This window comes from Cenococcum geophilum (genome assembly GCF_001692895.1).
Source record: "Cenococcum geophilum 1.58 unplaced genomic scaffold K441scaffold_78, whole genome shotgun sequence".
Taxonomy (NCBI): Eukaryota; Fungi; Ascomycota; class Dothideomycetes; order Gloniales; family Gloniaceae; genus Cenococcum; species Cenococcum geophilum.
In genome coordinates this window covers 44,630-113,919 of record NW_027137636.1, presented here as the reverse complement: position 1 = coordinate 113,919, position 69,290 = coordinate 44,630, and the positions used below count along the sequence as shown (strand labels likewise).

Genomic DNA, 69,290 nt, shown 5'->3' with positions numbered 1-69,290 from the left:
TTTAAGATTATATTATAGCTTCCTAGGCCTATAATAAGGAAGGGGATATTATACTGCCTTTATCCGTTAATATAGAGGTAAATCTATAAGATAGTTATAATAGGTAGCCCTACCTACCCATTATACCCATAAATAGGAATTAGTTTAGGCAGTTCTTTAATGGGTACATTTAAAAAGTTAGCCAGCTTTTACAGTATACTAGGTGTCTATTAAGGTAAAGGCATTTACTTTAGAGTTAGTTAAAGTAGAGGTTAAAACTTAATATCTATTATAAAATAAAGTATAAGGGATAGTATAGCTTCTTCTATTAATTAGCTAACCTAGATTAATATATAATATATTAATCCCTTTTAACCCTAGAGAGGAGTCTTCCTCTAAAGTTCCTCTTTTCCTAACTTTATACTATCCTCCTAAATTAATAGGGCCTTGTCCGCTTTTGTGTTTATTAGGTAATTTTTTATATAGTAGCCTTTTTAACCATAAGAGAAGTAAGCTTATTAATTACTGTTAGGAATAAAGGCAAATGGTCACTATATAAGGTATATTGCCGTCACGTATAGCAAGTTGCCATTACGTGCCGCCGCGGCACTAGTGTAGTGAGGAACCTTAAGTTCCTTACCCCTTTCTTTAAGAAGAAAAGAAGAATAATAATTATTATACTATCTACGAACCGTAGCTACGTAATATCCCCTTATGTAACCAACACTAATTAGTGGTTAACTTTACTATTATACTATAAAATAGCTAGATATTCCACTAAGAAGAGACGAGCCACTATACTAGTGCTACTCGTGCTAGAGGAAGCTGTCTTTTAAGGTTAGAACTGGTCCTAAACCTTAAATAGAACTCTTCCACAAATCTAAGGATTTAAAGGCCAGAACTGGTCCTAAGCCTTTTTAAGATTATAGATTCTTGCGTCTATTACGCAGAATAATACGCTTTATAAGTCTTTGCGATTTAAGGCTAGAACTAGTCCTAAGCCCTATAACCGTAAATATATGTTATAAACGCGTACTAAATAATAAACGCGTACTAAATGATAAATATATATTATAAACGCGTACTAAACAATAATCCCTACACTAATAACACTTCCCTCCCTTTAAAAACATAGCTACGCCTACCTTAAATAACTGGAAAGACTCCTTATTATTAAGGGTAGCTAAGCACGCGAAACTTATTAATAAAGATTAGGATAAATTCGCCTTTAATATAATAACTTATACCGTAAAATAAGTTAACGGCTTTCTCCTATACTATATTATATTCTACTAAAATAAATACTATGCCAACTTATAACTATAGGAGTATTTTAAAGAGGATTTTGTGGGATAGACTGCTAATACCTAAGTACTTAGCAACGTTAATATTGTTTAGAACTTTTAAGACTTCCTCTATAGGAATGGGGTATATATTATTAAGAACAGTAACCTAATTACTAGTAATATTTAGGCCGTTATTACTAGTATAAAAGAACTAATATAGACGGAAGCTAAGATTATATATTAACTATAGAAACCTAAAAACAACCTATATTCTTTAGAAGGCAACTTTAATTTATATTAAAACCCCTAGAACGCTAACCCCCTACCTAAAGCTACTCTCCTACCTAAAGGTGCTCTTTTACTTAAAGTTACTCTGCCTTTACCTTCTTTACTCTAGCTAACTAGTAAGCCTTTACTATAAGAAGTTATAAATTTAATAAAGGTATATTTAGACGAAGAGAAGAAGTTTAGAGGAGAACTATATAATATACTTAGAGCAAAACTATAGGTCTTTTATAACTGTTGCAATAAGGTTAGAATTTAACGCCACTAGTACTATTATACTTTCTCTATTATATTAAAGGGATAGGCGGTAATATTCTATTATAACTATATTACGGGTAAAAACTATAACTTTAATATAATACTTTAGCTTACTAGAGCCTACTTTAAGACTAATAAGAATTATTAACTTTATATATCTAAATGGCGGAAGACTATGTTTTAGAGAGTTATTACTTCTAACCTAATAAAGACTTATTTAGAGTGCCTTTAACTACTCTTTAATAAACTTTAGAAAATCTAATATAGCCTTATTAAAACTTACTAAAATAAGAACAGCCTAAGGGACTAGGTTATCTTAGCATGCCGTAGCATTTTTAAGTATAATTTAGCGCTATATAAACCTGTGGATACGTTTAAAGGAGTATATACTAAGCTATACTCCGCTGTAGGTACTATAATATAAATATAAGAATCTTAATAGTTCTATACCAAAAACCCTACCTAACTAAGTATTCCTAACTAATATAATTATAACTAGACTAATTAAATATATGGTGGCCGTGGTAGGGAATATAAAAGAGGGTATAATTAATGTCGACTATAAGGTAATTATAGAGGTCCTCGTAGAGGTTTATTTTAAAGTAATTGCTAAAAGAAGTGCTATATTTATAAGAAGCCAAATTACTAGTTAACTAGACACTCCTTTAATAAGCAAAAAGAGGTATATAATAAGTTCCGTTAGAGTATAAAAAACGTTAGAAATTATAAGGTCACTACGGCCTACTTTTAAAGCTTTCTGGTTTAATATAAAGGCATAAAAGATCTTAAGGGTAAGGTTAATAAGACTAAACAGCTCCTTATAAATATAGAAATTAAGGACTACTTACCTAACTAATACTTTACTAAGTATAATAAGGTAAATAGCATATAAACCGTCGCTGTCCTTAATAACTAATTTACGCTCCATTTTATTACAAAGTTAGATATTTTTAATGAGCTAAAGGAGAGCTCTGTATTTTCCTTTAATAATAAATACTTGGCGAACGTCTTCTATAGTATTATACCGGATACTAGAGCCGCAGGAGTATCTATAGTAGGAGAACCTTAAGTTTAAGCCCTTTAGTAGCTTAATAGCTTTATTTAGATTAACCATTTAACGGTAGGCTAGCATACGATTTATTTTAGCAAAGGTACTATAATCTCTCTCGGCATAATTAGGGTTTAAACCCCCTTAGGGTATATTAGTTTTTACGTTATTTCTATAAATACCCTATTTCTATTTTGCATTAGAGATATAGATAAATTAGGCGTTAAGCTTAATAACCTTAAGAATATACTTATCTAAGGAGATAATTGGGTACCTGTTGTGCGTAAGTAGGGTTACCCCTAGTTGCTCCTTTATTAACTAGAAAAGAGTGTTGCTTAAAGCTACTTAACTAAGTTAGAGTTACGCTAACTATACTATTATTTTGGCCACCTATCCGTTTATTAATTACTTAGGGTTCTTTAGTAAGTAGGCTATAAAGTTAAGGTTAAGGCAATTAAGCATCTTATAAAGTATTGCTATTACTACTAAATAAACTAGAAGTTCCCTAGCCGATTTAAGTTTACCCTTAAGGATAACTATAACTTTAACTTTTATATTGTTATTAACGTTATATATTTTAGCGGTAAGCCAGTGCTCTAAATTATTGACTTCTTAACCTCCTTCTAAGCCGCGCGTTTTTTAAAAGATATATCAGCCAGAAATATATAGGAGACCCTTTAATTATACTAGATTAATGTCTATTTAGGACCCCCTAATTAAATTATCTATAATATAGAAAAGAACTTCTTATTTATAGAGTTTTAATAATAGATAAAGGTAATGGCAATTAAGGTTAAGGAAGTCCCTGTTAAGGCATATAATAGTATTAGAAAAGTAGAACGATATTACGCGCTATTACGCCGCGTATATAAGATTATCTCTTTAAAACTAAAGGATATTAGCGAAGAACTTACCTTATAAATAGCTGTTAAAGCTATTAATAATTCCGCTAGCCTAGATAAACTTATATCTACGTTACTAGTCTTTAGCGCCTACCCTTAAATAACTAATAATTCTTTACTATTTCCCTCCGTTATATAACGAGCCGAGGCTATTTATAAGGCAATAAAGGAGGTACAACGTCTCTACGCTATATGTTAGGTTAACGACGTACTAGAAATAAGAAATGGCCTAAATACCTTAATTATGCTTAACCTGCTACTCCAGTTTAAGATACGCGTATAGCGTAAAAAGGGAGGATAGTTAGGCCTACACCAACTTATTATAATTAATGGTTAAACTTATACTATTTAGATGCCTTACAGACCTACTTAATTCCGTTTAACTGTTATTAAGCCTTACTATAAAGATAATAATTCCGAGCCTTTATAGGATGCCCTAAAAGATACCCTAGAAGAGAACTATAATTAATATACTCTAAAAGGCGACTATAATCCTAATATAATTATAGTAGATACGCTATAACTATAACGCGGTAGAGGTCGCCTAAAGGGATTATAAAATTGCTAATATCTTATTAATTTTAAAGAATAATTTGTTACCGCTATTAAGAATAGAGTTAAGTTATTAATAGCCTTTTTAACAGCTAAGGAGAAGGCTAACTTTAAACTCGTAAAATAGCTTTAAAAGGAAGGTCGTATTATAACTTTAGGAGCTCCTTTTTAAGTATCTAATAAGTAGAAGATTAATAGTTTTATTATAAGAGGAGTCTTTAAATTTAAGAAGTATAACCCTACTAAGTTTAATGGAGTTCGCATCTTTAAGTTAAGAATAGTTAATAAGATTAAGGGTAAAGCTACTAACGCCCTATTTAAGAAATTAAGGCTTGTTATCTAAGGTTATAATAATAATAGTAAGGAGGTAATTTTTATGTAATTTCCTATAATTTAACGAGCTAGTTAGCAAGTTATTATTACGCTAGCTTCCTCCTTAATAAAGAACGGAATAGTAGTTTATTTATAAGATATTACTTAAGCCTACACTTAATTAGAGACGCCCCTTTAGCGCTTAATACTGGCATACCTTCTAGAGTAAATTCGCTACTAGTATCCTAAAGATACAATTATAGTTGTGCTTAAGCCATTATATAGAATTACAGAGGTAAAAACTTACTAGTAGGCTATCTATAGCAAGCACTATAAAGAGAAGCTTTTAATAACTACTTCTATATTTAATCCCTGCTTCCTTATTATAACCACGGAAACCTTATTTAGAATTATTAGTATATAAACTAATAATATAATTATCTTAGGAGACGACCAATTCTTAGCTCTTAAAGAGGATAAGCTAGTAAAGGTAAATCTTATAGTAAAGCTAAAGGAAAAGCTTAACTTAATAATACTATTATTCTTTAATAGATGCATCCTTTCCCTAAATAAGGATTTCATTGCTTTGCGCTAGAAGGGTTAAGGCAAGAAGATTAATGTTATTAATATTAATTCTCTAAAGTAAGGATATGTGGAGCAACGTGCTTGCGGAGCTTATATTACTTTTATCTATTAACCCAAGGCTTTATTTAATCTCTCTGTTATAGCTTAACACCAGAAACTAACTAAGGATAATATTCTTGCCCTAAATAAGCGTTTTTTTTAGTAAATGAACTATTTTAATTGGGGATTACTTTATATACCTATTAATCTTCCTACCGCTAAGCTCTTTGTATTTATTAATAGATCGTTTATAAATAATAAAGATTTTAGCTCCTAGTTAAGATATAAGATTATTATTACAAATAAATTTACTAGAGAGAATGACTTTATAATCTATAGTAATCTTATTTATTAGAGCTTAACTAAGAGTAAGCGCGTTACTTAAAGTATTTTAGCGTTAGAGATATATGGAATAGTTAGCAGAGTTAATATAGCAATTGTAATTGGAACTACCCTAAAGACGATTATAGATTAACTTAAACTTCCCGTTATCCCTATAATCGTATATACTAACTTATATTCCCTTTATAAGTATTTAGTTAAGCTTAGTACTATAAAGGAGAAGCGCCTTATAATTAATATTATAGCACTTTAGTAATCCTATAAGCGTTAAAAACTCTTTAAGATTTAATAGATTAATGGCTAAGATAACCCAGTAGATATAATAATAAAGGCAAACCTAAATAAGGCACTAAAGACGTTTATTAATATAAATACTCTATATATACGAGTTAAAGGTTAGGTTAAAAGGGAGTCCCTAGAAATTTCTTAGTTATATAAGGTTTTAAGATATCTAGGAACTTTAACCGGCGGTTAAAGTTGTCTAATTGGTTAGATTCTGTAGACCCTAACTTAAACCAGCTAATTAGGATTTTCTATCCCCAAGATAGAAAATTGCTATTAGCTCGCTTACCGCTAGCGCCTTAGCGGCCCTACTAATAAAATACCTACCTATAACTTATAAGTAAGAAAGCACCATATACAAAGGGGCAAATTTTAGGATAGTAAGACTTATGTTATAATAGTAATAGTAAGTAAAAAGGATTAATTTTTTGTTCCGCTAGTTAAGCGGTATATATATATAGATAGCAACTATAAAAGAAGAGTTGCTAGTGTTAGGAATAAAGGCAAATAGTTACCATATAAGGTATATTGCCGTCACGTATAGCAAGTTGCCATCACGTGCCGCCGCGGCACTAGCGTGGTAAGAAACCTTAAGTTCCTCACCCCTTTCTTTAAGAAGAAAAGAATAATAATAATTATCATACTATCTACGAACCGTAGCTACGTGATATCCCCTTATATAACCAATAATTACTAAGGGCCTATATATAGGGGTTGCTATATATAGGGCGAGCATTCGCTAAACCTATAGCAGGACTAGCTGCATGGCTAGCTACTAAATTGGCGGCGGGTGGTATAGATAGTACTATAGGGGTTACCAATTATACTAGGGCATTACGGGCCGTTCTTATATTGCTTATAATCTAATTTAAAGGGTTTTTAGCTTTATACCATTTGGCGCATACCTTAATTTAGTAAAGGCCTTAATTAATAGCTAAGCACTAGTCTATAAGTTCCTTTAGCGTCTATATAGTAGTAAAAACTAATAATACGGCTTGCTATAGGTTTAGGGTAAGCTTATTAAATGGGTCTAGCATTAGATTTTTTTAGGAATTTAAGCCTAGCCGGATAAATATAGAAAGTAGGTCTAGAAGGCTAAGAAGGTCTTTGTTGTTTTTATATTTAGGCTTTTATAATCAAGTTAGGCGTTTTATACTTTAAAGGGGTCCTTATAAATAGAAGATAGGTAGATAATTATCTCTTTTTTAGAGAGGAAGGGATCTGCTAAGTCCTATACATATTATAAACGTAGGTACGTTTATACGTCCCTATTGGTACGGCTAAAGACATAGGCTATTTTAGCCTAAGTAGTAGGTAAATAGTCTGTATTAACTTCGAGCTTATTCTATAATTAAAGCTTCTAATTATTAAATATAGGGTTGATTCCATTTATAAGCAATAGGAGGTCCGCGACCTTTATAGACTATAATAATGCTAATACTATACGTTAGGCTAGGGTTTTAAGGACTATAGTAAGTCTTTAGGTGTCTAATAACTCTTTACTAAGTATAGGGGGTTCTCTAGCTTTAAGCAGCTCTTAAAGTCGTTTAATTTTGGTATTAGCTACTATAAGCTCTACTTAAGAGTTTAAGTTAGTTGCTGTTTTACTATTAGAGGTATTTAAGGGTCCTATAGCTGCTTTACTAGCCGCTGTGTTTCTTAATATGGTGGTATAGTTATTAGGGTAACTTCCGGTAGGATTTTATAGGGGTTTTAGTCTATACGTATTCTATAGGTCTTATTATTCTTTTCCGTTTTTTAAGTTCTAGTAATAGTCTTTAGGTCTATTTCTATGTTTTATTTTTATTTATAGTCCTATAGATATATTTAAGTTCCTTCTTAAGAAAAAGAGTAGATAAACTTTAGATAATATTAGTAACTTAGTTAATTAAGGCATAAGCATAATAAGAGGGACGCGCAAGCCTATATAATTGGTAGTCTATAAATAAGGATCTAAAGCTAGAGAAAGAAAAGGAGATAGAGGGTGGCGCTACTTAATGTTATATATAATCCTGTAGTTACATAACGGTAATTGTTTAAAACTATCTAAAACTGTCTGCGATTGTCTGCTATAATCCACTAATATTTACTAGTTTCTATCAGCGCCGTAATAGAGATCCCGTTACTATACACGCGTTTTAACGGCAAGAAGTAGGCGACATTAAGTAGTTATAGTAGGTGTAATAAATATAGGGGTATATAGAAAGTAATAATATTCTTCTCTTTATAAAGATTCTGGAATTAGATTAAGTAATAGCTTTTATACCTATTAATAATAAGGAGCCTATATACTCTAACCTAATAGCTACTTAAATACGTATTAAAGTAGTATAGCCAGTTAACTATAAGCTTATTATTAGTCTAGCTAGTAAAGCTAACTATAATAACCTACTTGCGAGGTAGATTGTTATACTAGGTTAAGGTAAGGACCTTATGTATAAAGATAAGAAAGGGTAAAATACGCCTCCCTGTTAACCTAACGCCTTATATTAGGGTAACCCACTCCTAATTACTAGGCTATATTTTCTTCTGTTTACTAGGTTTCTCTAAGCTTATAATAATAAGCTAAGGCGTAATTTTACCTATTATAAACCTAGACTTATTAAAATTATAGATGTCTTTATCTTAGATACTATTATAAGATAAGGATGTAGATAGGGAGTCTAATAATAGAACAATAGGTATATTGTATAGACAGAGACAAATCCTTAAGGGAAAAGGAGGAGTCTGTATGCGAGGTAGGAATGGTTTTCCCTAGGCATATGCAGCGCACGCGCCTTACGGGCGAGTTACCCCTAGGTTGCCCTAGGGTCGCCCGTACCTTACGGCTATATAATTATCTACTTAGGTTTTACCTAACAACTATACTTATTTTTAATTAATTAAATAAGTATAAACTAGGGGCTAATAACCGCTAGGTTCTTATAGGCGGCCCGCTGGTAATTATACGGGCGGGTCTATTTAGTTTTAAGCTTAGGTGTACGCTTAATAAAGCAGTTAACCTAGTTCTTGCTAACTAACTAACAGCCCCGCTCCTTTAGTAGTTTATTGGCTATATTTTATACGTTATTCTTTAAGGGCGGTACGCCGTATAGACTATTATTAAGTATACGCTGTATAACCGTCTGCTCTTCTAAGGGAGTTAGTCGTTTTAAGTTTAGGTCGCAGTTACGTTAAGAGCGTCGTCTAACGCGTTAGTGGGATAGTGTTAATTTAGGTACATTATAGACTACTACAGCGTATTTTTAGGTACTAATTTTAGATAAGCTTAAAGCAGTAATAGCAAGCTATAATAAGCCTTTAGTATATACAAATTGGGTGTTGCGTTGTGGAGGCATTACGTGTTGTTATTAAGGTGTCGTGTCGCCAGCATTCCGATTTCGCTCGGTGGTGAAACACGTTATAGTATATATTTATAAAGATATAATTACCTAAAGAATCTAATACATTAATAAAATATATAAATAACTCTTATAGCTAGAATGTAGCTCGTAGAAATATATGAAATTTGATTTTTAAAATATTTAGTTTATACTAAAACGAGGCCCATAAGCTCTCAGACGCTTCGCAGAAGATTTGCTGGTTTTTTTTTTGAAATCATACACCGTTTTAGCTGCCCTAAGGGCGCTATGCCGGGTCTTCTATTTTACAGAGGTAGATCCTAGGTAATCACCCGTCTCACCCATAGCAGTGATTCCGTAAGGCCCTCGTCCGCCTATCTACTACGTACTATAGGTGTACGGTACCTAGGAGAGAAGCAAACGCCTAAAATTGCTAAGTCTGAATTAAGAATCGAACGCCAGAGCAATACAATTATAAGGATATATATAAGTAGAGTAAGTTCCTATATAGAGAAGATAATCGAAATTAAATAATTAAAAAGTAGTAAGTATATAAATTACCTCCGTTCCGTACCGTATATTAAAGCCGGGCCTATTTTATAGGCCTAAAGTTCTTACTTTAATACTATCCGTCTTCCGCTAATATCGCGTATAACTACTAAGAGAGACTTAGTTAGTCACTTTAAGTCTATTCCTAGCCTCTAGAAACTGCCCTAGAAGGCCTATTTATACTATATATTATACTGCTTTCTTTACTAACCATACTAGGTTTAAGATTAATTTATAGCTCTAAGGTTAGCTATTATACGGCCAAATTGCTTTCCTTAGATCCTTAAAGTTAGGGCATTTAATTAAAACGTGTCGCCCTATTTATTCGTCCCCGCACATATACCTTAAGTTAGGCGCGCGTTTAATCCTATAAAGGTAGCTTTTAAGGGCTACCTTGCCTGTATAAATCTATATAAGGGTAGTAGAGAAAGCCTTTAGTAAACCCCCGTACACCCTTAGTCTCTATTTTAAGATCTTTAGTGCTAGTCTATATAATTCTCTCCCGGTCTCTCCTGTCTCCCACTTATTTACTTAGTGGTTTTATAACCTTACTTTAGTTATTCTCTTTACTGCGGATAATAGGCTTTAGAGTAACTAAAAGGTAGGAGCTTTTGGTCCTATACCTCCTTCTCTCTACCCTATTGCCATCTTCGCTAAAATATCCGCTTATTTATTCCCCTTAATATCCACATATAACGGGACCCAGTATATTACTACCCGTATGCTTAGTATCTGTACAGCTTATAGTCTCTTACGTACCCTATAGACCAGGTACTGGCCTAAGTAGTTCCGTAGTTTAGCTACTGCTTATATTACTGCTTAATTATCCATAAATATTATTAATCTTCTAATTATTAGCGAGTGCTTAAGTGCTAGGTCAAGAGCTAGCTATAGCCCTCTTAGCTCTCCCGCGTATACTATACTAACTTAGTTTATTCCTATATAGTTAGCTACTTTGGCTCCTAGTTTAGGGATATATACTAAAGCTCCTACCTCTCTATTAATTTTACTGCCGTCTATATATACCAGCACGTATCCTAGGTTATTCTTAGCTTCCTATATAATTTAGTTATATTTAAGCTTGCCTACTTCTATCCCTTTAGTAATATAGATCTTTAGTAGCTTAGTCTATAGGCAGATAATTTCTAAACGGATTACTTCTATAGGAGGTGTTTTTCCCTAAGGCGGAGTGCTACCGTGTGCTCTAATTTCTGGAGAGGGCTGTACTATTTAAACTTTAATAGGGCGGATCTCCGTAGTTATTAAATCTTGTAGTATAATGGCGATCCCTTAATTTAGTTTAGAGAGGACTTAACCGCCTAGTAGAGCGATATTTTAATTAGTAGGATATACATCTCTACTTCTAGTTCAGCCTTAGCGGTAGTTCTAAAAGCTCCTATTATAAGGCAAAGTGCTCTATATTAAATTCGTAATAGAACTTAGTAGATATTCTTTATTCTATCCATAAAACTACGCCCTTTATCTAGTATATACTAGTAGGAGGCTGCATAAAGTATACGTGGCATAACTATAGCTATATAGAGTTAGCGCATATATCCGGTTGTGATACCCTATATAGATCCTGCAATGCCTAAAAGGTATATAAGTTAGCTTATAGATCTTTCCGCCATATAGTCTAGGTGCGCTTTCCCTATTAGCTTATTGTTTAATATAACGCTAAGGTATCTAGCTTTTGTTATTAGTTATACTATTTAAGTTCTTCCGTCCTTTAGTATAAGCGCTAGCGGACGCTTATATTCTTCTTCTAAGGCCTTTTTCCTAGGCCGTACAAAGTAGATAAGTTTATACTTTTATAGTGTGAATACTGAGGCGTGTCTATATGCCTACTTTTCTGCTCTCTTATATAGCATTAATAGCGTCTTTATTATCTCTTCCGTGTTTCTCCCGTTTACCATTATACTTATATTATTAATGTACCCTATAACTAAGCCATGCCTTAGTCCGTCTTCGTCTATAGCGATATTTAAAAAATCGGCGTTATAGAAAAGGTACAATATTAGCAATATTAGTAAGCCTTAGGGAATTTCTATTAGTATAAGGAATCTTTCTAATGTTCCTTTTAGTAGTTTAATGCATATAGACCTTCCTATAAGGAAGCTTTAGATCTATTTAACCATTAGTATAGGGATTCTTTATTTCCATAGGTAGTAAATAAGCCTTTGGTGTAATATGTTATTAAATGCTCCGCTTACATTAAGTATAAGTAGGCTTACTATATCCTTATCGCCTGTTTGCTATACAGCGTATATCTTCTCTAGAAGGAGATATATCGCGTATTATAACCTACTGCTACTCTTCCACCCATATAGGTGCGTGGTAGGAGGCTATAGGCATCTATTATAAAGAGCATCCATTTTACAAGCACTTTATCTATAACCTTGCCTACTATATTTAGTAAGGCTATTAGTCTATATATCTTGGGGTCCTTAAAGTCTCCTTTCTTTAGTTTTCTTAGTGCTATAGTAATTAATCTTCGAAAGTGTGTAGGGCAGTATCCTACTATAAGGCATTAGTTAAATAGTCGGGTTAGTAGTTCTTTTAGTTCCTATATAGCCTTATAAAGCACGCGGCTTAGGAGTTAGTCCTCCCCTAGTGCTTTATTAGGGCTAGTTATCTTAATAGCTTCCTCTACTTCTTATATTTTGATATCTAGGACCTATAAGGGGTTTAGATATTGGTAGTTATATATATCTTTTAGATCTGCAGGCGGTGGCGTTAAGAAAAAGGAGTCCCTAAGGGCTGCCGTCTTTTCTTCTACCGTACATTATAGAGTACCTACTACGTCTCTAATATCTAGCGTAAACGTAGTTCTTATAATGTTTTATTTTTAGGCCTAAGCGTATAAGGACCAGAGTCCTTTTATATCTTTAACCTCGCTTACTTTATTTCTATATTCTATTTTAGTTACTTTCCTAATAGCCTTATCCTTCTCTTACCTTGCTATTTGTAGTGTAATATAGTTTTTTTTAGTTAGGTATCTGTTAAACTGCCTATATATATATTGTTCCGCTTTAATAACTTATATATATTTATCCGTCTATCCTAGCTTAGATTATAGGCTAAGCTTAGCTACTAGTATAGAGAGTTCTATAGCTTTAGTAAGGGTATTTATAACTCTAATAATTATTGCGTTAATTTGGTTCTATAATAAAACTAAAGGCACTTTTAGGAGATCTCAGAGTACGTTATAGAAGATTTCTTTATTTATCTTCTTAAAGAGTTACCTAGTTAGCTCCTCTTCTTATTTAAACTAGTATTTAAATACTGTTTCTACCAGGAGGTAGTTAGAGCCTTTATTAAGCTCCTTATTAATTCCTATTTAGATTAAGTAGTCTACTATATCTAAGGTAATAAAGCTAAGGTTAATTATTAAGGGGTTAATGCCTGCTCCCTTAGCTAGTCTTATAATAAGCCCTAGCTTAAAGCCTAGTTTAAGCCCGTTATTTTCTGTTACTTTAATAAGGTATTCCGCCGCTGCCCTATAGTTATACCTAGCTTTAGGTCCTCCCTATTTAAGGTGGTAGAGATTAAAGTCTCCTATAACTACGGTGCTATAGTCTAGTCCGTTCGTTCTTCTTAAGGCGTTATTTAGCTTTAGGAGTATATAGCCTCTTAGGAGGCCGTCTAACCAATTATATGGTGGGAGGGGGTTTGGGTTATAGATGTTAAATACTATAATTATATGCTGTTATTCTTCCCCTTAGTTTATGATTAATACTGCTATAAGGTTGCCACCGTAATCTATAATACGGACGTATCTAATTAGAATGCTTCTATTAATAAAAAGATACACCTATATTCCCTAGTAAGGCGGGTAATATAGGTAGAACCTATTGCTAATTAGATTTGTAGTTATAGGGAAGTCCCTTTTCGGTCTCTTACTACGCTACACCTTCTAAATGGCAATTACGTTATACTATTAAGTCTGCTTATCTTATAGGAGCTCCTATATTCTTATATAGCTCTTTCCTATATTATATTATAGAACCTTAATAGTGCGGATATCTAGGTCCTCTATTATTATAAATAGCCAGATATATCTGTTTATGGTGGTATAGGTGCTTTCCCTAAACTCCATATAGAGTACTACGAGCTACTACTAAGGTTAGAGCCCTTATCTTTAATTTCCGCTTATTTGTCTATAACGATCTTAATTATCTCCCTTTCCTTCTCTTTCTCCTTTCTTAAGTTAGCTTTATTTCTACTCTTACTACGGCTTATTATAGCATTATCTTTTAGTTTATTCTTCCTGCTCTTTATACTAAATTTTGCTTTAGTAATATTACGGTTACTTCTTTTTATCTATATTAGTAATATATCCCGTTCTAGGTTATTATTGTCCATCTCTTTATCCTAGCTAGGTTTCCCGTTTAGGCTCTGTTAGCGACTTAGTCAATCGAGGCATGAGCACGGTATAAGGGACGTGCAAGCCTGTACAATTGGATTATCTATAAACGAGAATCTAAAGCTAAAGAAAGGAAAGGAGAAGAAGGGGAGCGCCGCTCGAAGCTATATACGATCTTCGCGTCACGTGACCGCAATATGCGGCAATCTGTGGCAACTTGCCGGTGCGTAGTTCTGCTAAGTTCTGCCAGTGCCGTAATATTACCCCCCCCTCTAAAAAAGCCTGCCCTTAGGCTTTGCCGCTAAAAGTCTTAGCAAGAGAATCTAACCAATTAGATAACTTCGACCGCTGGTTAAAGTTCTTAGATATCTCAACACCTTACATAACTAAGAAATTTCTGGGGCGTTTTTGTCCTTATGTTCTTCTGGTAGCTTATTGTCTTTATTATGCTAGCATTCTATTCACTTATCTAGGTACTTTAGCGGTTTGGGTTTGTTAGGGTAACGGCTATAGAACTTCTAAAGCTTATAGGGGCTACCTATAAAGTTCTATATAGGGTACTAAGTGGGGTCCGGGTTATATCCTTTCCAACTAATATAATACTTTAACGTTCCCTTTATAAGTTTATAGGCTAGTATTTCTTTAATTTCCTATTTATTATCGTCGTTAACTTAAATTAGTAGGGGAGGTTTATTCTTTTGTCCAGGTAGTAGGTTATTTATAGCTTTCTATAGCTTGTCCGGTAAGAAAATAGGGTGGACTTTAATTAAGTCTAGGAGCTTAACCTTATACAAGTTGCCTACTTTATTAAGAATCTTATACAGTCCTGCTATCTTATAGTCTAGCTTACGGCTAGGCCGTTCTATCTTCTAGTTCTTTATTATGACCCAGACTATATCGCCTACAGTAAAGTTAGGCTCGCGCCTATACTTATTTACCTACTATTCTATTAATTTTTGGGCCTTTTCTAGGTTCGTATGGGCTACTTTCTAGGCTTCTTCTAAGCGCTTAGTGTACTGCTAGGCTTCCTTATAAGATAGTTTTTTGCGTACGGTCTAGGGCTTTTCTGGTTTTTCCTAGTTAAAGCTTATACGGGGTAGGTAACCTATTTCTAGTTAAATAGGGGCAAATCCGGTAGAGTTGTAGGGTAGGGTTGCTTGGGCGTAGTCTATTAAGGGTAATAGTTTGGCCCAGTTATTCTGGAAGTAGTTAATAAAAGGCCGGAGTCTCTGGTCTAAGTATTAATTTATAATCTCTGTTTAACTATCTATCTGGGGGTAATATGCCGTAGAAAGCTTTAGCTTAATACCTAGGATCTAGGTAAACTTATTTTAAAAGGCTGATATAAACTGCGGCCTGTGGTTAGATATAATAGTATCTAGTAGTCCGTAAATTTAGTAGACGTAGTAGATATACAGTCGGGCTGCCTCTTTAGCATTAATATTTTTGTAACAGGGAATTAAAAACGGGCGCTTGCCGAAGCGGTTAACTAGGATTATAACTATATTATATTCGTTATGGTCTAGAGGTAGCTTATAAAAGTCTATAGAGATATATTACCAGGGGCGGTTGGGTATTAGGAGGGGTTTTAATAGTCCTAGGGTCTTATCTCGTGGAATTGTAGACCTACGGTAGTCGTTGCAGTTCTGTACATAGCGGTCGATATCTATAACCATTCTAGGCTAGTAGTAGCGGTCGCTAATAATCCTATAGGTCTTATTCTTTCTAGGGTAGGCCGTAGAGACCTAGGTATATACTTTAGTAATAAGCTAAGTCTATAAGTTCTGTTCCTTTACTACTACCAGCCGTTCCTAATGCTTAAGTAATCCATTTTTAAGGGACTATGGGCTGGTAATGTTCTTTGCCTTTTTACGGTACTCCTGTAGAGAAAAGGCCGTATAGTTTGTTTACAGCAATTCGTTAATTAAGTTAAGTCCTAAAGGGTTAATAGGATATATTTTAGCGCCTAAGGGGTCTATACTTAGTTCTGCCTATATCTAGGGGTTAAGGTGCTCTAGTTATAGTAGCGTCTAGGTCTGTAATAAGATCTTCGCAGCCGTATAGTTACCTAGGTTTTATTCGCGCCTAGTAAGAGTATCCGCACGGTTTATAGCGCCTGGTCTATATATAATTAAGAAGTTAAACTAAGATAGAATGTTTGTCTAGCGTGCCTGCCGGGCTATAAGGGCCTTAGTTATTATAAAGTATTTTAGGGCCTTATAATTTGACACTACTTTAATAGGTTTAGGGGTCCCCTCTAGCTGTGCACGCTAGTGCTAAAAGCTAGAAATAATAGCTAGCATTTCTTTATTATGGATATGGTAGTTTAGTTTAGCATCTATTATAGTCTTTAAATAGTATATAATAGGGTGCTATTCTCCGTCCGGTTGCTTCTGGGAAAAAACACTAGCTATTGCGCTATTTAAGGTATTAGTTTCTAGTATTAAGGGCCGTTCTGGGTTAAAGTAGGTAAGTAGGGGGGCCGACACTAGCCGTTTTTTAAGCTTATTAAAGGCCTATATATATATGGCGTTAAAGTAAAAGGGCTAGTCTTTCCTAGTAAGGTGGTTAAGAGGCCGGGCGATTCTGCTGTAGTTTTTAATAAAGTGTCGGTAGAAGTTACAGAAACCTAAAAATAATTGTACCCCCTTTACGGTCCAAGGGGGCGTCCACTAGTTAATTGCGATCGTTTTTTCTAGGTTGGCCTTAATTCCGTCTATGCTAATAATAAAACCTAGGTACTTTATATGCTTAACACTAAATTCTAACTTCTTAATATTGGCCTAGAGGCTAGCTTCGCGAAGCTATTATAGGACTTTATGGACGTGCTCCTTGTATTCTAGTTTATTCTCTAAATAGATTATAATATTATCTAGATAGGCCGTATAGAAGTTATTAAGGTAGTTAAAGAGTATATTGTTTATATACCGCTAGTACGTAGCTAGTCCATTAGTTAGTCTAAAAAGAAGTACCTTATATTTATACGTCCTGTAATAGGTCTAGAATATAGTAAGATTCTTAGACCTAAGGTCTATCCTAATTCGGTAAAAGGCCTAGCGGATATTAAGCTTTATAAAAACCTTAGCTCTACTTATTTGGGTAAGAGTTTTATTAAGTAAGGGCAGCAGGTAACGGTCCTTGCGGGTTATATTATTTAGCTTATAATAGTTAATATAGAAGCACAGTCCTCTATTTAGCTTTTTAACAAAGAGAATAGGTAAGTTAAAAGGGGCTTGGCTAGGCTTAATAAAGCCCTTATTTAGGTTATTAATAAGGTACTACTTTATAGCCTATAATTCGGCAATAGACTATAGGTAGAGAGGGCTAAAGCTAAGGGTGCTTCCCTTATCTTGCTTGATCTTAATCTTATAGTTATATGGTCAGTAGGGTAAAAGCATATTAGATACTGCCTTAGAGAATACGTCCTTGAATTTCCGGTGTTAATTAGGCAGTTTTTACTCTACTAGTTTTTTATCTATAAGCCCGCTTTTTTACCCACTAAGCTTACTTTTCTTTTCCTTAATTATTTGGTTAATTTTGTATAGGCTAGTTATAAAGGTAATGGTATTAGGCTAAACCAGGTTTTAGTAGAATCCTATAGCGCTAATGTAGCAGATATTAACTGGTAGGAGGTCCGTAGGTTTCTTTAGCATCTATTAGGCCGTGGTTTGCGGTATAGGGTTTATAGTCTTCCTTAGCTTACGTTCCATTTTCTATAAGTTATCCTTTCTATCTATTAGTTTAGTGTAGCGTCTAATATCCCTAGCTTTCCTTTATAGCTTTATAGGGTTCTCTATAGGGAACTTAGCTAGGTCACTACTGACTTCCTAGGTCTTTAGTGCGGGTGGTGTAATATAGGTAGTTTAGGGGTAGTGTAGTATATAGATCTATTACGGGTTAAGCTGTACGTCCTTTTTAAAGGCCTAGTCTCTGCGTATAGCATCGGCCTAGTAAATAGTATTAATCTAGGGCCGTATAAGGTTTTCTATTATAATGCTAATTTCTTTTATAAAGGAAGGGGTTAGGGGTAGAGTTTTAGGCTAAATAAGCCGTCTACTCTGTACTTTAAGCTATAAGCCTAAATAGGCTAGCTATTTTCTTCCTAAGATTATATCGTGGCTTCCTAAGTCCGTAATAAGAAAGGGGATATTATGCTACCTTCGTCCGTTAACGCGAAGGTAGATCCGCAAGATAGTTATAATAGGTGGCCCTATCCGTCCGTTATAACCACAAATAGGGATTAATTTAGGCAGTTCTTTAAGGGGTGCATTTAAAAAGTCAGCTAGTTTTGCAGCGCACTTTATATTAATTAAGGTAAAGGCATTTACTCCTAAGTTAGCTAAAGCAGAGGTTAAAACTTAATATCTATTACGAAATAAAGTATAAGGGATAATGTAGCTTCTTCCACTAACTAGCCGACCTAGATTGATATGTAATATATTAATCCCTTTTAACCCTAGAAAGGAGTCTTCCTTTAGGGTTTCTCTTTTTCCGGCTCTATACTATCCTCCTAAATTAATAAGACCTTATTTATTCTTATCTTTATTAGGCAGTTCCTTATAGGGTAGCCTATTTAACCGCACGAAAAGTAAGCTCCTTAATCGCTAAGGGCCTATATATAGGGGTTGCTGTATATAGGCTAGGTGTATACCGGGCCTATAATAGGGGTAGCTACGCGGTTAGCTGCCGGGTTAGCTATAGGAGTTGCTAATCGTGCTAGGGCACTACGGGCCGTACTTATAGTACTTGCGGCCTAGTTTGCAAGGTTTCTAGTTTTTAGCCAGTTGGCATATGCCTTAATTTAACGGAGGCCTTAGTTAATAGCTAAGCAATAGTCTATAAGTTCCTTTAACGTCTATGCCGTAGTATAAGCTAGTAATACGGCCCGCTATAGGTCTAGGGTAAGCTTATTAAAGAGGTCTAGCAGTAGGTCTTCCTAGGGAATCTAGGCCTATCCGGCTAGGTGTAAAAAGCGGGTTTAGAAGGCCGAAAAGGTCTCCGTTATTTTTATATTTAGGCTTTTATAGCTAAGGCAGGCGTTCTATACTTTAAAAGGGTCCTTATAAATAGAAGATAAGTATTTAATTATTTCTTCTTTAGAGATAAAGGGGTCTGCTAAGTCTTTAGTGTATTATAGGCGTAAATATATCTAGGTATCTCCGCCAGTACGGCCGAAGATATAAGCTATTCTAGCTTAGGCGTTAGGGAAGTGGTCTATATTAACTTTAAGCTTATCCCGTAATTGGAGCTTCTAATTATTAAATATAGGGTCGGTTCCGTCTATAAGTAGTAGGGGGTCCGCGACCTTTACTAACCGCTTTAGTACTATATAGGCCTTAGTAGATCTACTAAGGCGCTAGGATAGGGCCTAAAGGACTATAGTAAGTCTTTGGTTATCTAATAATAACTCATTATTAGATATAGGGGTATCTCTAACTTTAAGCAGCTCTCGCAATTATTTAATTTTGGCATTAGCAGCCGTAAGCTCCGCCTAAGGGGTTAAAACGTTAATTGTTTCTTTGTCTAAAGTATTTAAGGGTCCTACAGCTGCTTTACCTATAGCTGTAGTTCGTGGCATAGTGGTAGGGGTGTTAGATAATTCTAGGTAATTTCTTTAGGGGTTCTAGTCTGTGCGTATCTTATAGGTCCTTTCCTTAGGGTTCTATTTTTTTCTTTTAGGTCCTGTCCTTGTGGTCCTAGTAATATCCTTAGGGTCCTATTCTATGTTCTTGTAGATATATTTAAGTTCCTTCTTAGGAAGAAAGAGTAGAGTGAGCTTTAGATAATGTTAGCGACTTAGTTAATTAAGGCATGAGCACGGTATAAGGGACGTGCAAGCCTATATAATTGGATTATCTATAAACGAGAATCTAAAGCTAANGAAAGGAAAGGAGAAGAAGGGGAGCGCCGCTCAAAGCTATATACGATCTTCGCGTCACGTGACCGCAATATGCGGCAATCTGTGGCAACTTGCCGGTGCGTAGTTCTGCCAAGTTCTGCCAGTGCCGTAACAGGCTCCCTATTAGGCTTTATACGGCCCTTCTTTTATTACTTCTATCCGTTATTTCCGTTCCTATCCCGTCTATTTCATTCATAGTATTTACTATACTTTTAGTTATCTGTAGTAATAGGGGTAGAAAGCTCTATTAGCTTAAACTTTAACTCCCTATCTTTAATAGCCCTAGTAATATATATACTGGGTTCTTAAGCTAGTATAGGTTTATACAGAGTCTAGCTTTCACTTCCTCTATATATACTATCTCCTTCCTATAGATAGAGCAGGCTAGCAACTAGGCGGTATACTTGCCTTAGTAGAGATAGCACCTAGCCTATTCGGCCTTGCAGCCTTTTATATTATAATCTTAAGTAGCGCATTATCCGCATATCTCTATTTCGCGATATTAGGTTCCTATATATCCGTATTAATAGCATTTAAAACATCGCCTTACCTAGTAGGCACAATTGTATTTTTAAGTTCTCTTATAGGTGCTGTCCTAGCAGAGGACCTCTATATAAATTGCGGCGTTTACGCCTAGTACGGTCTTAAATTCTAGCACTAGAAATACGTCTCTCTATTTCTCCTTTAGAGGCTTTAACCACCTCTACTTAATAATCCTATAGTTACCAAATACCTTATAGTTCTCTAGCTTAAACTTTCTAATTACAGCCTCCTTATCTATATTAATAACGGACCGTATTAGTACGTTATATGCTACTACTCTGTATATAGGTTTCATTACTTAAGAGCTCCTTCCCAGTATCTTTTCCTACTTATCTCTGTATCTATATAGGTCGTCTGCCTATACTAGCGTCTTAGCAAATATAAGAACGTCTCTGGATCTAAAGATCTTTAATATAGTAATCCATGCCTTATTTACCAGAGCGTTACCCAATTTAGATAGCACGTTATTTAGCTTCTCCTAAATAACTTTATACGGCTCTCTAAGGCTCTAAAGGACCTCCGTATTAGCCTTTTTACTAAATTTAATAACTACGTATCTATAGAGTCGGGGTAACGCTTGCGGAAAGACGTGACTATACGGACAGGGGCGGTGGTGCAGCTGTAGCGACATTCGCCTAGCTTTAAACGGCTAACTGTAGGCTTCTATTTTATGCAGTAGGGGGGGTAGCTATCTCTTGGTTGTATTTAATATATTTAACCGTATTCTTAATAGCTTCTGTTTAGCGTTTAAGACGCATAAGGGTCTCTTCCAGTTTCTTTCCAGTAGGCTGTTTGAGAGCTATTTCGATATACTTTAACACCAAATTAAAGAAGGGCTTATATACCCTGTACAGGAGGGCCTTCCCATCTGCTTTTTTGTGCGGCGGAGTACTAAATTCGAGGATCTTAGCGATTTCAACCGTGATGTTTTAACCGTGCGCGTTATGGTTTGGGTTGACGCGTCCTACTTCAGGCCACCGACCCTTCTTTTTAGCCATCTCTAGGTATCAAACGATAGCCAGAGGGCCTATGGGAAGAATGCAGCTTGAATTAGAACGCTAGGGGTTATGGTTGTAGAGTTATTTCAAAATTTTAATTTTCGCGAAGATTGGTGTTTTTTCTAAGATTTGCTGGTGATAGGGGTATATAGGGGGCTGAAACCATTTCACGGTTCTGATTGGTCTAGGAGCTCGCAGGAGTTAGTGTGCGGCCCATGCGTTGCCCCGAGTCGCCTGAATCTTCTGCGAAGCGTCGGATTTATGAGATAACGTTAAGGTTCGGGTTCGGGCCGACCTCTCACACAACGTTTTAAGCATATCTCAAATGATGTGCCAGGATATTTATGTAACGGTAACCGCCGACACACCCGACGCAAAAGCACGCTTGTCTTGCAGCTTTTAATTTTTGGGAAAAGCAATCGCAATACCCTTTTCGGGGCATGGCCAAAAAACTTGCCAATACTACTACGAAGTGATGATTAGTGGGCACTCTCAATCTTCACCGTATCCTTCACGCCCCCCACCCCGCTTGCTACTATCCATGAGAATGGCATCTCCCCCGAAGCCGAAACTCCAGATCGCCATCTGGTCAGTCTCTCTTAATACCCCTTCAAGTCGATATTACCACTGACACCCGTAAGTGGCGGAGGAATCGCCGGCTTGACCGTTGCCGCATTTCTTTCCAGATCTCTGGACATAGAGGTTCACATTTTCGAAGGTAAGCCGAACATCCGGGCGATCGGGGCTGGAATCGCGATTTGGAAGAGATATTGGGACATTCTCGAGGAGGCAACAGATTTTGAGCTAGAGTGCACTGCACGAGGACTGCAAGTATGCCCGTGGTCGCAAGGTGGGTATTTCTCATTCTACGCCTCTGCCTTCCAAACTCTACCTTAGCTATAGCTTACACTCTGGAATACTGAGAAGCCTTTCGCAGTCACCGGTCCGGTCCTTCGAAAAGCCGATGATCCCTCCTGCGGGGTGGACTTTTCCCACGTACCACACGGACCAAGACTCATCCCACGTGATGACCTCCTTGACATACTCCACAAACATGTCAACACCGAAAGGTGTCGTATCCAAACAAACAAAAGGGTCATCTCTTGGGCTCGACAAGAGCCAGAAAAAATCATCATATACTTTGAAGACAGTACCAGCGTTATCGTTGACCTGCTGATTGGGGCGGATGGCGTTCATTCCTGTGTGCGGCGGCATCTTTTTCAAGGAAACCGGGCCTTCTCCGAGCCAAAATTCAGTGGCCAATTCGCCTATAGAATGAGCTGCCCAAGGGCGGAGGTTGAAAAGAGATGTCCTAACAATGAGGCCTTGCGTGGGTTCAAGATCGTAAGTCACTCTGATCTATCCGTCATTACTCTCGACATCTGACCAGCTTTTTCGGTGCAGTGGTGTGGCAAAGGAAGACATGTTACTTCAAACACTGTTCGAGATGAGATCCAGATGACAGCTTACGACAACGTCTTCGATGCAAATGGATTGCCCGCTCCGTTCAATGGACCTTGGGTTACGGAGGTGCCGGCTGCAAAGATTGCTGAGCGCTACGATGGCTGGGAACCAGATCTAGTCGGTCTCCTACAAGTACCGAAAATTGCATCACGGTGGGCGGTCCACGTGGTGCACCCTCTTCCGACCTTTGTGTCGGATCGGGTCTGTCTGATCGGTGACGCGGCCCACGCCATGACACCGCATCAAGGACTCGGTGGCGGCCAAGGAATTGAAGACGCGTACATTCTGGCCCAATTGCTTGCACATTCCCAGACTACCGCAGCGAATCTGCCTGAGGTTCTGAAGATCTACGATTTCATTCGACGACCCTCTTCCCAAGAAGTAGCGCGGCAGTCATTTGCCAATGGGCTACTATACGGGTTCTTGAATCCGAAGCATTGTGATGCTTCATTAATGGAGGTTGGGGAAGAAGTGGCTACTAGTTGCCGTTGGCTACTTGAAAGTGACGGGGCTAAAACAGAATGGGCGAAGGCGGAGTCATTACTGGCTACACTACCGCCCTGTAGCGAAAGGTCATGAATCCGTGGCTATTAACTGAGAATGTACAATGAGCAACAAGATGTGTATATACTCTGCATATGTACATATTCAATATTCATTCGGAGGGAGAAACATAATTGACCTTTACGCGATTGGTATGGGTCTCTCTAATCTGCCAGCGGCCAGGACTAGGTCTTGCAAGCGGAAGGTGTGTGCTCCGGGAGTGAGGCTGATGACGTGTAGGTGTTGAATTGAGGTTATGGAGCTTAAAACTCTGTGTATTGCTTATCTTATATAGGTGGTTGAAGAGATTTCAAGGAACTTCGACCGCACGGTCGAAGTTGTCTGATTGGTCAGATTCCTGCCAAGAGGTTCCCCCCACAAGTCTTATCACGTGATATCGTTGTGGGCAACACTAGGAGCGCTTATCTCACTTGACTCAGACCCTCGGAGAGAAAATCCACCTCACCTCCTGCAAATTCCTGAGCCAATCAGCGGCTGGCACTGCCAACCCCTGAGGCCACCTGAGATAAGGAGCGCAAACTCTCAAGGTATGACGGCATTACCGAGCTGAGAAATACTCAATTTACAGTAGACTTGCGTTGATTATTGATAAGGAAAGTACTATCATCGTGATATGCGGAAAACTTGTTTTATTAAACCTTCCTTAGTCTCTTCCCTCGAGCATGCTGCTATATACCTGAGTAATGACAGGTGCTGGCTAACCGAATCAAGAACAATACGGACAAATACAATTGCCAGAGAGCTAGATTGTAATGTGATCTTCTGACTTCTAAAAGGTAGAGCCTTAGCTATCTATATGCTGCTGGGGGCTACGTAAATAGGTATGCCTAGAAAAAGGCCAGCCGAAGATTTTCGAGGCCGATTTAGGTTAGTCCGGGGATCTCTGGGCGTAACAACCGTGACGCATGCATATTTCGTCTCCCTACGAATGCCTAGTAGATAATGAATATTACTCTTAATTATTATAATAAACTGTAATTAGTCATTATTGGACTTACTACTACATGGTACAGCGACTTTTTCGAAGCTTTAGAACAAGCGAATGATAGTTCTGTTTAGTATGGGGGATTGCGCAAAAAGAGATTTCTCTTTCCTTTTTGGGACGGGCGGTAAGCTCCCTGTTTTTCACAGCCCTTTGGGGATCTAGGCACCCCGAGCTTAGGGGATAGAGCCCCCGTAACTTTAGCGTGTCATCACCCGTTTAATTGGGGGAGACCGCCCGTCCCAAAAAGGAAAGAGAAATATCTTTTTGCGCAATCCTCCGTACAGTTTACCAATCATTTCAGCAGCCCCGATGGACCGTGCACTTACTAGCGTACATATACAGCAGCCCATAATTAAAGTAGCTCGAAGGGCCTCACAACCTCGGTCGTCCCTGTACATTGTACGCTGATTCTTGCAACCTACATTACGCAGCAGCCATGCAGTCCAATCAGGTTCAAACAATCGATGTGCCGGAGCCGGAGAGAACCTCTCGCGTCCCCAGTGCAGAAACAGTGGGCGCCGCAGTCTCGCTCCTCCAACGCGATGGGATCGTGGTGCTGAAGCAAGTTGTCGATAAGGATTCAGTGAGGGCAATCAACGAGGTCCTAGTGGAAAATTCGGAAACTCTCGCCTCAGATTCATTGACACACTTCAACCAAAATAGGGCGGCCCGCAACATATCCCAAGCGCCCCCAACCACGCCGGAGCTCATGTTCGACACTATTTGGGCCAACCCTTTCACTGCAGCAATCAGCGCCGCGATGCTAGGTCCACGCCCTCGAGTTCACTATGCGAATGGTAACACCGCCCTCCACTCGACGGAGCGGCAGACGGTCCACGCCGATCTGGACCACAACCATCTTCGGTTCCCTTTTGCGCTCGTCGCCAACATCTATCTGACCGACACAAGCGCCACGAACGGAGCAACCGAGATCTGGGTTGGAAGCCATCGCGACACCAGCATCGCTGACCACGTCGACTCCCGTGATGCTCCAGGGGGTCTGTCCAGTATCCGGCCTGAGGTTGTTGAGGCTAGGCGAGCGCGCGTCCCGCCTGTGCAGCCAATGTTGCAGGTGGGGGACCTTGTACTTCGGGACGTGCGATTGTGGCATGCCGGAATGCCCAATCACACCCACACTCCCAGAATAATGCTGGCGTTTCTGATTTTTCCATGGTGGTACCAGGCCCCAATGAAACTTTTGCTTCCGATTAAGGTTCTGCCATTGGTGCAAAAATGGACGAGGGAGACGGGGCTTGAATTCGAGGTGGAATGGGACAGGGATGACCTGCCGTCGGAATTCTTTGTGACTACTGCATCAGCGAACCGTGCTCTGGTCTATTGAAGGATTAACTGAATTGGTTCCCTTTACAGAAATCGCCCTGCAGAGTCTAGCTATGTCGCATTTTGAACAGCGTGGCAAGCCTTCATGAAGGCAATTCACACGCCTCTCTAGAAATGGTTGAGTATTATAACATAGCAAAAGATACCGGCTTAAATTACGGCTCAGTATAGTAAACAGCCTCTTAGCGGTTTGAGCCTAGACGAATTGTCAAAGGGATCGCCCTAACATTGAGTGCAAACGGAACCGACGTCATCCATCTTTCTTTCAGTGTCTGGAATACACACCAGACGTTCCATCTCCATTGCGGAACATTCCATTGCGAAACATACCCAATGGCTGATATCGACGTGGAAAAAGTCCTGTCTGAGCTCACTATTGCAGAGAAATGTGATATCACCGCTGGTGCGGATGCATACTAAGAAGCCTTCCAAGTCATCTATACTCACCTTCTATCAGGACGAGATTTCGCACACACATTCCCCATTCCTCGACTGGGGATTCCAGCTCTCCGAACGAGCGATGGCCCAAACACCGTTCGCGGCACGCGCTTTTTCAACTCCACCCCGACCATTTGCCTTCCTGCTGGTCCCGCTCTTGCCGCGACCTGGAATCGAGCTTTGCTTCAAGAGATTGGCGGTCTGCTGGCCGACGAGTCTATTGCAAAAGGCTCTCACGTGCTTTTGGGCCCTTGTATCAATATACCGCGCTCTCCCTTGGGAGGCCGAGGGCATGAAGCATTTGGGGAGGACCCTATGCTTGCTGGGGTGCTCGCAGGGCACATGTGTCGCGGGATGCAAGAGAAGGGTATTATCGCAACACCAAAGCATTTCCTGTGTTCAGATCAGGAACAGGGCTGCTTTAGCATGAACTGCATCGTCACAGAGCGAGCGCTGCGGGAAATCTATCTTATGCCATTTATGCTGGCAATCAAGATTGGTGATCCCGGAGCAATCATGGCGGCATACAACAAGATTAATGGGGTCCATGTTACGGAGGATAGGAGGATCCTGCACCAGATTCTCCGTCAAGAATGGGGGTTCCGGGGTTTAGTCATAAGCGACTGGTTGGCCTCTCTTTCCGTTCGTCTGCTGCGATGGGCCGCCAATCAGGGGCCTATCCGCATCTTCTGCGTTGAAATGTTCCTTGGCTGACTGACTGCAAAGGCACGGCTTGTACGCAACCACCGCTCCAGTTCGCGCCGGGCTTGACCTTGAGATGCCAGGGCCGAACCAATGGAGAGGTCGGAGCTTGGCACATTCTCTGCTAGCCGATCGTTTGACCATTCGCGCCCTCGACGATTGCGTGCGCAACGTGCTCAAGCTGGTCAAGGAAGCCGCTCGGCCCAAGATCCCGGCGAATGCCCTAGAACAGCCCTTGAACCGTGAGCAAGACCGTCAACTACTTCGTCGCGCCGCAGCCGAGTCGATTGTCCTCATGAAAAACACCTGCAAGGCCCTGCCGCTAGATCCCACCAAACCGATCGCCGTAATTGGTCCAAACGCTGCTATCGCTGCCTACCGTGGCGGGCGTATTGCCCATCTCCGGCCTTACTACACCGTGAGCCCGCTGGAGGCTATTCGCCAGCGGAGCGAGGCTGAGGTTGCCTTTGCCCAAGGTATCTATAATCACAAGGAGCGTCCCTTGTTAGGCCATCAGCTCCGGACAAGTAGCGGAGAGCTCGGCTTCGACATGTACATCTACACCGAGCCTCCGACTGTCACTGATCGCAAGCCGGTCGACCACTACGAGTTCCTCAACTCTTGCGGATATTTCCTCAACTATGAGCATTCAGATCGTATCGATGGAGAAAACTGGCATATCAACATCGAGGGTCGCCTTACAGCCACTCGATCGGGCACCTATGAGTTTGGAGTCAGTGTTCAGGGTACCGCGAGTCTCTACGTGGACGGGAAGCTCGTGGTTGATAACACCACCAATCAGACCTTTGGCGAGGGCTTCTTTCGCGCTGGCACCGTAGAAGTGGTCGGTACGGTCGACCTTGTCGAGGGACAGACGTATAATGTGGTTGTCAACTGGGCCGGTGCGCACACCTCGGAGCTTATCAGAAACTCTCCCCTTACGTTTCACCCAGGCGGCATTCGGCTTGGCGGCTGCATGCAAATAGACGTCGACGCCTCAATTACCGCTGCTGAGCAGCTTGCTGGACAATTCGACCAGGTGGTTGTCCTAGCAGGTCTGATGGGGGATTGGGAGAATGAGGGTGCTGACAGGCCCAATATCGATCTGCCGGAACACACCAATCATCTTATCACGAGGGTCCTTGACGCTAACCCTAAAGCAGTCATCTGTATTAGCTCAGGGAGCCCTGTCGTGATGCCTTGGGCCGATAAGGCGACAACTCTGTTGCACGTGTGGTATGGGGGCAACGAGACAGGCAATGCCATTAGTGATGTCCTGTACGGCGATGTTAATCCCTCAGGGAAATTGCCTCTCTCCTTCCCCATCCACCTCCGCGATAACCCAGCCTACCTGTACAGTCGTGCGGAGCGACACCGCCTCCTGTATGGAGAAGACGTTTTTGTGGGGTACCGCTTCTACGACACTATGGAAAAAGATGTGCTTTTCCCCTTTGGGCACGGTCTGTCCTATACCCGGTTCGCTCTCTCGGATTTGGCCCTTTCGGTGGACGGGACAGGAGACCATGTTGCTAACGTTGGGGAGTACGATGGGTCTGAGACGGTGCAGGTCTATATCCAGCCGCAAGCGCCTAGTGTAAATCGGCCAGTGAGGGAACTCAAGGGGTTCGAGAAGGTCGCAGTTCCAAAGCAAAAGAAAACCATGATCAGAATACCCATGGAACTCAAATACGCTATGGCGTTCTGGGATGAGGCTGAGGACCGGTGGGTCTGTGAGAAGGGTGTTTATATGGTGCTGGTGGGAACAAGTAGCAGAGGGAAATTCTTGGAGGAGCGCTTCGAGGTCGAGCGAACATTCTGGTGGCAGGGCTTGTAGATTGGGCCCCATCTAACGAGGCAGACAAATACTAGGACTCTAAGCAGTTCCCTTATCAACTGAGTGCCCACCTCCATTCACGTTCTCATATTCGTTTGTGTGTCTACTTCCATTCACACTCTCATATCCGTTGGAGTGACCGTTCATATTCCCTTTCACCGCAATTCCCGGCTTCTGAGCCTCCAGCATGTGTGCAGTGAGGTTTTTCGCCCAGTCTAAATCGCTCTGATGCCCTCTCACGACATTGATGAAATCCGCCGTCGTCAACAGCAGGTTGAAATGTTTGACCCACGTATCCTCCTCGGCTGAGATTTTAAATATCACTGTCATCAGCGGCTTGCGGTGCCGGTCGCGTACGCCAATTAGGTGCTCGATGGCCGCCAGGAATCTCGGGTCATCGCGCTCACCAATCTTGCGGGCCGCAAGGCCAAGCGAGAGACGCAGGTCCCCAGGGCCAAGCATCAGACTAGCGACGCCGGGCGTAGCCGCGATGGCATCAGCGTTATCAAGCGCCAGCTACGCGTCGCTTCACATCAGCAACCTGTGCTGGTCGAATCGAAGGAATTAGGGGAAGGAAAGGCGGACTTGGCTCTCAATTTGGCAGAAGACCGCAATGTGGGCATCGGCCACTCGGTCGTGCGACGATCCTGGCGGTGCAATGTCCGTGATCCCAGGAACCAACGCGCAAGGCGACAGCGACCTGCACCCGCCGGATGAAGCATATCGACACTTGGAAACCGCCTCGGCGGCTTGTTCGGGGGTATCAATGTGTGGGAAAATGATTCCGGCGGCGCCTACCACCATACACATATTCAGTTCTGCTGGCTTAGGAGGGGCGAGGTAACAATCAGCGTGGTGCGGTTGGTTATCGTACCTGCATCCAGGGCGTGCGTCAGGAGATCTGAGTGCGCCGAGGGCACGCGCACGACGGCGACAGTTTTGCCCTCGCTGCAAAAGTTGATGGTTTGGATAATACGCACTAGGTTTTCGGCGTCAAGCGCGCTTTGGTCGTCGTTATTCTTCGGTTTCTTCTCCATCGCACGCATGTGCTTTTACGGAGACTTACGTGTGCAGAGCGTCCACCATGACGAAGTCCATGCCCATGACTGCGATGGTGCGGGCGACCATTGTGTGGGGAAAAGCCATGATGGAGCCGTACAGATATGAGGGACCTGTGGAAGGGTCCATGGTCTGCCGGAGGGCATGAGCAAGGTTGGACGGCTGGAAAAGGGAGGCGGCACGATAGGGCAGCATGGCGTAAGGTCAACAACCCTGGTGATGCGATGGCGAGTTGTTCATTGAGTCAATGAGTGAATGGGCGGGTACGGATAGTTATGTTCACTTTTTGCGGGAGTTTGCGCGCTCATTGATGACTACACATAGCGTCGCTACGAGCCTGAAGTGATCAGCGCAGCTAACTACTTTGCATACAAGAGGGGCGCAAGAGCGGGTGAGGAATGCCCGTATGCATCGAATGTCCGTATGCATCGAATGTCATCGAAATTCGATACAACCTGTATAAATTGCTTTATATTTCTGAACCCAGAGATATCTCGGTATGCAACTATGCATCACAGTCGCCCCTAAAACACCTCTTTAACACCTTACCTATACTAATCGCGCCTAAATCTACGCATTAAGATATAAGGCTTGCTGGACTATACAAGATTACCTAAGAGCTTATGATACCTACTCTAGCGGTCTATTAGTATTCCCGCTAGCTTATTACTTCTACAAAGCCCTTGAGGATACTACCTAAAGCTTAACGCTCTAATTTATTAGTACTTTGTTACTTGGGTTATACGCCATATTAGAGCACAATCAAGTTATAGTTTACATACAAATTAGTAAGGGTTTCAAGACAGTTCTATGGCCGTCCCTGCGAGCTCACATTTCTCGCCCGCTCACCTTGTACCACGTTTTGCACATGGAACTGACGGCGGAAAGCGGTCCGAGGACTGGTAACTAGAGGAGCAAAAGATCAGGCCGATCAAACCTTAATCCTGAAAACAAGCACAATATTGGCAGTAAGCTGCTGAGCTGTAGCACATGCTATGAGGTGCATTACAATGCAGATACCCGCCAGATGAACCAGATCTTGATAGTCTCCGATCGGCGATGTGACTCCAGCTTTCTGCAATACGAGCCTTGCTAGCACTCGCGGAGGACACATTCAAGCGCTGTACGCAGCGCCTCCATCTCCTTGACCGTGCCCACCGTAATTCTCATGCAACCGGTGCAGGAGGGTTGCCCGCCAACGTAGCGCACCGCAATGCCGTGGGCGTCACGCAGCCGGTCTACTATTCGTCTCGCTCGCATGTCGTCTCGCTTGCCCAACTCTGGTAGCGATGATGGCGAAGATGCTTCGATTGTCCGGGCATGGATGGGCACGACCACGAAGTTCGCCGCATTACCCCCGATTGGACGGCCGACGCCGTTCCGAGCGAGTGTGGGGTCGCCCAGGATTCTAATCAAAGCCGCACGATTGTCCATAATTTGGCGCTGCAGCTCGCGGGCGCGATCCAGGCCCTTTGCAGATAGTGCTTGGTACGCCAGGCTTAGCGCCACGCTCGACAACTTATACGGCATTTGCACCTTGGCCAGGATTCCCGTGAGGATTGGATGGGCGATCGCCATGCCGACACTGCAAGGGCCTCTTAGTACGGCGTGCTGCGGACCAAACGAGACGAAACGAAACGAAAACGGAGCAGCAACTCACCGAATCCCTGCAAGCCCATGATACTTGCTCAAAGACTGCACGACGATCAAGTTATTGTACTTGGGCAGCAGTCGGAGAGCCGAGGCACGCTCTGATGCTACTGCAAAGTCGATGTACGCCTCGTCAACAACAGCGATACCCCGAAACTCTACCCGCACTTAGTTTATGTTAATGTGGTAAAGATCTGCTCAACAAACCTTTCAGATCCAAGATGCGCTGAATCTGGGGTAGAGGGATCAACGAACCCGTTGGGTTGCCTGGAGAAGCGAGGAACACGACCCTAATTCGGTCATCTGTTGAAAGCGTGGTGCAGATCTTGAAAGTCAATGGCGGTCCATGTACAAAACAGGGTGCTATCTTACTTCTTCAATTGGCAGACGGAAGTCCCCTTCTGCAGTTAGCTCCTGGGCGCATTCCTTGACCCTAACCTCATGGAGCGTGGCGCAAACTCGATACAACTCGAATGTTGGGGGAGCGATGAGGAGCGTGTCTCTGCCTGGCGTACATGTCGCTCGAATGATGAGGTCGAGAATGTCCGAGGCACCGGACCCTAAGCATAGATGGTCGATGGCTGCAGTCACAATGAGATGCGTTAGCGTGCTCGTCCCCAAGAGGCAACCCGGAACATTATACATTTCAGCTGCCGCCACTGCGCGATTTGCTGTCGAAGGGCTTTGTGCGACGCAGATGGATATCGATTTAGATTGCCCATATCAATTATGTCTTGCATGCAGCAGGGGACCATCGACCCGGCTGCTAGACAGCTACCCGCAGAGTTCTCGTTGGCATCCAGGGAAATGGCTGAGCGGGCCTTCACGTCGTCCGAAGTCGATGTGATGTATTTGGGGAAGGTAAGGATATTCGGCCTCACGGCAAATTCAAGGGAGAAGTGGTCAGGAACCAGTGGGCTGGACATGTTGAAGATGAAGCCTGGCGTTGGCATCTTGCCTTCTTTCTGATGGATTTATAGGCAGGCACACACCGCATTCATGATCCTGCATGTGTGCATACAACTGCTAACGCACACCCCGCCGGCTGTTGCATCAGCTAGCCACACATTGAAATCGGCATTGAAGCGGGAGAGCGACTGGCGAACAACGGGTAGCATTGTCACTGCCACAGTACAAACGGAGCTGCTTCGGTCTGATCCATTGCAGGAGATCAACCGCGCTTCTTGCCCAATCTCTTGTAGGCGGCACCAGCCTCCATATCCTCCTGTATCGCTAGGTGATATAATTGTATTCGCTCGTCTTGAGCTTTTGCGCAAGACACCTTTCTTTTGCTGCCAATCGTGACCACCTTCCTCCGACCGATATGGCCATAGACCTCGATTATCAGATATGGGCACCTGTTGCGGTTAAGAACTCAGAGTATGTGATCGAGGAACTGGTCAGAACGCCAGAACCTCATCCTTTTGACTCACCGATTACGGTCGCTATATATGTCGTGTCCTGGTCGTTATGGGCTTCATACTTCACGTTGAGATACCAAAGTCTCTCATCCTCTGGGAGAATGACTGGTGCTCCAAATTGGCTACCGGTGTTGACGCTTCTAGTCGAGTTCTCACTCTTACTGCCAGCCATGCTCAATGCGCTGCATATGTCTCTGTACCTCTTCTTTGGCACACGAGGCAAGCATAGGCCCTCGTACCGGTTGGTCGGCGAGGCCGCTCCAAGCATCGATGTTTGCATCACGTGTTGTGGAGAGAAGCTCGACGTCATTATGGACACGGTTGCCGGTGCAGCAATGCAGGACTATCCTGCTGAGCGATTTCGGGTCTTTGTCCTTGATGATAGTAAAAGCGAAACGCTGGAAAAAGCCATCGATGCGTACAACAAGAAGTATGGCAAAAATGTGCACTACCTCGCGAGGACCAAGTTGCCCAATGAGTCGCACTTCTACAAAGCGGGCAATCTCCGCTTCGGCCTCACCACGACAGAGAGCAGAGGGAAGGGCTCAGTCTTCTTCGCCAGCCTCGATGTGGATATGATCCCGGAGGCCGACTGGCTCCGACGAGTGGTTCCCCATCTAACACTGGATGAGAAGCTGGCGCTGGCGAGTCCTGCACAGGTAAATTTGAATAGATGGAGAGGTGTGTGACAGGAATGCGTGCTAAATGCGAGCAGTGGCATTACAACCTCCCACATCCGGACCTGCTCGGCCAAGCGGGCCCTGCGGCTATGGAGATTTTCGAGCCCATGCACGACAATATCGGCTGCTCTCACTGTTTTGGATCAGGGTACATTGTGCGTCGCAGTGCTCTCAACGACATTGGAGGCTGGCCCAAGGTCCCCGTGGGTGAGGACATCTTCTGCTCCTATATGCTTGCTGGTCACGGATGGGGTATCGCCTTCGTGAAGGAATTTGTGCAATACGGCCTCACGGCGGATTCGTTCGCCGCGCTGGTAAAACAGAGGATGCGTTGGGTATATATAAGTCTCTCACTCTGAAGAAGCGGCATACTAACCGAAACGTCTAGACGGACGGGGACCTGCTTCTGCTTAAGGGTATCAACTTCTTCGTGCCGGCCCTGGACCCTGCTCCACGACGAACCGTTCCTCAGAGAATGTCTGCCATCATCAAGATCTTGAGGCTGTTCACCGCAGTCACTGACTGCGCGGGTATGATTCTCCTTCCTGCCATTATATGGATGATCAGCAGAAGTCCGGAACAGGCTGCCATGGGGGCCAATGCAGCCATGCTGAAGGCAGTCTTTCTAGCCACGATTCTCGCCGATAAGCTCAACTATGCTTTGATATACGCCAAGGTCGGTCGGCAGACTGAAAGTCGCTTCTGGGCTGCTCCCTGTACGTGCTCCCTCCCATCATTAAACCTCACGTGTGTCGGTCTTAACTGACGGTCCTCAAAACAGATAGTACGGCTCGCATCCTCAATTCGATCCTTCCGTCAGCCATAATCTCCTTTACGGCAACAGGTACCGTCATATCTGCTGCGAACGAGCGGTCAGCGCGACACCGCCAAGGCCTCGTTTCCCGGCTGCTCACTCCCACCATGCTGGCATACTTTACGTACACAGTGCTTGCTACTATAGCATTTTTATTCGTCCTGTACGACAGTCTTTGGCCGCGAGGGGAGCAAAGACAGAGGTTGCATTCACCAATGTGCACGGGCGTAGTGCTCCGGCTGCTCGAATGCATCTTCAAGGTGTCGGTACCGCTCCGATACATGGCCTTTCCGCCAACCGTGCCGGAGCGTCGGGAACTCATGCAGCAAGATAGCCTGGGCGTGTTCCGGCCGAAGTGCAAGTATAATAAGATCGTTAGTAGAAGGTTTACATGGCTGGATATTTTGGAGGTTGGTACGATTCTGACGATGGACTGGTCGGCATTGGTGACGATGCTGTGAGGGCAGTAAGGCGTTGGTTTGTGTGTGGAATCTGGGCATTTGTGTCCAGAGCTTCGAGTAGTGCAGCAGCAGTAGCGGCAGTCTCAGCCTAGCGAAGCTGCGCCTTATCTCTGTGTCCTCTCCATCGCGGGGTCACGTGCAATAAAAGATACATTGAGACCTAGCCCGTGCAGCTTCTTGATCGCGATTGTGACAGATGCCCGTGGGCGCCAAGACAGTATGGAGCATGCATTGTGATGATTATTGGTCGCAAAGGTCGGGCGGGGCAAATGAGCGGGCTGCTGGTATGCGTGCGCAATATAAGTTAAATCACCGAGTACCTCTGCGGGATCTGTGAGCTGGGCCAACCAACCTCTTTCACTCTCTCAATGGCCACATGCGAATCCGATTTTGACTCGGACTGTGGCAGGTGGTCCCGGCTGCTTGTCCCCCACCTCGAACATGCCCTGACGGCGAGTCAATCGTACACGGGTGACGAAGCTCGCAGCCATGTCGCATTCTTCAGCGCGCACGTAACCCGGTGGCTGGGCCCGGCGCCTGCGGTCGCCAGTCCAAGTAGCGGTAGCAGCACCAGCAGCAGGGGTATGGTCGCGGCCTATCCTTCGGCCCTCACAGCAGATCATACACCGCTAGAGATCAGCTACAGCTGGAAAGGCACCGCGCCCGCTAGCGTCCGCTACGTAGTTGATATCGTCCCGCCTGGCGCGCAAGCCACCCGTGCCGCTTCTCTCGCTCCAGCGGGCCGGGCCATTGACGGGCTGCGGGCCCTGGCCCTGCCAAGAGGAGGAGCAGGCACAGCAGCACCAGGGCCAGAAGTACCAGCAGTACCAGCAGTATCAGCACCACCGGCACCATCAGCACCACCACCACTAGCAGCGCAGAACCAGCAGCAGCAGCAGGAGCAGGAGCAGCAGAAGCAGTACGCCATCGACCTCCTGCCCGACTTGTGGACGAGCGTGACAGCTCAGCTAGCGCACTTTGAGCATGACATCCATCCCACCAACCGCCCGGCCTGCAATTCCTGCGGCTCGTCGTCGACCTTTGTTGGCTTCGACCTAGTGCGCGCCCGCGCCCGCGCCAAGCTCTACTGGCTGCTCCCTGCCTGCTTGCCCGCCGCGGCCCTGCTGGCCCTGCTGGACGCTATTTTCGCGCGCTGTCTTGCCCACGGTCACCTAACACCGCTGACAGGCTTTGCCGCCCACTGGGCCCAGGTGCGCAACTACTTGCTCACCCATGGCACCGACACCCTGCGCCCGCGCATGCTCTCGTGCGACGCAACACGGTACCCCTTTCCCCGTGTCAAGATTTACACTCGCTGTTATTTTGCTTCTGACGAGTCCTTTGACGTCATCGAGGCTCACCTCACCCTGCGGGGTGCCATCTGTTTGCAGCCTCGGTCGCGCGACCAGTATGCCGCCCTGTGGGCTTGCTTGATGGACAACTACCGCCTGCACACTCACGACGCTCAACGGCAAAAGCACCAGCGGTACTGTATGATCGCATACGACATCTTCCCCGCACCAGACGGAGATGATGGCCCCAACAGTGGCCTCGCCAGTAAACTGTACCTGTTCTGCGATCAAATGCCCGGACATGACGCCTTCGTTGCCCGCGAGCTCCTAGGCCCATTCTCCGCGCCCGCCGGTTTTTTCCGTCGGTACGTACATCTTCCCTGCCCATCTTTGGACATGCCGGTTTTCTGACCCGGACGTGTAACATCTAGGGAGGTTGAGAACGGACGCCTCTCGGACCAGTCCACCAACATCAAGGAGTCAGTTACCCCTCTTTCCCCCGTTGATGCGAATCATCAAGGTCCCATGTTTGGCTTCTAACTATTCCATCTAGGATTGGACTGACCGGGCGAGAGGGCGTAGCTGAAGTCGCTGTTTATGTTAGCCCCGCTATATTCTCTGGGTAGAGGAGGCCCGCCCATGGACTGGACGTCTTTATTGCCTCTTATCACGGCAGTGACTATTATGCCAGTAGAGATCAGTAGAGTGCCTCTTCTCTAAGAAACAAGCTCCTCACCTTGATATCCTGTCTCTTATGGTGACGCCAGCGTGCCATCTCTAGTTGTCTATCTTCCTTTCTGGGATAATATTTTACAGCCGTGCCAGCATTCTAACCAGTCGCACTGTCAACGCTGAAACAAGCAAAAATATGCCAAACGAGACCCAGTATGGCAGATACTCCCACTCACCCCCCTTCTGCATCGCCTTGGCCAACAGGCCCGCGAAGGCTGGCCCGCTTCCCACCGCCGCCATCCGTTCCGCCACGCTCAGCCCGGTGTACAGCAACGTGATCTGATCTGGGTGACTGACTCTCGTAACGATTGACTGCAAAGCGCCATTCATGCCCCAACCCATCATGTACACGAGCACCGAGCACACAAATTGCACGCTGCGCGTCCGCGTCGATCCGCCCAGCGACGAGACTACTGTGCCGAAGATGCCTAGCAGCGTTACCGATTGGCAGAACGCGACAAGGCACAGGTCGAGGCGCGCACTGGGCACGCCCGCCACCTGCAGTCGGTGGACGGCCACAGAGAGCCCGATAAGTGTGATGCCGGCCACGCCACGCTGCGCGGCCAGGAAGTAGTTTGTGCTGGCGAGCGTCCAGGAAAAAGTGCGGCTAGCCCACTGCTTTAAAATGTTGTTGACGCCATGACCTAGCTCGTTCCAGAAAAACACAACGAGCGTGGGCGCCGCGATAGGATCGCGGCAGAGGCGGACGACCGTCCAGAATACGGAAGTCAAGGAGTGCCAGATCAGGCCTAGAAGTGATTCATCCTCCTCCTGCTGCTCCGCCCGCGTGGACATACGACTTCGGCTGCTGCTTCTGCTGCTACCAAGGAGAGGGTCGGTGACGCTGGCTGCAGCGACAGTTGCGGGCGCAGTTGCTGTAACTGTCGTCGTCGTGCTTGTCGTTGTCATCGTCGCTGGAGACTTGTGCTTTCGATAGCGCGGGTCGGCGATCAAGAGGAGAGCGGGAATGGTCAGTCCATGCACCGAGATACCAACTATCACAGGGATCCACAAATTCTCCTGCATGAGGCGGGCGCCCACGGTCTGGCTGGCTGCATTGACGAAGAGGCGCGTGGCGTTGAGCGAGAAGAGAGTCTTGCTTCTGCGTGCACATTAGATAGAGGTAGCGAGGATGAGCATTGTGTGCCCACGAGCGCATGGGCTGGGAGGCGTTACAGGTTGGCCGCAGGGAGGGACTCGGCGATGAGGGCGTTGGTGAGACTCAGTAGGACGCTGCCACCGCCGCCAAAGAGACAGAAGAAAGACTGGGCCCAGACGAGCTTGGTGTTGAAGGTCTGATAGAAGTAGCCTGGACGGTAGTGACATCAGCGGGGCGATCTTGGGGTTCTGTCCACCGGAGGGATCAAGTTGAAGCGTACATATGCACATGGTGTAGAGCTGGGCGGTGAACGCGCTGGCCACATTGGCTGCTAGGATTGTGCGGCGGTTGAATCGCCCACAGAGGGATGCATACGGGAATGCGGTCAGGAGCTCTTCGTTCAAGTTAGCCAAACCTGCCTCATGAAGCATCTCCAGAAGGATTCGGAAGAGAAGAAGACTACCGACGAGCGCTGAGCAGACAATACTGTAGGCGTTGATGGTGGCCAGGTCTTTCTGAATCGAAAAGACCTTGCAAAGCCGCTCGTCCATGTCGCCATCTGGGGCGATGACTCTGGGGTTGTGGCTCTGATAGTAGGAACGGCAAAGGTTCAGCTCAATGATACGCAATAGCGGTGCATTGCACAGTGCTTGTCCCAGCGCCATAACAACGAGGAGGGCGCTGCAGCCCCAAACAGTGGCATGGTGGAAGAGCGCCATGACAATGAGAAAAATGTTGATAGCAGTGGAACACGGATGAGGACAAGGGACGTGGAAGGTGGGGTTTTCACGTGAGAGCGTTGTAGGGGTTTTGCTCGTCCCTGCGTTTTGCTCGATTGGCGGTAAATCGGGAGGCAAGGGCCCGAGCAAAACCCCGCGTCTCACGGTCAGGAAGGGCTCAATGACCCCCCCACGCTGCGGGAACTTCAAACTCTTGCAGTATTTGTATTCGCGTACAATGGCCTCACCACGCAAACCTGTCCTAATCATCGGCGCTGGCATAGCTGGATTGGCCTTTGCCCAGGGATTGAGAAAGGCAGGTCCCGTCTCACGGCTGTTGCTTGTTTCTATTCTAAAAACCGCAATGACAGAAAGGCATCCCGTTTCTCGTCTTTGAACGCGATGCATCCACGCACAGTCGCCCGCAAGGCTGGGCCCTCACCATTCACTTCAGTCTCCCGTGTTTGCTGGATCTGCTGCCGGAGGACATCGGCAGTCGCATACACACAACCCAGATCGACCCGACCATCAAACATGATCAGAATCCCTCCGTCTTCTTGAATCTGGATGATTGTTCGGCCAAGTGGCGCCTGCCACCAACATACGGCAACCGCATGCGAGTCGCCCGCGGACGGCTTCGCGACTTGCTTACGGAAGGTTTGGAAGACCAGATCCTCTGGGCAAAGAATCTGCAGTCGTTCGATCTGGCGCCAGATCGAGTGCAGGCCCGGTTCGACGATGGGAGTTGTTACGATGGAGAGCTTCTCGTCGGAGTCGATGGATGCCATTCTCGCGTCCGGTCACTGATATACGGCCCGGAATTGTCCCGCCTAACGCCTATCCCTGCGTGCTTTCTAGGTACGCAGGCTCTAGCGACAGAGAAGCAGATGAGGCCGTTGCTAGGGCTGGAACGGACACTCTTTCAAGGATGCCACCCCTCGACTCCTACCTGGATGTGGTTCTCGGTCATGGAGCGACCGGAGGTGAATGGTTCGATTCAAAAGGAGCCCTTGTGGCGCGTCCAAATCTGCCTCTCCTGGCTGTCTCCAGCCGGGCAGTCAGAGATTCCCAAGACCGACAAGGAGCGAGTGCAATTGATGAGAGAGAAGTCGAGCGGCTTCCACCCCATCTTCAGAGACGTCTTCCGAAGCATCATACCTTCGGATCACAAGCCCATCATCAATGTGCCCTTGGAGTTCTGGTGGCTGCCCCAAGACGCGAAGCCCCACCAGTACGATGGACGAGTGTTACTGGCTGGCGACGCCGCTCACACCATGCCATTGTGTCAGTTGCTCCCAACTCGGGCCTTGGATCTGCGAGATGCTAACGTTGACAGACCGCGGGGAGGGATTTAACCATGCACTTATGGACGTGTACCGATTGCTCCAGTCGATTGAACGGCTGCACACCGAAGCCAGCAGCCGCGAGGTGCTCGTTGCAGATTATGAGGAGGAAGTCCGATCACGTGGCCGACAGGCTGCACGCATGTGTCGCGAGGCGTGCCTCGAAGTGCACCAATGGGACACACTTGGAGATCACTCGGTCGTTCGTCAGAAAAGCGTGTTCTAGCTGTCCAGCTCATCCGCGCTGGCAGTGGTGAACCAGGCATTGCACAGTGCGAAAAGGTAACGCCCATTCTTGCATAGGGCCTCTGCTTCGTCTCGTTTTCGGTCTGTGCATACGAATTCATCCTACCCAATACCTTACTCGTTCTCTGCAATGATCAATTCTCCTTTTCCGGGCTCGTGCCGCATCTTCCCTTTCCGCCTCCACTGGCAGGCGACTGCTTGATTCCACTGCCCCTTTCCGGCTGGGTCGGTCTGTCACCCGGTCCATGCGCCACTCAAATGGGTTCGCGCCTCATAAATTGGGACTAGAGCCCCAGCGATCTGCGTGCGATTTGACCTACCTGATATGATCGCCCACTGCTACAGGCAAAACTCCTTAGTACGATACCGGGTATACACCGTCTCGGCGCATCCGGTTGAAAGCGCGTGTCGATCTTGGTGATCATGGTGATCAAACGGCAGAATTTATACCTTTTGAAGTAATAAGCACGGCTATTTTAACAGATTTTTACCTACTTTTGGGTGTAAATGTGCGCATTTCGGTTAGCGTGATCAACACGCACTTTACCGGATGCGCCAAGACGGTGTATAACGATACATTTGGTATTACGATCTACACACCCTGATCAAGCCTTTTTTGGTATAACTAACGATAATCTGACTTTTGACGATATCGCTAGGCGCCTCCACCAAAATCGGTGTAACCAGTTTTAATTCGTCGGATTTGGCCTTACCTTACCGCAAATTCAGCCATTAACTTTCATCATACAACGATTAAAATCTATTAAATTAACCCTTAGGGGTCGTTCGGTTGCAATCTGACGCTTTTAAATCAGAACTAAAAGTCCGGCAGAAAGAACGCGTTCCTTCCTGATTTGACACGCGTCTGTGGCTCTACGGGTTGCACGGACGTGTGCAATCTGAAGCCTTCAGATTCAATCTGGAGCTCAAAGCTCCTTATTTAAACTGACGCCAAGACCTCTGTTCAGATTCTATATGTGGTAAAGTGCGCGTGTTTTTTGGGCGGTCAGAGGAACATCAAAAATTTGTGGCTGAAGTCAAGTTGAACTGGAACTCAACCGAACAGCCGCCCCAGAATCAGATTGGAGCTCCGGATCAACTCCATTCTGAAGCCCTCATTCTGATCTGAACTTGCAACCGAACGTTCCCTTACATCTTACTCTTAATACTTAATTCTACCTTACTAATTATAGGTAAGTCTCGAAATTCTAAGAGGTAACATCGTTATAGATTCTCTAACTTTAAACGCTAGAAAATACGCGCCTACTACTAAAAATACCCCAGTCTACTATAATAGGAGGTTGCTCGCTAGGCAAGCGACTTCCTCTATTAAAAAACTAATTAATCCTCTTTTTAAATAGAGCCAGTCGCCCAATTACGGCTTCGCGCACGTAGATACGCAATACTACACTATAATTTTAATTTTTGGTGTATTTTACATACAAAACCTGAATACGGCGATGCCCTTGGCATTACGATGCGCTCGGCTCCAAAACCCATATCGTACTAAGGAGTTTTGCCTGTATCGGTTTCAAACTATAGAATCCAAAAAGGAATGAAAAACGCCGACGACTGGGCAACTCTTCATTGTCTTTTTGTGCAGTGACGCATGGACTCAAGAATGTCCTTTGGGAAGCCCGTCTCTGCGTTATGTCTCGATCTCTGCTGGATCATTGCTTTCTACTTTCATCAACCACCTCGTCCTCACCGAACTGGCCGAATCGATGGAGTCAGTCTGGAGTATCTCCAACACCGTTCACACGAGTGGATTGATCTTCGCAATTGCTCTTAGCGGCCTCCCCGGCGCCCGTGTTTTCAGCTGGCTGCGCCGTTCCGACCTCCAATGCCAACCCTCCGAGCTGCCTCAGCAATATCAAGACGAAGATGGTGAGGCTTCTGTCGACTCAACGCGATCTTTCGCGGATCGCCTTCAGCGGGTTGCTTTTGCTTGTAGCGCCTTCATTGGCAGCACCGCCGCTTTCGCCCGCTATATATTGACGCTGAACACTGGAAAGTCACTCGACCGGGCACTTCAGTTTGGCATTTGGGTATGCTTACAATTTTCTTGTTGTGTCGTTAACATGTCTTCCAACTGAGTGGTCCCCGAGCTGACCTAAACGTGTCAGTCATGCCTGATGCTACAGTCACTGGCCTTATTCACCGAGCCGACCGCTCCCGCTCGGTTTTCTATCGCCCTTCAAGGCAGCGCGAACTGCTTAAATGTCCTCTGTGCGTTGGCAATGGACATCTATGCCAATACCATTGACTGGAATAGTTTCGATTGGAGAGACCGCCTGCTTATATTCGTGGAGTTTGCGGCGGTCGGCATTGCCTGTTTGCATGGTGTTCTGTTGCCGCGCCGGCCAGACGTTTTTTGGAAGGGGTCTCTGGTTGACCGGCAATTTACAAGCTCATGGTTATGTCGGTTATCATTTTCTTGGCCCTGGTCTGCATTGCGGGCGGCCCCGGGCAAAACGACTTTCGGAATTGATGGATTGCCTGAATTGGATCGCAAAACACGCTCTCGGTATCTCCTCCAACGTTTTCAGTATGATAGCGCCCGGACAGGCGCCATATCCCCACTTTGGAAAACACTAGCCTTCTCATACCGCCGCGAGCTCCTCCGACAGTTGGCCCTTACTATTATTGGCTCTACAATAAGCTTCGCCCCTCAAATCATGCTGCTGGGCGTTCTGCGCGCCATGGAGAATGAAATGGGAGACGATAATAGGCTGGCCACACTTGCCCCGTGGGTGTGCACTCTGGGTCTCAGTATCGTGATCTCTGCTTCGGTTCAGCAATGGAACATTTGGTTCTCGAGCATGGACCTCGGGCTCAAGATGCAGAAACAGCTCACCATGGTCCTCTTCGACAAATTGCTGCGAGCCAGAGGTTCCAGCTTGAATTCACCGAACAGGCCGGAACAGGACGATAAATCAAGCAATCCGAACGCAAGCGGTCACAATATAATTAATCTGATTGCGGTAGATACACAGCAAGTCGGGAACTGCGTGCGCGGAATGTATCGCGGCTACGAAGCGTTCATCAAACTGGTTATTGCCGGGATCCTGATCGGACGCCTAATGGGCTGGCAGAGTCTTGTCGCCGGTACCGCGTTCGTCTTGCTGCTATTTGCGATTAATGTGTATATCGCGAAGCAGCATTCTCATAACCAGAGCATTTTAATGGCATACAAGGATTCTCGGATGGCTGTCGTCACCGAGGCCCTGCAAGGGGTCCGGCAGATCAAATTTTCTGGATGGGAGAACAGTTGGGAAAGGGGCATACTGCAACAGCGAGAAAGGGAATTGAATGCACAATGGACCGTGAGTCAATGGACCATTGCCGCACAGACAATCTACACCATCGGTCCCATTCTCCTCTCTGTTGTGACAATTGCAATACATGTCTACATCAGTGGGGACTTGAAACCATCAATTGCCTTCACCTCCTTGTCAGTGTTGGGCTCAGTCGAAACCTCGTTGGGCGTAATTCCTGAAATACAGTCTAGCTGGCTGGGCGCCTCGATCAGCATAAAACGTTTGCAAAGTTATCTTCAGACCCCCGAAAGTCGCTTCCTGTCAACCGTCGATGATCAGATCATCCTTGAACGGGCCACCATTCGCTGGCCCGGATCAGGGCCGAATAGCTTCTCGCTTTCGGATCTGACTCTTCGCTTTCCATCTCACGCCCTGAGCGTGATCGAAGGACCAACCCGGTCGGGGAAAAGCCTACTTCTCGCCGCCATTCTTGGGGAATGTGACTTGGTCCGCGGCGCGGTCAAAAAGCCCTCTGAGTCGGCCATTGCCTATGTTGCGCAGACGCCATGGATCGAGAATGCATCCATCACAGACAATATCCTGTTTGGTTGCCCGATGAATCTGGAAAGATACCGCCAAGTGGTGCACGCGTGCGCGCTGAACAAGGACCTAGCGGCCTTCACGGAAGGCGATCGGACGGAGATTGGTCCCAAAGGAGTCAACCTGAGTGGTGGCCAGAGATCTCGCATTGCGCTCGCGCGCGCCCTCTACTCCCAGGCATCCATCTTGGTTATGGATGATATCTTCAGTGCCGTGGATGCGCACACGGCTCAACATCTATGCAAGCATGTTCTGGGCGGACCTCTTGTCAAAAGTCGCACCCTCATCCTGGTGTCACATCATCTCAGCCTCTGTGCACCGCACGCGGATTACATTGTCTCCCTTACGAGACACGGCAAATATAAAGCTGGCCCTGCGACGGGGCTAGCGCGGCCTGACTTTGTAGATGCTCTTTACGCTGAAAAGGGGATTGAAGAGGAGATTGAAGAAGCATGCATCTCAGAGGAGGGGTTCGAGACTGAATCGACATCTTTGTGTCGGTTGTCCAGCTTGGGATCTTTTGATGGATTTGAGCGGGCAAGCTGCGAGTCTTCATCAATTCCTCGCAGATATATTGAAGACGAAGAGCAGCGAACAGTAGGATTGCTGCACTGGATTCTACTGCAATATCTGCGACAGATTGGAAACGTTTGGTACGGCGTTTTCGTTGTGCTCGTTTACATGGGATATGTCGGTTCGGTGGTGGGGCAAGTATGGCTTCCTTGTCAATTTTCTGCTTTCCATCTCAGTGCTAACCTGCGCGCAGTCGTGGTGGGTTGCCCGCTGGGCTCACCAAAACACAGGGAGCTCGCCCAGAACAACCACATCGGTCATAGACAACAGCCTCACCTGGCACTTAGGCATCTACATAGGATTTTCGGGCCTAGCTTGCGTCGCTGGGACCTTGCGCAATTTCCTAACGCTTTCGTCAGCCATATGCGCTGCGCGAAGACTATTCGTGATGCTGCAGCACTCTGTGTTGTATGCGCCACTAGACTTTCTCGATCGCAACCCACCTGGCCGCATTCTGAATCGCTTCTCGAGCGATACCGACGTGCTCGATAGTCAAATAGGCCAAGTCCTCGGCGGTGCCTTAATAAGCGCGTTGGAACTGCTCGCCATCTTCGTTGTCGGCACATCTGCGAGCTGGTGGATATTACCAATCTCCATGGTCATGTTCCTCTTTTGTGTTCACAGTGCGTATCGTTTCTATGAAGCAGCTCGCAATTTGAAGCAACTCGACAGTATCAGTCGAAGCCCGGTCTTGGAGCGGTTCAGCTCCACTATCGAGGGGCTGCCGACAATTCGCGCGCTTGGGCTCCAGGAGAGCTACCGGCACAAGCTTGCCACTCAGGTCGATGACAACACACGCGCCGTCTGGAATCTTTGGCTCGTCAATTGCTGGTTCGGGTACCGGATGGTTCTCATCGGGGCGGCCTTCGTAACCGTGGCCACTTTTGCAATCATCTCCGTGCCCGGTACCACCGCCGCCATGACGGGGTTCGCCCTCAGTTTCCTCCTCCGCTACACCAGCGTGGTTTCGGCATTCATCCGGGGCTATATTAATCTTGAATTGGCGCTGACTAGCGTTGACCGGGTGTTGGAGTACGCGCAAATCCCTAGCGAAAAGTACGATGGCGTCGCAGTGCCCGCCGCCTGGCCGGACCAGGGCCTTCTCAACGTCTCTCACCTCGTTGTCAGGTATTCACCGTATCTGCAGCCCGCCTTAGACCGTGTCAGCTTTCAACTTCTCCCCAACCAGCGAATCGGTGTACTCGGCCGCACGGGCGCAGGAAAGACGTCCCTCACCATGGCTCTGTTCCGGTTCCTCGAGGCTGAACAAGGCAGTATCATGCTTGATGGTATCGATATCTCTGGCGTGCCGCTGCAACAGCTTCGCCAGCGGATGGCTATCATCCCGCAAGACCCTCATCTTTTTTCGGGCACGGTGCGGTCGAATCTCGATCCGTTCGATGCCTACGACGACTTAGATCTGCTGCATGCGTTAGAATGTGTGCACTGGACACACATTGAGACTAAAACTGACAATGAATCGATCCTTTCTTCCTCAGCGTCTCAGCCCAGCTCATCGCAGACGACTGTGGTAGGCTTAGACACTGACTTGCAGAAACAATGGGTATCACCCTTAGACGAGGAGATTATCGATAGCGGCCGCAACCTCTCCCAGGGACAGCGGCAGCAGCTCTGTCTTGCACGGGCTATTGCATCGCGGCCCAAGATTCTCATCATGGACGAGGCGACCTCGTCTATCGACCAGCGCACCGACGCTTTGATCCAGAAGTCTATACGGGAGTCGTTCGGGCGCGGCTTTACCTCTCTGCTGGTGATAGCTCATCGCGTCAGCACAGTACTCGACTTTGATCGCATCCTCGTCCTTGATAAGGGACGAGTGGTGGAGTTTGGATCGCCGAGGGATTTGATACAGCGTGTTGGCGGACATTTTCGTACACTTGTCGAAGACTCTGGACATACTGGTGTCGCAGAGCTGCTGGATGTATAATAGGAGAGACAGAGAGAGATAACTGGATAGGTGTCGACCTGAATCGGACCTTCTTACCACCGTCTTACTACTGTCTTTGATGCCTACCACCTTATATCTCACCAGCCTACTACTTACTCCCATATGTCTTACTATCTGTTTCTATTGCCTATACCTTTCTTCATGTATATATAGACGTTCTAGAGCTACATTTAATAGACAGAGTTCTCATACTTAATCTGCGCACGGACTTCCGATTGACAATAGGGCTTGAACGTGTACTTGTAAGACTTGCTGGTCGAAAGATTGTAGAACTACATGATTAGCCAATGATCTTCATGTACAAACATTCCTTGCTTCCACCAAATAGGACGGCTAAGATGAAGTAGTGCCTGGTGTTGCCCGTGGCAGGCAGTATCAATATTAAGGCGATTCACACATTAGTCGACAGCGTAAGACTCTCATGAGTATGGCGATGGAGCCGGTGGTTTGGAAACACTCATTTGATCCTTTAACGTACCACCCCCCCAAGCGAGCCACCTCAATTACCTGATTCTGAGCCACGCTTATTAAAATAATATTTTATTAAATCTATTTTTAAAATGGAGTATATCTTAAAAACGAACTATATATTTAGAAATTTACTTTATTAAGTCGGATGGAAGATAAAAATATACTATAATTAAAAAAAACCGTTGGAAAACCCCAGTTTATTAGTGATAAGGATCCACCTGGTGTGCTGCGATCTTCGCGCCAAACTAAAGAAACTAAAAATCCTTAATAAAATTTTATCCCTTTAAATTTTAGAAAAAGCTATTTTATCGCTACTAAAATTAAGAAAACGTGTTAAAAATTGTCTCGTTTTGGGGGGGGGGTGTCTCGCTTTGGGGGGTTAGCACGTTAAAGCTGCGTGAGCAGTGTACTCTTATAAACGTTGTGCAGGTATTTTTGCTTTCCACCACCAGCGCCTCTTATAACGGTATTGTAGTAGGATCGGATGGGAATCCCTCCAAGGCAAATTTGTTAGGATTAATTAGAAAATCCATATGTGCGTGAAAAGCATTTGCCTCTTAAGGTTCTACAACCGCCCAGCGGCTCCCGGCAAAATCACGTGACAGTCTGTTTCGATTTCCATTCAGCTCCACCACAGTATAAAGGATTAGGTAGATATAATGCATTCTATTGGACACAGACATTAAGTATCTATTGAATTTGGATACAAATTGATGTATATAAGGATATTAAGATTTTGTGACTCTCAGTAGCCGCAAGATGCTGCACTCGCCGAGGACCGCAGGGGGGCGATCAACTCCGGTTGATCCCATTAAATTTGTCCTTAATGCCTCATTGCCAAGCCGTCTTCAGCTAGCCACGGGGCTGCTGGCAGTCTAAGGTAATGCAGGCATCTTTTTGGAGAAACGAACTAAATCATTGTGCGACCTCCGCGATGGCGAGAAACGCCGGACCTTATCCCCGGGGCTGTTTGGTCTTCCATATAGACTCACCACGCACACACTTAGCTCTCATTCCTAGCGCAGCCCACCTTCTCCAGACTCCAATTTGCCATGGCGGACATCGACGTAGATAACGCATTGTCCAATCTGACCCTAGCAGAGAAATGCGATCTGCTCGCAGGTTAGTAAAATCCACCCACAACCATATTTACAGCGAAAGCTAAGGTAATTTCCAGGTGGCGAGTTCTGGCGAACATATGCTGTTCCTCGCCTCGGCATTCCATCCTTATGCATCACCGACGGTGCGGATGCTGTGCGTGGAAGTCGTTTCTTCAACTCAACTCCCAGCGTCTGTCTTCCTTGTGGCGAAGCGCTAGCCGCAACCTGGAATGTGGAATTACTCCAACAATTAGGCGCCCTGATGGGCGATGAATGTCGAGTAAAAAAGGCCCATGTGCTTCTTTCTCCCACCATCAATATTCCCCGGAGCCCGCTCGCGGGCCGGGCACATGAATGCTTCGGCGAAGATCCTTATCTTTCTGGGGTTTTGGCAGGCTACTTTTGCCGCGGAGTGCAGGAGAAGGGTATCATTGCGACTCCAAAGCATTTCGTGTGCAATGACCAAGAGCAAGGGATCTTTTCGATGGATTGCTTGTTGACGCAGAGAGCCCTAAGAGAGATCTACTTGCTGCCTTTCATGCTGGCTATCAAGTTGGGAAACCCTGGGGCGTTGATGAGCGCATACAACAAGGTGAATGGCGTGCATGTCATAGATAGCACATATCTGCTCCGTGAGGTGCTTCGGAAGGAGTGGAAATTCCGCGGATTGGTGATGAGTGATTGGTATGTCTCGTGCTTAGCTTGAAGAAACTCAACTGACTAGTTGCTTCTCAATAGGTTCGGCATGTATAGCGTTTGCGGAGCAGCTGAGGCTGGCGTGGACTTAGAGATGCCAGGCCCCGGTCAATGGAGAGGCAAACGACTCGCCCATGCCGTTGCTGCCGGCAGAATTGAACCTGAGGTAGTGGATGACCGGGCGCGGGCGGTATTGAATTTGGTCAAGGAGGCGGCTTTGTCAGGAATCGAGGGCACCTCAGAGGAGACGTTAGATCGACCCGAAGATCGTGCCCTCTTACGCAAAGCAGCGGCCGAATCCATCGTTCTCATGAAAATCACAGAGGGCATCCTCCCATTCGATCCGACTAAGCCTATTGCTGTCATTGGACCAAATGCCAAAGTAGCGGCATATCGGGGGGGAAGAGTCGCACACTTACGTCCGTATCGCGCCGTCAGTCCCTTCGAGGCTATAACTGAACGGAGCGATGCCGACGTGTTGTTCTCACAGGGGATTTATAACCATTTTGAATTGCCATTGTTGGGTGCCCAAATGCGAACGCAAAGCGGAGAGGTAGGCTATGATATGCGGATTTATGCAGAGCCTCCAGAAGCAGGTGCCACGCGAAAGTGTCTAAATCACTACGAGTTGTTGAACTCATGTGGGTTTTTCTTTAATTACCACGACAAGGATCTCCGCGAATGGTATATCGATATCGAAGGCACGTTCACCCCGGACAAGTCAGGACTCTTTGACTTTGGAGTCAGCGTGCAGGGGACAGCGAATTTGTACGTGGATGGTGCCCTTGTTGTCGATAACACGACAAGCCAGAAGCAGGCTGAAGGCTTCTTCCGCAACGGGACGATAGAAGAGGTTGGGAGCCTGCATGTTGAGGCAGGTAGGACGTATCAGATACTGTGTCGGTGGAACCACCCGCAGACTTCGGCGTTGCTCAAAGATAACTCACAGACATTCAAACCGGGGAACATTCGGCTCAGCGGCTGCCATCGTTTAGATACAGATGACTCCATTGTGGCTGCGGCCAAGTTAGCGAGTGAGGTGGAGCAGGTCGTGGTGTTGGCTGGCTTCGTCGGAGAATGGGAGAGCGAGGGGAACGACCGCAAGCATATGGACCTGCCTCCCGACACAGACCGATTGATCTCAGCCGTGCTGAAGGCGAACCCCCAAGCAGCCATCTGCATTAGTTCTGGGGGACCTTATTCCATGCCTTGGTTGGCGGAGACAAAAGCTCTTCTCCAGGTCTGGTACGGGGGCAATGAAACTGGCAATGCTATTACGGATGTACTATACGGAGACACAAACCCATCTGGGAAGCTCCCGCTTTCATTCCCGATGCGTCTGCAGGACAATCCCGCATTTCTCTGCAGCCACGCGGAGCGCAAGAGAGTGTTATATGCCGATGATATATTTGTTGGATACCGGTACTACGACACCGTAGAACGAGAAGTTCTCTTTCCTTTCGGTCACGGTCTGTCGTACACTCAGTTTAAGATCACCAACCCCAGAGCATCTGTTGATTCAGATACTCTCTTGGTCGAGTTAGCCATCGCCAACGTTGGTACCAGGGGCGGCATGGAAACGGTTCAGGTGTACATCTCCCGGGAATCACCCAGCGTCAAGTGTCCTACCAAAGAACTCAGAGGGTTCGAAAAGGTAGATCTGAAAAGGGACGAGGTTAGGCAAGTGACACTACACTTAGACCTCGGTTACGCGACAGGATTTTGGGACGAAGCCAAGAACAGGTGGATTTGTGAGGAAGGAAACTATACCGTACTGATTGGGACGTCCAGTAGAGGCAGCTTTGAGCGCGCAGCATTCAGAATACAGAAAACAACATGGTGGACAGGTATATGAAAGTAATGAAAGTAGGAGCACTTCTAGACCTCTTTAATAAGCTTACCCTAGACCTATAGCACGCCGTACTACTAGTTTTTACTACTATATAGACGCTAAAGGAACTTATAGATTACTACCTAGCTATTAATTATGGCCTTTATTAAATTAAAGCGCGTACTAAGCGGTATAAAGCTAGAAGCCCTTTAAACTAGACTATCCTATACGCCGTTATAAAAGGTGCTCCTTTTCCTAAGCCAACCAGAGGCTCTAAATTCAATTAAATCTTTGCAAAATAAAGTTGTAAATTTAATTAATTAATTATAACCTAATATTATAGTAATAAAGCTTAAGTTTAATATATAATTCGACTCTAGGTTAAACAAGGTCTATATCATTAGAAGAACGTTTGCAGCCTATTGTGGTAGTTTAATCACGATAAGAAGCTATAGAGAGACGCGTGTTGATGTTTTGGTGTTCGCGCACGGGCCATAATAAAAGGAGCACCTTGACGGCGTATGGGATAAGTACTATAAGAACGGCCCGTAGCAGCTACTACCGTAGATAGCGTTATAACTACTACTTTAGGTAGCATGTTATTTAACTCTTATTAATACCGTAACTAGGTAGTAAATATATAATAAAGCCTTATAGGAAATACTACGATAGACTTATTAATGGGTTAGGTATATAGGTAAATAGAAGAGTTAATAATAAATATAACTAGTAGAGTGGGTTGCCTAATAGATTAACTCTAATTATATTTTAAGATTTACTATAAAGAAGAGAACTATCTAAGGTAAGAAATACAGTCATTTAAATATATAGTACTGCGCCTATAAAATATACTAAGTATATTAGTACATTAGTATACTAGTATATCCTACGTTTCTACGTTCCTATATTTCTACGTTTTAAACTTATAATATAACTAGCTATGTAACTTAGCTACTTCTTCTCCTATAGCTTAATTGGTTCTAGTGCCTCCTATACTATTTTAACTAACCTATTTATATCTCTTTTTAGTAGCTTTACTATTGCCAATATAACGAAGCCTTATAGGAAATACTACGGTAGACTTATTAATGGGCTAGGTATATAGGTATAGGTTAAGTTAATAACGTAAATACAACTAATAGAATAGGTTGCCTAATAGATTAACTCTAATTATATTCTAAGATTTACTATAAAGAAAAGAACTATTTAGGTAGGAACTGTAGTCCTTTAAATATATAATACTACGCCTAAAAAATATATTAAGTATATTAGTACGTTAGTATATCGGTATATTACATTCCTATATTCTAAACTTATAATATAACTAGCTATATAACTTAGCTACCCCTTATTCTATAGCTTAATTTATTTTAGTACTTCCTATACTATTTTAACTAACCTATTTATATTTCTTTTTAGTAGTTATACTACTACTAATATAAGGTCCGTAATACTATCTCCCTCCTCTTTATTTTTGTTCTTAAAGATATCTCCTATCTCTAAATTGTTAATTAAAGGTATAGTATTCCCGTCTTTAATTTAATAACCTTTATTATTTCTAATACCTTTTATTTAATCTTTTATGTCTAATTGTTATAATTAGCTAGTAACTATAATTCTTTTACTTAATAAAGTTATGCTATTCTATTTTTATTATATAGAAAAAAAGTTAATAAATATTATAATTGCGGCTCTATTTAGTTGCTAATCTTCTTTATACGCTAAGTATACGTAAGCGAATACACAGCTATCTTATAATGTTTAATCTATTTCTAACGCTAAGTATACACGCCTTACTATTTTTTATAACCGTTTAGTTTCTTATCTAATTTACCTTAGGGTCTTATATATTAGCAGCGGCTAAAAGACTATAGGGTAAGCTAGCTAAGGCCCTTATTAAGGTCTAACGCCGTTTTAATAAAGTATCTTAGGCTCTAAAAGTATAGATAGACACTTATACTTAATTAAGCCGTCTTATAAAAGTTTGTAAAAAGTACGCTTAAAGGAGTTACGTTTAGCTAAGTAAGGTTTAGTTAATCTTAAGGCTAAAAAGGTTAAAAAGGATTCTAGTTAGGAAGAGGTAGAAACAACTAGTACGCTAGTAGTAGATCCCTTAGATACTTTAGCTTATTTATTACCTTTAACTAATCCTTTTATTTTTAGCTTCTTCTTAATATTACCTAATGTGACGGCGCTGGAGCGCGTCACCTAGTCAGGGGTTCGCNTAAGACTTGGCNTGTGTATATAGACGTNGCCTCACCACCTTCTCTTGCTCCTTAGCTTAATATCTTCGTAATACAGCATTCGTTCGCTTGATCTTGCAAGCATTCGTTCAAGTCTCTGTCGAGACATTTATTCGATAGTTCGAGCCGTCACACCTAATCTATTTTTCTTTAATACTCCTTATTATAGAATGGGGGTAGTAGCTAAAGAACGTATGTATTTAAAGAGTCTATAAGACGTTATATAATTAATCGTAAGGGTTAAGGGCGTAAGGAGGTAATATACCTACGCGTAGCTAATATAAGCTATATGTGAAGTGTATATAAGAGCACGGGGCTCTCCTATAGAGGCCCCTATAGTAGGGTTCTATAACACTACCCCCCCTCCTATAGAGGCGGAGCTCCGGCGACGCTGTGGTTACTATATATATATAAAAGGGACACTTAAGGTATAGAAAAGAAGAAAGGGGGTATTACTAAAGGTTTAAAACAATATTATATAATAAGGCTTAGCATCTAAGAATCTAACTAATTAGATAACTTTAACCGTTCGTTAAAGTTCCTAAATATCTTAACAATATTCCAGTTATATAATCGCACTTTACCGCAATTTAACAGTAATTTGCCCTTATATAGTAATGTATAACGGTTTAACTCTATAAGGGCTCCTATAGAGGATTAGGTATAAAATCTCTGCTTAAGCCCGGTTTCTATGGGTTCGCGTAATAAAAGTTACTAATTAAATCCTTTACATTTTTAAAGTCTTCCTATAGTTACTATTCTAGCTAATTTATATTAAATTCTATATATATAGCTCTATAGTAGAGCTATCGTCCTTTACCTTTGCTAAAGTATTTAGAGTTAATAATTCGTTTAATAGTCCACTCCTTATAGTTCTTATCTTTGTTCTTATCTTAGATTAGTACTAATAGGGGTTTAGGCTAATAGAGGTGTAGTAGCTATAGGTAAAATATAGGCCATATTCTATAGGTGGCTAGAGTAGGTAGGAGTTCTAGCTTATATACGGCTCCCCTATTAATGACTTACTTAATTAAATAGGGGCCGAGGTTTTTATAATTAAGTGACTTTATAGGCCTCTGTGTAGAGATATTATATATATTTAGCTATACCTAGTTGCTAATACGCATCTCCGGTAGTGGCGTTCTATAGCAGTTAATAAAGTAGGCCTACTTTACTTAAGCCTAGGCCATTTCTCCCTTATAGTAGTTAAGTAGATTTTTTATATGGTCTATATACTAGTTAGTAAGTAGCATCTTAAGGAGTTTTCTATATAGCAGTTTCTTATTAATAGGTTTTAGTAGCTCTATACCAGATTAGGGGTAATAACCCTTATTTATAAAGAACGGGGTAAGTTCTATAGTAGTTAAGACGTAGTTATTTACTATAAATTTACCTAGTAGAAGGTAATCTATTTAGTTATTTTAGCTATAGGCAACTACCTATTGTAGGTACGCTTTTATGCTGGTATTAGCGTTTTTTGGTTACCTAGTAGTTTTATAGTAAAAGGATATAAATATCTTAATAAAGATGCTAAGGCGTTAGTAGATTCGTCTCTATATATTAGAGTTAAATTATATACCTTAGTTAGACGTAATTAAGTTAGGTAACCTATATAGTTAGTAAACTTTATAAAGGAAGGCGTTAGTAACGTTACTAACGGCTATGCCTTTAGTTAGGATGTAGTGGCGCTCTTTTATAAGTCGGCATATTATTATAAGGATGTTCTTATAGGTACGGCCGTGTCGTTTATAGGGTAGTAGGTTAATAATAAAATTTATAGTAATATCTGCCTATTGTTATATAGGTACTAGTAGAGGGTATAGTAGTCCTTAATACTTTGTATTAAAGGCCTTAGCGCGCTTATAACCGTAGTAGGCGCCTATAAAGCGTTTAACTAAGTCTATTATTTTTAGCTAGAAGTAGTATTGGCTAAAAAGCTTGTAGGTTCCTCCTCTACCTAGGTAGCCGCTTAATTAGAGGTTATAGGCTATTTGGATTAGTTGCTGTTATAGGTTTTCTAAGTTAGGGATAAATAGGCGACCTCTATAATAGAGCCTATTCTCTTTTACTTTTAAGGCTGCTATATTAATCTAGCCTAAGCTTTAGAGGTTAGTAGGCAGTATATAGGCGCTAGCGGTCTTTACGGTAATAAGTTAATATAGTAATAGGTTAATAGAGGTATTATATACCGTAGTAATAAGCTTATTTATTTTAGGAGGTAACTTTAGTTCTATAGTATAAAGCTAAGATATAGTTAGCTCTATTGTAGGTAGTATACCTAGGGCCAAATTTCGTGCTTTTAGGATTATCTATTGTTGAAACTAATTATAGGGGTTATTTTTAGACTAAGGAAGGTCTTATAAGCGGCGTATTAAGCTATTAGGTTTAGTACCTTATACTTCTAGTCTATATATAATTTTAAAGTTAAAACTAGAGAGGAACTCGTTTTAATATACTTAGTATTAGTTTAGCTACTTTATAGTTATAAAGTACTTAAGGTTGCGATAGTCTGTAAGAACTTTAGTTAGCTAGTTAGGCTCTACTAAAGAGAGTTCTAGTTAGAATTCTTTAAACGCTTATATAATTGTAAGGAGTTCTTTATTATAGATTTTATTGTTATATTTTTATAGCTTAGACGAGTAGAATGCGACTAGGTAAAGGAGACTATTATTACCTATTTAGGAGAGGACGCCTATATTAACGTGGTCTAAGGAGTTAGTTTTAAGATAAAGTTATTGTCCTAGTATAAAGTAAGCTAGAATAGGTGCTTTAGTAAAGGTATTTTTAAGGTTTTAGAACGCCTTCTTATATTTAGGCGTTTAGGTAAAGTGTAGGTGCGTTTTTCTTCCTTTTATAAAAAGGCCCTTTGTTTATATTATTGCTATAAATAATGCTACTACGCCTAAGAAGTTATATATAAATTTCTAATAGAAGTTAGTAAAACTAAGGAAGGCTTATACGTCCTTAATACAGTTTAGGGCTTACTATTTAGTAATTATATATACCTTTTTAGGGTCTATATAGATACCCTTAGTAGTAATAATTAGTTTAAGGTATTTTACTTTTATAACTAAATTTTTTTATTTCTTTAAATTAATATAAAGTCCTACGTCCCTAAGGCGCTATAGAACCTTTTAAACGTGTTTAGTATACTTAGAAGGGTTATTATTATAAATAAGTATGTCGTCTAGGTACGCAGAGTAGAAGTTATTAAGGTAGTCCTATAAGGCGTTATTAATATAGCTTTAAAAGGTACCTAGGCCGTTATATACGCTAAAGGGTATAACGGTATATTTAAATTAGCTAAAGCGCAATATAAATACGGTTTTTTATTTGTTACCTTCCCGTATTTAAAAATAGTTAAAGGCGGTAATAATATTAAGCCTAGTATAGATTTTAGCTTAGCCAAGCCGCTTAAGGGTCCCCCGTATAAGCGGTACCAGGTATTAGTTTTTAATTATAATAGCGTTAAGTCCTCTATAGTTAACGCAGAATTAAATATCTCTTTTTAGCTTCTTAGCAAGAAGGATAGGGGCGGCTATTAGTAATATACTGGGACGAATAAACCCTTTATTAAGGTGCTCGTTAATATACTTTCTTATAACTAAAAGTTTATTTTTTAATATTAGGTAAGATCTCTTATAAAGTAGCGTTTTTCCTTATTTAATATTAATAGTATAGTTATTAGGTTAATATAGGGGGAGTATATCTACGACCTTTTATAAGTATATATTAATAAAGTTATAGTACCTCTTAGGGAGGAGCTTACGGAGTTCTTTATTAGTAAGTCCTTTTTTAGTTTTATAAAACCTTTAAAGTTTAAAGGTAAAAGTCTATAGAGTTCCGTAGGGGCGTTATCTTCTAAAAGGTTAACTATGTTTATCCTATTACTATAAAAAACGTAGTTTTATTCTTTATTAAGCTTATATAGTTATAATTAGGAAGTTATAGTAACGGTCTAGCCTTTCCTACGTACTATACGGTAGAAGGCCGCGGTATTTATATAGTAGTAGTTAGTTATAGGTAGGGTAATAAGGGGTTTCTTAGGTTAATATCCTAGTAAGTAAATAAAGGCGGCTAGGCTATATCCTAGGTAAGTCTCTCTATAGTATTTAGAGTTAAAGGTTGCTTTTTTCTTTTCCTAGTTAATAGTGGGGTTATATTATTTAAGCTAGCTTATTTTAAGGATAATAGGATAGTTAGTAAGTAGTATAATATAGGCCTAAAGCTCTTTTTAGTGCCCGTTTATATCTAAGTAAAGTTATACTATATAGGTAATCTTCTATACGGTATAACTACTATTAGTAAGTTATAGGGCGTAGGCTTTAGTAAGGGGTAAGGTAGGTAGGTTATAAATATGTATAAGTTAGGTATCTATAAATTAGTTAATAGCTCTATAGTTAATTATAAAACGGCTTTTATATTATTTTATAGCAGTAGTTCCTATTATAAGTAAAACTATCTATTTCTATCTATTTATCTTTACTAAGTTATTTATTAAGTAAGCTAATATATAGATCCTTTTATTATTAGGGCGTCCTAACCCACAACTTAGGGCTAGGACTTAGCGTTTTCCGCTTTTATATCTAATTCTACTACTATTACTACATCTTTATTTTATATGGTAGTAGCGCGTAGTAACGTATTTAGTGTTTAGGGCATTAGGTTAGGTATTAGGCGGTAGGTACTAAACCTAGCTATTAGGCAGTTTAGGTTATCGTAATAATAGCCTTTTTAATAGCATCTATAGTAGCGTCCTAGTTTTTAGAGTAGCTTATGCTCTCTATTTAGGAGTTTTTACAGAAAGGTTAGTATAGAGAGGTTAATATTGGCTTTAGTAGTACTTAAGGTAGTAGGTATTAGTGGCTTAATATATTTAGGTTTAGTAGGTCTAGAGGGCTTCTATAAAGAGGTCTTTAAGTAAGAATTAGTAGTAGTAATCTAATTTAGTCATTGTTTAATTTTTTGTAGGGCTATTACTATCTTATAAATATTATTGTAGTTATAGCTAGTAGTTACATAACAAAGGTAATAAGTAACTTTTTCTAGAAGATCCTTTTAATCTTTAGTATTATCTTAGGCGAGGACTCTAATATATTCCTAGAATTTAATATAAAACTTATTAAATAATTTAGTAGGGCTTATCTTTAGGGCATATAGTTTAGCTTAGTTAGTAGCCAGTAGGTTATAATCGCGGTATATTAAGTTAAGATTATTAAGGACTTTTTAGTAAGACTGCTACTTTTAGGGGCTACTAGTCTCCTATTAGGCGAAGAGTCTATTAAATAGTATACCCTTTATTCGCCTAATAATATAGCCAATCTTAGTGTCTTCCGTAGGAAAAAGGTAGGCGCTTTAAGTTAGTTTCTTACGGATTTATATCTTCTAGTGGCTATATTCCTTGCGGTCTCCTTAAAAGACTAAGGGATTAAGGTAGCGTGCATTAGACCCTATAGTGGCAGTTTAGGTCCAATTATTATAGCTTTTATTATTGCTACTTTGGTAGGGGTTTCTATTAGGTAAAGCTACTTAGCGCTAACCCTCCGTTAAGTATTAAGTAGGTAAAGTTGCTAGGGGCGTAAAGACTTAAGTGGCGTTATATGTAGTAAAGAGGTATCTAGCATTATTATAAATATACTTATTAAGCTAAGATTATAGGTATTTAATTATGCCTTTTTTTAGTAACTGTAGCAATTAGTGCAATTTTATTCTTCTTTAACTGTTAAATGTTACGTTTAGATATATAGAGGTTATCTTTAGTTTTTTAATATATATTATTAGCGAGCGCCTTATAAGCTTATAGGTCTTAAATAATATCGCGATCTTAAGTACTACGTATCTTAGTTCGTGTAGGCTTTAGGTAGTAGTTCTATAGAAGGCGGTAGTATTTATTAAGGTCTTATACTACTATTTTTGCAAACGTCTTAGCGTCTTATATTTTAAATTTAATAGGTAATAGCCCTTTTATTTACTTATCTATAGTTATATAGTTAATAAAAGATAAAATATTATCGGTGTCCCTCTCCTTAGGGGTTAAGGCTAGGGCTAATAAATTAAATTCTCCTAGGATTAATTGGCGTCGTAGGTTAAGTATAGGTATTAGATTGTTCTTTAGGTTTAATATAGTAGCTAGTAAGGAATATTATCTTACTATTATAGGTTCCTTAAAAGTATAAAGTAAGGTAATTTATAAATACGCTGCTTTTAGTAGCGCCTGTAGTATTATAAAGACGTAGAATTAGTTGTAGGCTAAGCGTTAATAGTAAAAAGGCGTAACGTAATGTTATAGAATGGGGGCAGTGGCTATAGAACGTATATATTTAAGGAGTCTATAAGACGTTACATAATTAATCGTAAGGGTTAAGGGCGTAAGGAGGTAATATACCTACGTGTAGCTGATATAAGCTATATATAAGGTATACGTAAGAGTACAGAGCTCTCCTATAAAGGCCCCTACGGTGGGGTTCCGTAACACTCCTATACCTTTCCTATAGTGTTTTTTTAGGTTTTATAATAGTTTCTGGGTAGTCTTATTATAGCCTATTTACTTAACTTTATACTATATTTTGTCCTTAATATCCTTATAACTAATAATTTTTAAAACTTATTATTTATCTTTATTATAGGATATCCCTATAATACCTTATATATATTTACCTATTTCTACTAACTTAGTAACTAGAGACTAACTATAAGATGGCAATCTAATAGAAATTTACGGTAATCTAACGGTAATCTACCACTATTACGGTGCTGTAATAAAGTAGACTAAATAACTACGTTATAGTATAAAGAGGAGAAGAAGGTAAAAGGGGGTATTATATATAAATAGTAGGGCCAGCCGCTAAGGCGCTAGTAGTGGGCTAGCTAATAGTAGGAAATAGTATAAGATAGTATAAGATAGTATAAAATAGTATACGTTAGGTTAGTGCCGTAATAGTACTTCCCTCCTTAAAAGGTTTAGTCCCTAAACCAAATAAGTAACTTATTTTTGCTGTAAAGATATTACTTCTACTTACCGCTCTTAACTAAGCTAATAGCAATTTTCTATACCGGGCATAGAAAATTCTAATTAGTTAGTTTAACAAATAAAGCTAGTAAAACTTTATACTGCTACTATATAGCGCTTTTTAGTAAAAAACTAACTAATTAGATAACTTTAACCGGCGGTTAAAGTTCTATAAGATCTTAACCACTATAAATTATTTTTATGGTTAGCTACGGTTTTGGCGTAACTCTTTTTTATTTTATACTTAGTCTAGGGGTTCTAGCTTCTTAGGGTATTATTTATAAAACTTTAGTAGTACGTACTTGTACCCTTTTAGGGATTTCTTAGATTCCTAAGTTTTCTTATTATAATACTTCTACTTAATATAATATGTTAAGCCGTGCTTATTTATTTATTTATTATATATATTAAGGATCTTTTTAAATTCCTACTTGTCCGTAATATTGCTATTATTATCCCTTTTAGCTATCCTACCTATAATATTATAACATTCCTCTTTATTAATATATACTTAACTAGAGATCTCTTTAGGGAACTAAAGGCAGACTTTTAAAGTATGGAAAGACTTATTAATACGGATATAGTTTAGGAGGTTAACTATAACTGCTTCTTTATAGGCAGCTAGGATGGGCTAGGGTCCATCCTAGTTATTATCCCACTTTCTTTTAGGCCGGTTAGTCTTTATATTTTTAAGGCTAACTATAACTATATTATCCTTTTTAAATATTATACCCTTATCTTGTTTTATATTAGCGTTGTCTTTATAGCGTCGCTAGGAGATATAAGCTAGGGCTTTAAGCTGGGTTAGGATGTGCTTAAAGCGGTTAGTAATAGTATTAGCTTATAAGTATTTCTTCTTTATATATAAATAGAGCTAATAGCTAGGGGCCTACTAGTTTAATACCTAGACGTAGGTTATAGCTATAGTTGGTAAAGAACGGTAAGATTTCTATGGTTTTATTAACCTAGTTATTTATAGCAAACTTAGTAAGGGGGAGCTAATCTACCTAGTTATCTTAGGTAAAGCTTATAAAGGCGCGTAGGTACTTATTTATTTTAGGGTGCTATATAAAGCTAGGGCTTAGGGTTACCTTTAGGCGCTAGTTTAGGCGACATTAGAAGTTAGAAACAAATAAAGAGCCTCTATTAAAAATAATAGTATTTAGAGCGCTGTATAACTTATAGATAGTATAAATAAATGCTTTAATAAGCTCCTTAGTATCTAGGCTAGTGATAGGAATAAAGTGTTTTATCTTTATTAGGCGGTTAATAACAATAAAGATATATCTATATGTTTTGCCGTTATAAAGGCACTTAGGTAAGTTAATAACGTAGTTAATAGAGATATTGGTCTATAGGTAGACTAGTAATTTTAGTAATTTTAGGAAACCGGGCGGTATTAAGTATAGGGTCTTTATACGGAAGTAGAGAGCGCAGTCTCTTATAAAGGTAGCCGTAAACTATAAAATATCTAGCTACTAATATATTTAGTTAAGGAGGTTTAGTGTCTTAACGCGGCCTAGGTAACCCGTAGGGCCTAAATTATATATGCGGTGTATAACTTCTAGTCGGAGTTTAGGTAAATTAGGAATAAATACTTAATTCCTATAGTAGATTAGGCCATTAATAATTAAATATTTGGATTTATTATAGCGGAGCAGCTTTCTAATCTACTTAGGCTAACGGCGTACTTTATAGTCTTCCTGTTTATATAGCGCAGCTAATATATTTCTAGCGAGTTTATTTTTTATATAGGTATTCTTAATAAGCTCCTTAAGGGTTTTTTTTCTTAGGCTTTAGGTCTATTACTATAATAAAGTCTTTAATATTTTAGTTTTAGGATTTGCTTAGTAGCTCTTCTAGGATAATAGGGTTAACTTTTTTTAGTAGTAAGATAACGCAGTCTTGGTGTCGTAGACGTTTATTATTAGTATTAGTAGGTATAACGCTTAGGAGGCGGCTAAAAGCGTCTAGGATTATGGCTTTAGTATTAGGCCTATAGGTAATAATAAAATTAAATTAGGAAAGGAACTTAGCCTAGCAGACTTAGCGCTAGTTTAATTATTTCGTTATTATAAAGGTTTAGAGGTTTTTATAGTCTGTAATAATTTTAAACAGCTACTTGGTTTCTTATAGTTTAGGGCACTATTTTTTTAGTGCCTTAATAATTACTAGAAGCTCCTTATTATATATTTTATAGTTATATTTAGGGGCTAGGTACTTAGTAGAGAAGAATGCGACTAGCTTAAACTTATTACTTTTATTAGCTTAATAAAGCACTCTACCTAAAGCCTAGTTTAAGGCGTCTGTCTTTACTATAGTCTTTTTTATATAGTTATAATACGCTAGGACCGGTACTATAGTAAACGCTATTTTTAGGGTCTGGAACGCCTATATTTAGTTAGGGCCCTATAACTAGCTAATGCTCTTCTTTAGTAACCTAGTTATGGGCTTAACTACCTTAGAGTAGCCTTAGATAAATTATTAGTAGAAGTTCGCGAAGCTAAGAAATTACTATAGTTCTTTAACTAATATCGGGTCCTTCTATTCCTATAAGGCCTATACCTTCTTAGGGTTTATAGTTATACCATTAGTTAAAATAATTAAGCTAAGGTATTTTGTTTTAGTAGCATAAAACTTAGACTTATTAATATTAATTTAGAGTCTAGCATTACCAAGTCTCTAGATAATTTTATTTATATATTTTATATACTTAGTACGTGTTTTTAAAAAGATAAGGATATTATTAAGATACGCAGTATAGTAGTTATTAAGGGCGTTATATAGAATATAGTTAATATAGTTTTAAAATATAGCGGGTGCGTTATAAAGACTAAATAGTATAACTAATATTTTATAGAGCCTAAACTAGGTAATAAATGCTATAAGCTACTTATGGCCTTTCGCAATCCGGATTTAGTTAAACGCAGTAATTATATTAAGCTTAATAAAGTACTTAGCACTATAAAGTGCATTAAGTATCTTACGGACTAGTAGTAATAAATACCAATTCTTAATAGTAACTATATTTAGGCCTTAGTAGTTATAGTAGATTTATATACTACCACTAGGTTTTATAGTAAGGAGGAGTAGTATAGCGGCTAGTAAGGTTAATTTGCGGATAAAACCCTTATCTAGCATCTTATTAATTCACTTCTTTATATAACTAAGTTTAGTAAGTAAGAGTAGTCTATTTTTATAATACGGGGCCTACTTTCTGGGTATAATCTTAATATTATAGTCCTATAGTTAGTAAGGGGGCAGCTTATCTATATTCTTAGGGAGGAAGTATTTAATATATTTGCGAAACTCTTTTAGTAAGCGTTATAAAATATCTTTATAGGTTAATCCTAGTTTACCTTTTAGAAATTTCTTAATATTAGTATTAACTATCTTTAGCGTAGAGACTTAGATTTTATTTTTAGGTTTATCTTAAGGAAGTTATAAAAATAAGGGGGTAGCGCTTTGCGGGCTTCGTCTATTATATAGTCGCCTTCTACCAGCTAGCGGAAAGACCTTTTTAATAGGTTTGGTACTTTTATTAGGCCTATAGGTAGCTCCTTAAGCAGCTATTAATGCTCTTTTTATTTAACTAGTTCTACTAGCTCCGCTATATAAATCTTTATTACCTTTACGTCTTTTTATTTATAAAACTAGGTAAAATTAACGGTATAAGTATATCTAATATCGTCTAGGTTAGGGCGTATTTAGTTCTCTAGTGCTATAACTAGGCTAATATAGCTTAGTTAGCCTAGGGGGACAAAAATAAGGCGGCGGCCCTATATGGTACGCGCGGGAGATAGGTATAAAGTTAGGCATTATAGGGGGAAGGTCTTAATTACTGTCACGGCACTAACCTAACGTATACTGTTTTATACTATCTCGTACTATTCCCTACTATTAGCTAACCCACTACTAGCGACTTAGCGGCCGGCCCTACTATTTGTATATAACACCCTCTTTCCACCTTCTTCCCCTCTTTATACTATAACGTAGTTATTTAGTCTACTTTATTGCAGTACTGTAACAGTTTATAGTATCTTTAATTTACGCCCTATTGCGATTACTAATTCCTTATACCCTAGCTAATTAACCTCCGCCCTAGAGCAATCGCGACCTATACGCGCCTTTACTAAAACTAACACGTCCCCAGCACAGTCCTAAAACGATCCTTAGTTTTTACCTAGCGCCTAGATAGGCGATATTAATGACGCCGAAATAGCCGAAACCTAAAACCCCCGTAACGTTTTTGTAGACCTCTTTATAGAGATATACCCTAATATCGCATAGACAATCCACCGCTCCCTACTGTACCCTAAGACCTTTAAGCCTAGCAAAGCTTACCTTACCCTTATTAACTATACCAACGAGTTCCTTAATAATATTAAAGTAGGACTATAGTATATATATAATATAAACACCGCTAATAAGAAAGCTAACAAAAACCTTAGTGCCCTTATCGCTTCCTAGATAGGAACTATTAACTTCTAGATAGAGACTATTACCGTTCTAAAATAATTAACCCCTATAATAACGGTAGTAACCTAGCAGAAAAAACGGAGATCTAAAGACCCGCTAATATTTAGCGGAAAAGGCACCCTACTAGAACGATAAGCTAATTTTAAGACCTGGCACATTAAGATTAAGGAAGTCTTTAACTAAGACTAGGATTACTTTAACATAGTTTAGTCCCAGATCCTTTATATCTCGGATATACTAGAGGATAAGGCCTATAAGTTTATTAAGTAGGGCCTAAAGCTTATATACGAGAACCTAAACAATATATCTGCGTGGAAATGGCCTACTAAGGAAGATATGCTTAAAGACCTTACTGCCTACTATAAGGTCCTTAATATAACCTAGGTTATAAAGAATAAGCTTAACTATTTCCCCTAGGGGGAGCGTAATTACTAGTTTTAGAAGGGAGAGCTTAATAAGCTAATAGTCCGCGCTAAAAAGATAGATAAATAGAAGGTAAACTTACTCTAAAAGTTTATCTCTCCAAAAATAGAAGAGCTAGTACTTAGACTTGCCTATAAAATTAATAATAGTAACTATATAGGTTAGAGTAAGTAGATAGATATATTTATTAAGAACCTTATAAACTATGTACACTAAGCTAACCTTAAGAGGAACGCTAACTACCGCCTACCTACTTAAGCCTCTGCCCCTATGTTAACCCTAACCCTAGAGAACCTATAAACCTTAATAAAATCTTAGATACGAAGCGTAAGCGCCGCGTTAATAATAAACTATACCTTGCTTATAGCCTTCCCGGCCCCTAGAAGGATGCCTATAACCCTACTAAGATAGTAAACCTAGTTCTAATACCACCCCGTTAAATAACGCGAACTAATAACTACGGACGTGGCAACTATAGAGTTTATTATAGACGTGGCGATCGCGGAGCCTATTATAGCCGCGGCGGACNACCCCCCCCCCCTTTAACCCTATAGCTTAGTTACTCTAAACTATACCCTATATAGGAGCCCAACCTATTAATAACGCCTAGTATTAGCGACTTCGCACTAGTAAATACAAACACAGCTATATTATTGGTAAGGTATTGTCTTTCTATACCCTAACTAAAACTAAAACTAATACCGCTAGCTAAACGGACACTAGACCGCCCCACTAAGACAGCCTTATACCCTAGTTATTAAAAGGTAAACCCTTAGACTAAGTCGCGTCTAAGGGTTTAAACTATATAAGGAGGAAGACGAGAAGATTAGGTCCTTATTACTAGATTAATTAGTCCTTTCTATTAGTAAACTGCTATTTAATCTTAGATTAGCAAATAGTAATAAGAAATTAATTTTTATTTAAACCTAACTTTCCTTATTACGTACCCTATACCCCTAAGTTTATATTAATATAGTAAGCCTAGTAGACTCCAGTAGTACTATAATAGCATTTACTAACGCAGAGTCTATTATAAGAAAGTATAACGTTATAACTAAGAAGCTGCTAGCACCTAGGCTACTGCGCCTTATAGATAGCATCCTAACTTCGCTTATTACGGACTACTTCACCGCCTAAATATTAATTGGCCTCCATACTAAAGCTATACTCTTTCTTATTACTAAACTCTCGCCCACTACCCTAATTATCCTAGGTATACCCTAGCTTTAGAAGTATAAGCTCCGTCCTAGCTTTAGAAAACTTAAGATCCGCTTTAACTTAGACTACTACTCTAGGCACTACCTCCTATAGGGGATAACCGACGTTAGTAGGGATGCCCTATATAGATACTTAGTACTACTAAGCCTAGTGCCTAAGACTATATATAAAGCCCTAATAGTAGAAGACATTCCTAATAAAGGGGAGCCTATATAGCTGTAAAGAAATGAGATAGTAAAAGACTAGACTACCTTAGCACTTAAGACTAAAATGATGGGCTAGCTAGCCCTACCGAGACTAAGGAAGAAGGTCCGCTTCGCGCCGTTACTATTAAGAATTTAACCCTAACCTAGGCACTATTTAAACCCTAGCCGCCTAGCCTAATACCTAGAACTAAGCTATATGCTATATACGTATACTATAGCTTTTGTTATAGTAAGGACTGGCTATAGAACTACTAAGACCTAGATAATAGAAATTACGCTATTATAACGCCTAACTTTATACCCGTCTCCCGCGCGTACTATATAAGGCCACTACCTTATTTCCGCCCCCTTAGGCCGATTAAGCTATACTAGCCTAGCCGTAGCACCGGAGAACTAGATACGCCCTAACCTAGGTAATATTAAATACACTTATGCTATTAATTTTACCCAGTTCTATAAATAAAAAGATATAAAGGTAATAAAGATTTATATAGCGGAGCTAGTAGAACTAGTTAAATAAGATAAGTACTAATAGCTGCTTAAAGAGCTGCCTATAGGCTTAATAGAAGTACTAAAACTATTAGAAAGATATTTCCACTAGCTAGTAGAAGGCGACTATACAATAAAGGAAGCCTATAAAGTGCTCTTCCCCTATTTCTATAACTTCCTTAAGATAAATTTAAAAACTAAACCCAAGCTTTTATATCGGAAGATAGTTAATACTAATATTAAAAAATTCCTAAAAGGCAAACCAGGATTAACCTATAAAGATATTCTATAACGCTTACTAAAGGAGTTTAGTAAATATATTAAGCACTTCCTCCCTAAGAACGTAGATAAGCTACCCCCTTACTAACTATAGGACCATAAAATTAAGATTACCCCTAAAAACTAGGCCCCGTACTATAAAAATAGACTACTCTTACCTGCTAAACTTAGGTATATAAAGAAGTAGATTAATAAGATGCTGGATAAGGGTTTTATCCGCGAATTAACCTTATTAGCTGCCGTACTACTCCTTCTCGCTGCTAAGCCTAGCGGCAGTATACGAATTTATTATAACTACTAAGGCCTAAACACAGTTATTATTAAGAATTAATACCCACTGCTACTAATCCGCGAGACACTTGACGCACTTTATAGTGCTAAATACTTTATTAAACTTAATATAATTACTACGTTTAACTAGATCCGGATTATGGAGGGCTATAAGTAGCTTATAGCATTTATTACCTAGTTTAAACTCTATAAAATACTAGTTACACTATTTAGCCTTTATAACGCACCCGCTACGTTCTAAAACTATATTAACTATATTTTATATAACGCCCTTAATAACTACTGTACTGCCTACCTTAACAATATCCTTATCTTTTTTAAAATACGCGTTAAGCATACTAAGTATATAAATAAAGTTATCTAAAAACTCGGCAATGCTAAACTTTAGATTAATATTAATAAGTCTAAGTTCTACTCTACTAAAACAAAATACCTTAGCTTAATTATCTCGACTAATGGCATAACTATANACCCTAANAAGNTACAGGCCTTATAGNAATNNAAGGACNNNANATTAATTAAAGAACTATAATAATTTCTTAGCTTTGCGAACTTCTACTAACGATTTATCTAAGGCTACTCTGCTATTGCTATACCTATAACAAAACTCCTAAAGAAGGATATTAGATAGCTATAGGGACTAAAATAAGCCAAATTATTTAAGGCCCTTAAGGGAGCCTTTACTTTAGCACTAGTACTAGTATACTATAACTATATAAAGAAAACAGTAGTAGAGATAAACGTATTAAATTAGGCTTTTAGCGGAGTCCTTTCCCAGTATAATAATAACGGAAAATTAAGACTGGTCGCATTCTTCTCTATAAAGCACTTTACGCTAAAGTATAACTATAAGATCTATAATAAAGAACTCTTAGCTATTATTAAGGCTTTAGAGGAATAGCGTCCTAAGCTATAAGGGACTAAGGAGCTGTTTAAAATTATTACCAACTATAAGAACCTATAAACGTTTATAACTACTAAGCAGCTAAACTAGCGCTAAGTCTAGTAGGCAGAGTTCCTTTTATAGTTTAACTTTATAATTATATATAAACCTAGTAGCAAAGCCACGCTCCCTAATGCCTTAAGCTGGCTACTAGGAATAAGGCCTAAGGATACTAATAATAAACGCCTCCGCTACTGAGCCTAAGTTATTATACCGCCCTAGAAAGTTAACCCTATAATTTTAGAAGAATTACTATATAAGTCCCGTAACTCTAACAATATAAAGTTTATAGCCACTCTAGACCCTAAAATAGCTAAAAAGTTACTAGACGAGTTAATTTAGCTAGGATACTAGGAGAATAAACTCGCAAGAGATATAGTAGCAGCCCTATATAATTGGAAAGCTCGCTATTAGCTAAAGAAGATTAGGAAATTACTTCGTTACGATAAGTTAGAATATAGTATTATTAACAGATAGATCTACTTCCGCTAATATCTCTTTGTCCCTAACGCCCTAGACTTCCGCCTAAAAGTTACCTATTACTTTTATAGTAGCGGCCCCGCTAGTTACCCCAGCTAGGTTAAAACTTTTAACCTCTTAAACTAAATATACTAGTGGCTAGAAATCTCCTAGTTTACAGCTACCTTTATTAAAGACTATACCCTATACTTTCGCACTAAGATCCCCTGTTTTACCCCGCCTAATTTTCTAAAGCTATTAGAATTACCTACCCGCCCGTAAACCAATATCTTAATTAACTATATTATAATACTATTAGTATACTAACGCTACGGTAAGGT

General features: G+C 41.7%; 12 protein-coding genes across 12 annotated transcripts; 8 read left to right on the top strand and 4 right to left on the bottom strand.

Annotated features, from left to right (window-relative positions):
* The first annotated feature begins 21,933 nt into the window (after positions 1–21,933).
* On the top strand, positions 21,934–23,871 carry K441DRAFT_700919 (FAD/NAD(P)-binding domain-containing protein). Its single transcript, XM_067653294.1, has 4 exons — positions 21,934–22,154; positions 22,208–22,416; positions 22,504–22,910; positions 22,971–23,871. Exons 1-4 carry the CDS (start codon positions 22,042–22,044, stop codon positions 23,607–23,609), a joined length of 1,368 nt encoding a protein of 455 aa, XP_067497370.1. The 5' UTR covers positions 21,934–22,041; the 3' UTR covers positions 23,610–23,871.
* A 1,144-nt stretch (positions 23,872–25,015) lies between these two features.
* K441DRAFT_690895 (uncharacterized protein) lies at positions 25,016–25,921 on the top strand (the record flags this gene model as incomplete). Its single annotated transcript, XM_067652430.1, has 1 exon — positions 25,016–25,921. The coding sequence occupies one exon, from the start codon at positions 25,016–25,018 to the stop codon at positions 25,919–25,921; it is 906 nt and encodes a 301-aa protein (XP_067497369.1).
* A 332-nt stretch (positions 25,922–26,253) lies between these two features.
* K441DRAFT_591808 (glycoside hydrolase family 3 protein) lies at positions 26,254–28,894 on the top strand (the record flags this gene model as incomplete). Its single annotated transcript, XM_067644850.1, has 3 exons — positions 26,254–26,323; positions 26,378–26,984; positions 27,085–28,894. 3 exons carry the CDS (start codon positions 26,254–26,256, stop codon positions 28,892–28,894), a joined length of 2,487 nt encoding a protein of 828 aa, XP_067497368.1.
* Positions 28,895–28,913: 19 nt separating this feature from the next.
* K441DRAFT_333730 (HpcH/HpaI aldolase/citrate lyase family protein) lies at positions 28,914–30,556 on the bottom strand. The gene is made up of 4 exons (XM_067641234.1): positions 29,961–30,556; positions 29,769–29,896; positions 29,480–29,688; positions 28,914–29,410 (listed from the first exon to the last, which is right to left on the bottom strand). The coding sequence occupies exons 1-4, from the start codon at positions 30,146–30,148 to the stop codon at positions 28,934–28,936; spliced, it is 1,002 nt and encodes a 333-aa protein (XP_067497367.1). The 5' UTR covers positions 30,149–30,556; the 3' UTR covers positions 28,914–28,933.
* Positions 30,557–31,045: 489 nt separating this feature from the next.
* K441DRAFT_592095 (PLP-dependent transferase) lies at positions 31,046–32,529 on the bottom strand (the record flags this gene model as incomplete). Its single annotated transcript, XM_067644860.1, has 5 exons — positions 31,046–31,538; positions 31,614–31,761; positions 31,811–31,928; positions 31,976–32,213; positions 32,240–32,529. The coding sequence occupies 5 exons, from the start codon at positions 32,527–32,529 to the stop codon at positions 31,046–31,048; spliced, it is 1,287 nt and encodes a 428-aa protein (XP_067497366.1).
* Positions 32,530–33,212: 683 nt separating this feature from the next.
* K441DRAFT_622167 (glycosyltransferase family 2 protein) lies at positions 33,213–34,147 on the top strand (the record flags this gene model as incomplete). The annotated part of the gene is made up of 2 exons (XM_067645998.1): positions 33,213–33,683; positions 33,737–34,147. 2 exons carry the CDS (start codon positions 33,213–33,215, stop codon positions 34,061–34,063), a joined length of 798 nt encoding a protein of 265 aa, XP_067497365.1. The 3' UTR covers positions 34,064–34,147.
* A 1,200-nt stretch (positions 34,148–35,347) lies between these two features.
* Positions 35,348–36,682, top strand: K441DRAFT_591976 (uncharacterized protein; the record flags this gene model as incomplete). The annotated part of the gene is made up of 2 exons (XM_067644853.1): positions 35,348–35,794; positions 35,900–36,682. 2 exons carry the CDS (start codon positions 35,348–35,350, stop codon positions 36,680–36,682), a joined length of 1,230 nt encoding a protein of 409 aa, XP_067497364.1.
* Positions 36,683–36,853: 171 nt separating this feature from the next.
* Positions 36,854–38,289, bottom strand: K441DRAFT_333842 (uncharacterized protein). The gene is made up of 2 exons (XM_067641236.1): positions 37,008–38,289; positions 36,854–36,950 (listed from the first exon to the last, which is right to left on the bottom strand). The coding sequence occupies exon 1, from the start codon at positions 38,027–38,029 to the stop codon at positions 37,082–37,084; it is 948 nt and encodes a 315-aa protein (XP_067497363.1). The 5' UTR covers positions 38,030–38,289; the 3' UTR covers positions 36,854–36,950; positions 37,008–37,081.
* K441DRAFT_333765 (uncharacterized protein) lies at positions 38,224–38,883 on the bottom strand. The gene is made up of 3 exons (XM_067641235.1): positions 38,570–38,883; positions 38,383–38,496; positions 38,224–38,312 (listed from the first exon to the last, which is right to left on the bottom strand). Exons 1-2 carry the CDS (start codon positions 38,819–38,821, stop codon positions 38,488–38,490), a joined length of 261 nt encoding a protein of 86 aa, XP_067497362.1. The 5' UTR covers positions 38,822–38,883; the 3' UTR covers positions 38,224–38,312; positions 38,383–38,487.
* A 176-nt stretch (positions 38,884–39,059) lies between these two features.
* K441DRAFT_592061 (FAD/NAD(P)-binding domain-containing protein) lies at positions 39,060–40,390 on the top strand (the record flags this gene model as incomplete). The annotated part of the gene is made up of 3 exons (XM_067644858.1): positions 39,060–39,141; positions 39,197–40,105; positions 40,158–40,390. The coding sequence occupies 3 exons, from the start codon at positions 39,060–39,062 to the stop codon at positions 40,388–40,390; spliced, it is 1,224 nt and encodes a 407-aa protein (XP_067497361.1).
* Positions 40,391–42,134: 1,744 nt separating this feature from the next.
* Positions 42,135–46,791, top strand: K441DRAFT_592039 (ABC bile acid transporter; the record flags this gene model as incomplete). The annotated part of the gene is made up of 3 exons (XM_067644856.1): positions 42,135–42,458; positions 42,537–44,981; positions 45,037–46,791. 3 exons carry the CDS (start codon positions 42,135–42,137, stop codon positions 46,789–46,791), a joined length of 4,524 nt encoding a protein of 1,507 aa, XP_067497360.1.
* A 1,487-nt stretch (positions 46,792–48,278) lies between these two features.
* Positions 48,279–51,099, top strand: K441DRAFT_709109 (glycoside hydrolase family 3 protein). The gene is made up of 3 exons (XM_067653828.1): positions 48,279–48,405; positions 48,461–49,067; positions 49,122–51,099. Exons 1-3 carry the CDS (start codon positions 48,336–48,338, stop codon positions 50,932–50,934), a joined length of 2,490 nt encoding a protein of 829 aa, XP_067497359.1. The 5' UTR covers positions 48,279–48,335; the 3' UTR covers positions 50,935–51,099.
* Positions 51,100–69,290: the final 18,191 nt, after the last annotated feature.

What these genes read in the sequence shown, in the direction of transcription:
- K441DRAFT_700919 (XM_067653294.1), top strand. Translation starts at nt 22,042, where the DNA reads ATGATTAGTGGGCACTCTCAATCTTCACCGTATCCTTCACGCCCCCCA. An exon ending in AGTATGCCCGTGGTCGCAAG is followed by an intron (nt 22,417 to 22,503) that starts GTGGGTATTTCT and finishes AGCCTTTCGCAG; the next exon opens with TCACCGGTCCGGTCCTTCGA. An exon ending in CCTTGCGTGGGTTCAAGATC is followed by an intron (nt 22,911 to 22,970) that starts GTAAGTCACTCT and finishes TTTTCGGTGCAG; the next exon opens with TGGTGTGGCAAAGGAAGACA.
- K441DRAFT_333730 (XM_067641234.1), bottom strand. Translation starts at nt 30,148, where the DNA reads ATGCTGCCCTATCGTGCCGCCTCCCTTTTCCAGCCGTCCAACCTTGCT. An exon ending in ATGGTGGACGCTCTGCACAC is followed by an intron (nt 29,897 to 29,960) that starts GTAAGTCTCCGT and finishes CGACGACCAAAG; the next exon opens with CGCGCTTGACGCCGAAAACC. An exon ending in TCTGCCAAATTGAGAGCCAA is followed by an intron (nt 29,411 to 29,479) that starts GTCCGCCTTTCC and finishes AGCGACGCGTAG; the next exon opens with CTGGCGCTTGATAACGCTGA.
- K441DRAFT_333842 (XM_067641236.1), bottom strand. Translation starts at nt 38,029, where the DNA reads ATGCAGGAGAATTTGTGGATCCCTGTGATAGTTGGTATCTCGGTGCAT.
- K441DRAFT_333765 (XM_067641235.1), bottom strand. Translation starts at nt 38,821, where the DNA reads ATGGCGCTCTTCCACCATGCCACTGTTTGGGGCTGCAGCGCCCTCCTC.
- K441DRAFT_709109 (XM_067653828.1), top strand. Translation starts at nt 48,336, where the DNA reads ATGGCGGACATCGACGTAGATAACGCATTGTCCAATCTGACCCTAGCA. An exon ending in GAAATGCGATCTGCTCGCAG is followed by an intron (nt 48,406 to 48,460) that starts GTTAGTAAAATC and finishes GGTAATTTCCAG; the next exon opens with GTGGCGAGTTCTGGCGAACA. An exon ending in GGATTGGTGATGAGTGATTG is followed by an intron (nt 49,068 to 49,121) that starts GTATGTCTCGTG and finishes GCTTCTCAATAG; the next exon opens with GTTCGGCATGTATAGCGTTT.